Below are 72,089 nucleotides of genomic sequence, written 5' to 3'. Positions count from 1 at the left end.
ACCCAACCTCCTCCAATGTACAGTTTCTACGTCAAATGTATATACTCCCTTTTCTTGACTCCTTCTGTATCACAAACAGTACTGTATTTGCAAATCTGGTATGTCATAAATGTATAGATGTAGCAGTACTGACTATCTGTATGTCATGTATGTCATATATGTCTATATGAATTGAAAATGGGGGACCCTGATGGAAACAAGACAAACGTCTTTCTCAGGTCTGCATCCCCTTAACAATTGTATGTATTGAGCCGTACTGTATTGTACCCATTCTGCAATCTGTTAAATAAAGTTTTCATTCATTCATTCATTCAGTCCAGAGCGGTTTTTGACGGATCAAGGAGCTGCTTTTGAGTCCCGGCTGATGCAGCAGTTGTGTGACGTGAACGGGTGCGCGAAGAGCCGCACGACTCCATACCACCCTCAGGGCAATGGGGCCTGTGAGCGCTTTAATCAGACGCTGCTCTCTCTGCTGGGCTCCCTCGACCCAGACACCCAACCACACTGGCACTATCAGCTTCCATACCTAGTCCAAGCCTACAATAATGCCATACATGCTAGTACCGGTATGACTCCTCATTTTGTGGTGTTTGGTCGCCATGCCAGGTTACCAGTGGACTTGATACACGACGTCTCGCCCCCGCAACAGAGAGCCAACCTGGAGGGATGGGTTCACAGCCATCACCAGACACTGACTGAAGCCTATGAGCGTGTACAGGCGAATGTGACCAAGACACAGCGGTGGGATCGGGCTCGTTATGACAGAGGGGCTCGAGCAGTACCCTTGCTGCCGGGTGAGCGGGTCTTGGTAAGTAACTTTCGTCGGCGGGCCCATGGGAAGTTGGCACCATGGTGGGTACCAAGACCCCATGTGGGCAGCACCGACACGACCAACTCACGTATCTGGTCCGGCCTGAGGGCCAGGAGGGGCCTGGTCGCACCTTGCATCGAAACAATCTCCGCCCCTGCCCAGCAGGAATGCCTCCACACCCAGATGATTGCTGGGTGCGCGTTTGTGTGGATTCACGCGATACGTGTGCTGTTTAATGGGCACTGCCTCCCCCACATCAATGTCATGGTACAAGACACTCGTGCGCGAAGGGATATCAGAGAAAAGTTCGCAATGAGTCCTAACCAGGCCCATGATATCAGCTTGCTGTAGCTCTGATAAATGGCCCAGACGACAGCCAAGAGTGACCAAAGACTGCGTGTTTGTAAGACGGCCCTCCACAACCGCTTTAGACGGGATAATCACGTCATCCTCCAGCCCACCACCGCCGTCTGAAAGAGAAAGACTGTCATTACTCATATCGACACTAGATGGGGCCAACACACAAGCCGACACCGGCATAGCGGCCACCACAGTACTGGCCACAGGACCCCTTGTATGAAACGGCTTAATCATATTAATATGACACAGTCTTCCGCCCACGATCCGGTGTCTCAATAAGGTAATTCAGCTCCCCTACCTTTTCCATAACCCGATATGGTCCACTAAACCGAGCCTGTAGACTGGACCCTGTTACCGGAAGTAACACCAAGACCCTCTCCCCTGGCACAAACGTCCTAACCCGAGCCTTCCTATCATACCACCCCTTCATCCGTTTTTGTGTGTCGATCAGATTTGTTCTCGCCAGATCACATGCCCTCTTCAGCTTTTCCCTAAAGCCACAGACATAGTCCAACAGGTTTGTCGGCTCGCTCTCCCCCAACCACTTCTCCCTCAACAACCTGAGCGGCCCTCTCACAGAGTGTGCAAACACCAACTCCGCAGGGCTGAAACCCAAAGATTCCTGTACCACTTCCCTTGCGGCAAACAACATCAAATGCACCCCCTCATCCCAATCATCCTCTGTATCACGACAGAACGCCCGAAGCATAGTCTTTAACGTGGAGTGGAATCTTTCTAACGCCCCCTGTGACTCCGGGTGGTATGGACTAGAGAAGCTATGTGATATATCCAGCTGTTTCAAAACCTGCGAGAAGATACGAGATAAGAAATTCGTCCCTTGATCGGATTGGACCACGCGAGGTAAACCGAACACAGAGAAGAAGGCCTGTGACACTGTCTTGGCCGTTATCCGTTTCAACGGAATCGCTTCAGGGAAACGTCTGTTGGCACACATAATGGTCAAAAGAAAACTATTACCTGCCTTAGTTCTAGGGAGCGGCCCCACACAATCAATAATAACCCTCTCAAAGGGTTCCCCCATTGCCGGGATAGGATAGAGCGGCGCCCGTGGAATGACGTCATTGGGTTTCCCCACCATTTGACACGTAGAACACCCCCTGCAGTGCTGCGCCACATCCCGTTTTAACCCTGGCCAAAACAAATTACGCAGCACCCTATCAAATGTCTTGTTGACCGCCAAATGCCCCGCAAGCCTATGGTCGTGAGCCAAACAAAGGATATCATGACGGTACTTAAACGGAACCACAACTTGCGTCACCACATTCCAATCATTCCCCAATGACGCATCCGGATCAGGGGACCATTTACGCAGCAACACCCCGTCTCCCAGGACATAACAGCTTTTAAGGCCCTTACTCTCTCCTTCCCCCACAGCGGACGCAAAAAGCCCCGACAGGCTTGAATCCCTACCCTGTTCTGCGATAAGTTCCACACGAGCAAAAGAGAACCCAGCCGCGCTACTGGCAACTTCAGCCGAGGGAATATTGGGCAGCAACGAACCGGCTGAAACGGAAGAAACAACATCATCAGACTCAAGTTGGTCAACTGTAGGGGCAAGCTGAGACAATAACAATGAGCCAGGCTGCCCCTGGAGCGCCCCCTCCCTCTCAGGCTCCTCGCCGTCAGCCGCTACTATGGTATCGAACAAGTCCACATCGCCTTCTTCCTCGGCCCGAGCTCTAACAACCATGGCATTGGCTCGCGTCACCGCACATGAAGAGAACACCCTCGGATACACCTCTGCCAGGGTGTCTACAGCACCAGACTGTGCTGGCACACAAGTCACATCTGCCTTCAGGAGGACCCTACCCCCTGCCAAATCGTTCCCGAGGATTAATGACACCCCCGCAACCGGGAAACAACTTTCTACCCCAATGACGACCGGGCCCGACACCAACTCAGATGTCAGGTGGACAATGTGAAGCGGGACTTTCATCACATGCATCCCAAAAGACCTAACCGTTATCCCAGCATCCACCTCTGAACTACTGTCGAAGGGCAACACATCCCCCCGAATAAATGACTGGGATGCAGCCGTGTCCCTTAATATGGTCACAGGAACCCTCACCCCATCACTAGCCAAGGATACAAAACCCCGCTGATAAACGGTAGGTAAGCTTTAATATCCTCACCCCTTTTGTCGTACTCAACCGATGTGCGTGTGGTCAGTGTCGTGGCTATGTTTTCAAACATGGAGAAATATTTATCCACATCCTTCTCTAAAAACTGCGGTACGAGACGTAGATATTTGGTCACATCAAACCTATCCTCAAGGTGTGGGCGCACCTCTGCCCCAAGTCTCCTGAGTTCGAGCGTGCGCGCGTGAGTGCGCTCCGCCTCGGCTTGGTCACGGCCAACCCGCTCCAACTCGCGCGCATGCACCCGTGCCGCCTCCGCCTGCTTTAGCTGTTCACTTTCGCAGCCCCAGAGAGCCCTCAGAGGCTCGGTCTGACTCCTCATCGTCATCGTCATGCAACACCTCTTGGGTGGTCAGAGCCTCTACCAATATCCCCCGCTGCTGTGCCTTCCTACCCGGGGGCAGCTTAACCCCATAATGCTCTGCTATCCCCGCCAGCTCATCTTTCGTGCACACGCCCAACAACCCTACTGTCGGCCTATGCACAAAGTCTGTCACTGTCACTGGCATTTTTGAACAGGGGAGGAACAGGGGAGGAGAAAGAGAGAGATACCTATAACCACCATATATAAAAACCGAAACAATCAACCCCTAAAGAACAATAACAAAAAAAAGAAAAAACGGCTTCACCCTATGTGTCTGTATAGTCCTGGTCCCTACCTACTTCGGCCACCGCTCCACTACCAAAACACTGGTACTGTATGTAAAAAATATAAGCGAGCACTGGCATGACCGCCTAACGCCTCCACACCTAGAGATATTCGCAGATCAACCACTGTCATGTGTCCAAAAAAAACCAAACCCATCCCCAAACGTTCTCAACCCTCACTATAGCACCCCTATATAAGTAAACACAATACACACGCCGGCCTAGGAGGAGCCTGACAGGGTCCTTCTAATACCCCGACCGCATGTGGTGTGTCCCCAGGCGATGGAAGGCACCATATATAAAATGGTCCGACTGCCCTAGCTGGTTGAGAACACTCCCTATTGGAGAAGTATTTGCCAAGGGGGTCTAAAACATGGGTCACACACACAACAATGTCAACCATACCTCACAGTGTGGATCCAGCCCAGCGGCCACCACCAAATGTTTGCTCCGAGTCGTTTGGCAGAGCCCCCATATTACGTAACCATTGACTACAGGAAGGCTCGTTATCTGGTCAATGCTACATAATAAAGAGACGGCAGCCAAAGTATCTAAATAAAGAATATTTAATTTATAATTACCATAGAAATGAACCCCAAATAATAAACAATAGGGACTACACACCATGACAGAGGACTACATCTAGACATGACAACTCACATTAGGAGCGCCTGATCAGGGCACAAACATACCCCCACATAACAGTTATATAGCTGGATGGTTTGTGGTTAGGCTATGTGTTATATAGCTGGATGGTTTGTGGTTAGGCTATGTGTTATATAGCTGGATGGCTTGTGGTTATAGGCTGTGTGTTATATAGCTGGATGGTTTGTGGTTAGGCTATGTGTTATATAGCTGGATGGTTTGTGGTTAGGCTATGTGTTATATAGCTGGATGGCTTGTGGTTAGGCTATGTGTTATATATCACTGGGTAACATTATCACATCTCATGGCTTCTCATATCATTGTTATGCCGATGATACTCAACTCTTCCTCTCCTTCCCTCCCTCAGATATCCACGTCTCTGAGCGGATCTCGGCCTGTCTGTCCGACATCTCCGCCTGGATGACGACCAACCACCTCAAACTGAACCTAAGCAAAACAGAATTGCTCCACCTGCCGGCCAAATCCTCCCCCCTGACCGACCTCTCCATCACAGTCGAGAATGCAGCTGTGACCGCGTCGCCGACCGCCAAGAACCTTGGTGTTGTCCTCGACGACCAGTTGAACTTCTCTGCTCACATCGCAGCGACAACCAGAACATGCAGATTCCTCCTGAGCAACGTCAGAAGGATACGCCCCTTCCTGACAAAAGAAGCCACCCAACTCCTCGTCCAATCAACAGTCATCTCCCGCCTCGACTACTGCAACGCACTGCTAGCTGGCCTCCCGGCCACTGCCACCAAGCCTCTTCAACTCATTCAAAATGCAGCGGCCCGCCTGATCTCAAACCTACCGAAGTCAGCCCATGTCACCCCACTTCTTAGGGACCTGCACTGGCTCCCCATTGCTGCACGTATCCGCTTCAAGACCCTCGACCTAGCATACCGTGCGGCAAAGGGAACCGCTCCCGCCTACCTCCGGTCAATGGTCTCTAACTACACACCCTCAAGACCCCTACGCTCTGCGTCTTCTGGCCGCCTCAGATCTACTCCTATCCAAGCTCCCGGAGGGTCATCAAAGAGAAGCCGCCTATTCTCAGTCCTTGCCCCACAATGGTGGAATGAACTACCCATCCCAGTTAGGACAGCCGAATCCCGTCCAATCTTTCGCCGTCGACTAAAGACTCACTTCTTCAACCATTATCTGAAATGATAAAAAAAAAAGAAAAAAAAAAGAAAAAAAAAATCTAACCCCGACTAACCTTAATGTCATGCACTTGTCCTAATAAACTAACCTACACTGTAACACGCAACACTTTGATGAACATTGTTACTCAGCTGATAGAGTTATACCCTTCTTGCTGTCTTGTCGCACAGAACTTGTAAGTCGCTTTGGATAAAAGCGTCAGCTAAATGACTAAATGTAAATGTAAATGTAAATGTAAAACAATGCAGTTTATAGTGTATGCCGAAGTTGAGAGACCAAACCTGATTTTTCTACTTCAAATTCCGACTTTGAGAGCTGTTCCACTGGAGGTTGGATCAAGTTCAAGTTCAAGTTTATTTTGTCATATGTATGTTAACACAAGGTCAGTGGTACAATGAAATGTGTTGCATGAGAGAACAGGTCAGCTCAGCAGAGAGTAAGTAAGAGCACTAGACACATTAGAGCACTCGTCATATAAAGGTCAAGTAAGATTTAAAAATAATAACAATACAAATAAATGTAGAAAGCCACCCATCACCATCAGTAAATTCTCAACCTGTGTTGAGACCACACTGGGAATGCTGATGAAAGATATCCTGGATGGTCGGGAGTCTGTTACCAGTGATGTGCTCGTGCTGTACCGCCTTCCACTACTCTGTGGTGATGTGTGGGCAGAAACGTCTCTGTACAAGCTGTGATGCAGGCAGAAAGGTCTCCGTACAGGCTGTGATGCAGGCAGAAAGGTCTCCGTACAGGGTGTGATGCAGGCAGAAAGGTCTCCGTACAAGCTGTGATGCAGGCAGAAAGGTCTCCGTACAGGCTGTGATGCAGGCAGAAAGGTCTCAGTACAGGCTGGGTGGGCAGAAAGGTCTCCGTACAGGCTGTGATGCAGGCAGAAAGGTCTCAGTACAGGCTGGGTGGGCAGAAAGGTGTCCGTACAGGCTGTGATGCAGGCAGAAAGGTCTCTGTACAGGCGGTGATGTGTGGGCAGAAATAGAATAGAATAGAAATACTTTATTCATCCGGAGGGAAATTTGGCACTACAAATCGCTCACAGTAAACGGTAAACATTTAAGTAGACAAAACCAAAAGTCACGAATAAGAATACAAATAAAAATAAGCCTAAGAATAAAATACGGTCCGGGATATACATTTCCTATGTTACATTCTAATATAAAATATACAGAAATATACAGTAAGTGTAAAATTGTACTACTGGTATGTTGGTTTAAAAGTCAAAGTAAAAGTCCAGGAAGATAGTACTGTCACCCTGTGCTCAGTGATGCAGTGAGGCACAGTGATGCATTATAAAGTCTGATGGCTGTCGGAATGAAGGACTTCCTGTGCCGTTCAGTGTTTCATCTTGGGGGTCTTAGGGCCCTTTCTCACTCACTGCTCTGTGTCGAATCAGACCCGGCTCGCATCAGAAAAGGGTGTGTCTGTCTGAGTGAGAACGCTGTCCCCCGTCCCCGCCCCCGCTGATTTGTCCCCGGGGGCGCTGAACCTGGACCGCTGAAATAGGTGGTCTCAGGTGCGCGCTAGTGGGGGCGGTTAGGCCTGGCAATTTTGTTTGCCATTGCTATGTCTATACATTGTTCGAATGCATTTATTTCTATTAGACCAGTGGTGCCCAACCAGTCGGCCGTGGTCGACCAGTAGATCAATGACATGCAATATAATTGCCACAAGCGATGGGATAATGTTAGCTTCTGAACAGGCTAGCTAACTAGCGTTAGCCGTTAGCCATTGCTGTATACTATACTTTCTTGTTCGAATGCATTTATTTCTATTAGACCAGTGGTGCCCAACCAGTCGGCCGTGGTCGACCAGTAGATCAATGACATTCTGTGAGGTTTGGTCCGCTCCCCGCCACACGCTCCGTTCCTTTAAGGTACTATGTTGATTAATGCATTCCCCGCCACGCGCTCCGTTCCTTTAAGGTGCCGTGTTGATTGGTGCTTTCCCCGCCACACGCTTTTGGAGCAAGTATCAATCTCATCCCGCAGCTGTCACAGCTTGTAATTAGCGCCCCTGAAGGCTTTATATACACAGACCTCCTTACTATCGATGTTGGGTCGTTCTGAAATACACCTGCATATACCTGCCTTCCCCGTCGCTGTTCCTATCTTTTTGCTCTCCAGGACCTTTTGTGGAGAACCGCTGTGGAGAACCTGGTTCCCCGTTCGGAGCTGCGCCTCGTTATCTGCCCGCTTTTCGCGTTGCGCTCTGGTGAGTTTTTGGAAACAGTCTTTTTGGATTATCAGTTTTTTGTGTGTTTGGTGAACACCGAAGAGATCCCGTTTTTGTTGTACTGGACTCACCTAATTTTTGTGTTAGATTAACACTGAGGATTACCGTATTGTTTTTCTCTGGACTCAGCTAACTTGTGTGTGGTACACCGAAGATCAAGTCACTTGGATTAATACTGGACCAGTCACCTCTCTGCCTCTGTGTGTTCGTTGGGCTAACTCTGATTTCTCTCTCTCTCCGTTTCCACCGGGAGTGAAAGCTGGGAGTATCTGCAGAGCCGCTTCAACGTCACTTGCCAATTCCTCACCACTACCTACTGGGAGTATCTGCAGAGCCGCTACATCGTCACATGCCAGATCCCCGTTTGTTCGATTGCTGTACTTCATCCATCTTGTGACTCTGTAAATAAATACGCCCTAGCTTTTGGCTAACTCTGAACTTCCTCTCTGTGCCGTTGCGTTTGAGGTCGGTTACAAACAGTGATGCCACAGATTACTTGTAAAAGTAATCCGATTACTGATTACTGATTACTCCTTTAAAAAGTAATCCAAGTTACTTTACTGATTACTTGATTATCAGAGTAACTTAGTTACTTTGAAAGTAACTAGGTTACGAAGTCGTCGTCGTTCCCCCAACAGTTTTTTTTTAAACGCTTTATTGAAAGTGCATAAATTGTTTTTAACTTGTTTCTCTGCACATAACGTAAATTGTTAAACTAGTGCTTCAGCTTCTGTACCATCAAGTATGGTAAAGCAATTAGTCTATGATGCTCACAGCATTAGAGCAGCCAGCCAGTGGTTTTACAAAACCAGTGTATCCATTCACATCTAACAAATGCAGGCTGAACTATTCAATTATATCAACTGTAACTATTAAATTGTTTTTATAAATGTCTCTCTATAAACATACAATCAGTCTCTCTTTAACATGTAAATTAACTGTAAATCTGGCAAATAAGAGCTTTTGCTCTGCCACCATCAAATATACATTAATCAAAAGGGAAAGAAACAATCTCTCTCTTTTGCTGTTTGGCTGGCCTCCGAGTCCTCCTGTACCTAGTCGAAGCGTCGGCTAGTGTTGTGATTCCAGATGCTTTCAATGCAATTGGATGTGCTGTTTTTAGCGGTAGACAGTATTTTGTTTCCTCCGCATATGCATAGACGAGCGTTTTGGGGTGGAAGTCATAAATGTCTATATGAATTGAAAATGGGGGACCCTGATGGAAACAAGACAAACGTCTTTCTCAGGTCTGCATCCCCTTAACAATTGTATGTATTGAGCCGTACTGTATTGTACCCTGTTACGTGCCCCCGTGGGGAGACGCAACACTAGGCCACAGACAGGATAGGTGAGGATGCAGTGACACAAAACACCATAGACGGATTGTAAAATAACAATATTTATTTTACACAAATTAGATCAGCAATACAGAGAGCAAAGAGGACCTACCAGTGAGCACCAAATAATATCAAAATGAAACAAAAGCCCCCCCCCCCTTTACAGGCGCGGACGCCCCAAAGTACAGGAGGTGGTGCTCACTCTAAGCTGGTGTCTTTAACAGTAGTTCTCCTACGTGATGCAGATGTAGACCCCAGGGTATCTTTCTGCCCTCAATGTCCCTGTGTGCGAAACAAAAGATTAATAACAGGAAACAATCACCATAGGCTGGGTGACAAACAAATATACAAAGGATTAGTACAGAAATGTACAACAACACAAAAAGATACAATACTATATAGACCAATGGCCCAAATAACTAGAGCTTTGACCAGCTCTCACACACAATGAGCTCACACAGAGCTTTGACTAGCTCTCACACACAATGAGCTCACACAGAGCTTTGATTAGCTCTCACACAAAATTAGCTCCAATTAAGCTTTTACCAGCTCTGACACAAATGTACCCTAAGAGCCTCAGCTCTATTACCAAAAGCCACAAAAGAGAGTGTGTAACAAAGAGTGTGTACAAAGACACCAAGAGCTCTACTTTACCACATCAATGAACCAGAGAGCTCTACCTACAAAAGCACCAACACACTAGAGCCATAGTTACCACCAACACAGACCAAACGAACCAGGGAGCTAACTAACACTGAAACACAAAGGGTATTATGAAGGGAGTGGATGTTGATTGTGGGACGAGTCTCAGCTGCCGCTGCACCGGGGTGAGTGGGTGATTGACCAGCTGCTGCTGCAACTGGGAACCTAAGAGTGGGATATGAAGACACAAGAGGGAGACAAGACAACAACAAACAAAACATGCCTATATACACAACAGATTACATACATTACTCCCATATATATATATACTAGGGCTGTCAGTTTATCGCGTTAATTAGATTAATTAATTACACAGCAAATTATCGCGTTATGAAAATTAACTCAAAATTAATTACAAAAAAAAGTTTTTTTTTTTTTTTTTTTTTAATAATATTTTTTTTTATCTCATTCATTCCATAAGAATGTAGAATACACATTTACAGATTTTTTTTTAATATGGTCCATTTGCATGTTCTTGGTATCTGATTCTAGGGACATCTATGAATCTCAGGGAATGTATTCCCAGTGTCAGAAATACTGTGGGCTAGATCCACAAAGAATGGATTGCACAGTGCAAGTTGCACCCTTACTTACAATTCATTATGAATTGAAAATGGGGGACCCTGATGTAAACAAGACGAAAGTCTTTCTCTGATCTGCATCCCCTTAACAATTGTGTGTATTGAGCCGTACTGTATTGTACCCATTCTGCAATCTGTTAATAACATTTTCATTCAATCACTCAATCTGTGCTGTGATTGATTGAATGAAAATTTTATTTTGAGTAAATTGTAATGAACCAAATGAGAATATCAATATTTTTTTTGTTATCTTTGACTGTGAATAACACCATGCTCAAATTGACCAGACCTGAAAAATCTAAGCAAATTAATAGATGGAAGATGATTAAACAGAAGGTTTTGTAGATACAGTACTGAATTCTGCCATCCGGACACATGCAATTTGAAATATGATTATAGAATATAGAATATCAGGCATAAAATGGTTATGCGATTAAAATGCGATTAATTAGATTAATTAATTACAAATCCTGTAATTAATTAGATTAATTTTTTTAATCGCCTGACAGCACTAATATATACATAAGGACACAGTCCGTAACATACCCATTCTGCAATCTGTTAAATAAAGTTTTCATTCATTCATTCATTCATTCATTCATTCATTCATTCATTCATTCATTCATTCATTCATTCGAAGTCTGAACAGAAACCGCGGTTTCACTTTTAATTTTGCGTTTAGACAAGCGTTTTGGGATGGAATTCTCAGACGAATGCAACGGAGCCCTGCTGTCACACGATTGGCGCATATGTCACATGACGTGCTGTGAAGACCCGCCCTACTCTGCCTCTGATTCGCAGACTGTGGATGGGGAATGTGATTGTACCAAAGCAGAGTCACTCACAGACAGAGTGTCCAGTCACGCCGCGGGACACATTCTTGTGTAACCCTTTCACTGCCACACTACGTCACTCCCAAATAAGAAAAGCAGCTCAACATGTATTTTTGACTGTCGAAAACGAAATAAAATACTGCATTCCGCCTGCATTATGAATTTATGATGAGATAGTAACGAAATAGTAACGCACAGCCACTTGAACAAGTAACTGCAATCAGATTACTGGCTTTTAAAGATTAACGCGTTAGATTACTATTTTTGGGGGAAAGTAATCAGATTACAATAACGCGTTACTTAGTAACGCGTTACCGGCATCACTGGTTACAAACCATAACACATTCAATATAATGCATATAATCGATGCAGCAATGTTACTAGTAAAGGCTAAGCTAACTAGCGTTTAGCCGTTAGCTTAGCGCTATCGTTAAAACGCTCAAAAGCGGACTCTACAACACCATCCATTCGTGATAAAATAGGGTGGGTTATATTGACAAGGCTTGACAACAGAGGTTCAAATATAACTTCATATTTATTGGCAATTTGTTCATTTATATCATCATCCAGTCTCCGCAGTAGTGTTAAGACACTTCCTGTTTACATTTTCGAACGTGACATCATCGCCTATGGCAAGCGTAAACGCTCAAAAGGCAAACCGTAAACAGAACCCGAAGCGAACCAAGACCGCAGTGTGTACACAAACTAGAGGGGAGAGAGGGGGGGGGGGGGGAGTTCGCATCAGATTCGGAACGGGGCCAGAACGGAACGGTATAGAAACGAATAGGTGAGTGAGAAAGGGCCCTTAGTCTAGCACTGAACATGGTCCTTCTGTCAGCCAAGTCTGCGTATAGTGGGTGGGAGAGGTTGTCACTGATAGCATGGAGCTCCTCCTCTCCGCCACCACCGCTAGAGAGTCCAGCTCCACCCTACCACATTACTGGCCTTCCTGACCAGCTTATCCAGCCTGTTTGCATCCCCCGCTCTCAGTCCGCTGCCCCAGCAGGTCACAGCGTGCAAGAAAGGTCTCCATACAGGCTGTGATGCAGGCAGAAAGCTCTCCGTACCGGCTGTGATGCAGGCAGAAAGGTCTCCATACAGGCTGTGATGCAGGCAGAAAGGTCTCCGTACAGGCTGTGATGCAGGCAGAAAGGTCTCCGTACAGGCTGGGTGGGCAGACAGGTCTCCGTACAAGCTGTGATGCAGGCAGAAAGGTCTCCGTACAGGCTGTGATGCAGGCAGAAAGGTCTCCGTACAGGCTGGGTGGGCAGAAAGGTCTCCATACAGGCTGTGATGCAGGCAGAAAGGTCTCTGTACAGGCTGTGATGCAGGCAGAAAGGTCTCTGTACAGGCTGTGATGCAGGCAGAAAGGTCTCTGTACAGGCTGTGATGCAGGCAGAAAGGTCTCCGTACAGGCTGTGATGCAGGCAGAAAGGTCTCCGTACAGGCTGTGATGCAGGCCCTCAGCAAGCTCTCAATGGTGCACTGAGGATGCTGGCATGTGATGAGGCCCAGGATGGTCATGTTGTCGGCTTGATGATGATATTGAAGCTGTGCTTGGCAGCACAGTTGTAGGTGAGCAGGGACTACATGAGGAGGCCTAGCACACCGCCCTGTGGTGCACCGTGTTAAGGGTCAGTGAGACGGAGGCGTCTGCCTCACCACCTGGGGCCTGCCTGCCTGTCACGTTTAGAGGGAATGATGGTGTTGAATGCTGAGCCATAATCAATGAAGAGCATTCTCACATACAGTATGTGTTCTGAGAGGGCATACTTACCAGGGTAAGTAAGGTTTATTTATATTGCACCTTTCACAGACCAGGGTCACAAAGTGCTTCACATATAAAAACATCAATAAAGTGCAAGGATAGCAGCATGTTAAAAAGAAAGTAATTAAAAACGTGAAGAAAAAAAAACAAGATAAAAAGACATAAAAGATTTACACAGGTCAGCCAAAAGCCTGTTTGAACAACCCAGTCTTTAGCTGCTTTTTAAAAGTGTTTACAGAGACCACACCAATGTATCCTAGTTCCCACTTCAATGGAATGCATTTAGAGAGAAGAAAGAATATTCTCAAAAATTTATTTTTGTTAGTTATAAAAAATAGTGATTTTGTGTAAACCTCCCATTTTTTGTGTACCTCCCGCAATTACAATGACTGCGCTTCGAGCGCCCTCTACTGGCAACATTAGAGTTGGTCCTCTCCTTTATAGAGCTTTGAGGCAGTCCCCGCCCAGCGGAAATGACGTCAGCACAGACTTTGTGTACTGTAGCATCACCTCGTTGTCTATGGCTAATAAGCTAATGCTAATCGAATTCTCTGATCATATCTAGAACTATGGCTAATACGCTAATGCTAATCTAATTATCTGATCATATCTAGAACTATAATGCAGAGATCGTGTAATGAATGGACTAACTGCAGCTGCAGAAGATATATGTGAAGTATTTGAACGGACTAAGGTGGAGCACCGTGGAGGAGGATGAACTAGAGGAGAGACTGATCGCCAGATTCTTCACCGTGAAACTACTGAATGTTTTGATGCTGAAACTGAGATGAAGAAACACAAAGCAGGTTTGTTAAATCAGAAGGTCCTTTGAACTTTAATGTCACCCTCTTGATCAATAGGCTCCCATTTGAGATTACGACATTGCACAATGTAATGTTTTATTCTGCATATTACCAGCCGCTTGCAGTGGTTTCATAACCAGGCTGGGCCTTGTGTGCTGCAGACGCCACCATTGTACCCTAATGCTGCTGCATTGTTTCTGTCTTTATTACCTAACAGGCTGAACATAAATACACCTCTAGTTTCAGTTAAAGATGAACCCGAATCTCTTTGTCTGGAAAAACACAACAAAACGCAACAAGGGACTCATTCTTAGTTAATAAATAACAAAATGGACATTATGCAACAGCATATGATTTATTCAAAATGTCTAATTAATTCTTTCACAATAACATATTTATCTCTCTCTGTCTACACAGACACCCGTTATGAAGTGATGCAAAGTACACATTGTTAGTTGGTACAGACTGAGGCCCCTCCAGCACCAGTCACAGTTAGTTACACACTGAGGCCCCTCCAGCACCAGTCTCTCAGTCTCAGTTAGTTGGTACACACTGAGGCCCCTCCAGCACCAGTCTCTCAGTTAGTTGGTACAGACTGAGGCCCCTCCAGCACCAGTCTCACAGTTAGTTGCTGTGCCTCAAGCAACAAGCCACCACTACCAAGCCAGCAACCATCAGAATCAGAAAGGTGTTTATTGCCAAGTTTATGTTTATTAGGATCCCCATTAGTCATCACCAACGTATTGACTATTCTTCCTGGGGTCTGCACAGATATACACATACAAATATGAAACATTCAGTTAAGTATAAATCATATAGTCATATATCACATGCATAATCAATAAAAAATAAAACAAAAGAAGGTCATAGGTGAATCAATTTCACCATATACCTTTAAAACAAAAACAAAGTACACAGAAGAAATTTGGATAACATGGCTGCAGCTACACTCATGCATGACATATATTGATTTCCTTCCGGATTATGGCTCCTTTAAGTTTATTTTTGAAACTGTCCTTATTTTCCGTCCGTATGATATGTAATGGGATCCTATTCCAAGATGTTATGGCTCTATACATTGCAGTTTTCTGAGATTGTCATGCCTCAGAAAGGCAATCTCACCCCTCTCCCGGGCTTCCCTCAATTTAGGGAGTAGCTCTTTCCTTTTCATTCTGACTGCGTCAGTGTAATATTCATTAATGTAGATGTTCGTCCCTCTTAGATTTTTGTCTCCAAAACCGCTGATCTGTCCTTGAACCTCAAGAACTTCACCACTATTGTTCTGGTGTTGTGAGCGGCTGGTTTCCCAGTGAGCTCGCTCAATCTCAATGCATCGTTGAAGCTTGAGCTTGTCCACAAGAACGTCCTTCACCTTTTCCTCGGTTTGCTCCCAGGTCTCCCCAGGCTCCTCACCGATGCCGTCAAGAACCAAGTTGCTCCTTCTCGATTGTCCTTCTGCATATTCCATTTTGTCAATGCCGGCTGACAGGCCAGACAATATACACTGTTTCACATTTTGAGTTTCAGTTCAGTGCAGTTATTTTTTATTTTATGCTTTGGACACATAACAACGGTCATTCCATAAATCGTCAAAGTTTTACCAGCTGCTATTGCAGCATTGTCCAATTGTCCGAAAAGGGCTAGGGAGAAGCACTAGGCTTGTCGGGCCCTACCCCTGAAGACTTACGTTTCTTTTCTTTTTGTTTATTCATTTACATACATACATAGTACATACATATAGTACACATTACAGTACACACATATAGTACACATTACAGTATAGTATACCTGCAGTATATAATAGTATACATAATAGCATATACTATAGTACATAATAGTGTATACAGCACATATATAATGTGATGTGAGATATATAGTACATGATATAGTACCATAATATAATAGCATACTGCAAATCTAGTTCAATATAATATACAAATTAATTATAATATGATTATACAATGTAATATGATATAACGTACAATACAGTATCCGACTTATTTTTTAAAAATTGATATGCAATTAAAGCTCTTCCCCTCTGTACCTATCAAAAATAGATTTTTTTTTAGTCTAGATTTGAATTGATTTATGTTTTCACAATATTTTAGTTCATCCTCTAGCCCACTCCACAGGGTGGCTCCGTAAGAGGAGATACGCATTATTTTCAGGTTGGTTTTCATCACAGGTTTTTTGAAGTTCAATGGTCCTCTGAGGTTGTATCCCCCCTCTTTATCCAGAAATTAGCTTTTTGAGTTTTCATATCATCTACATCCTTTTGAGTACATTTAATACTAGACCTGATGTCCTGAACCTTCCTTGTAATGGCATCCACTCAACTTTCACAGAGTGGATGATTATGATTTGCCCCATAGCCGTAATAGTTGGGAGATACTGAGAAAAGCTGACTCTGGAGTGAGCAGTAGATTATACTGGCTAATGTATTGTGCTTGAGGCAGAAGATGCTTGAGGCGTGGGTTAGGGTTAGAGCACTTGTTGTGATGCACCCGGTGGCTGTCGGGAAAGTGAACTCCCAAGTAACAGCCCACTGAAGAGCAGTGAAGTTAATTGCAAGTGTGTTAAAGCCAAAGTAATTTTTTTTGTTGAAACCAGAATAACAAGATAGATTAGCGGAGAGCCCGCGTGAAAAGGAGGTGCGTAATGAGCACATATGTGTCGCGGAGAGCGCGGGACGCTTGAATCTGCAACTGCATTATGATTTATGAATGCCTATTATTGTTTATGCTCCGTGAAGCACTGTTGTGATGTTGCTCTTCTGCTTATCGCTATCGGTGGATCCCTAGTAGAATGCAGCGTGTTGGAATAACAGCGCTTCTTCTCCGGCAAGTCTCTGTTCTAAAAGAGTGAGTGATGAGGAATGAGGGCATCTCATCTGTGTGGGGTAGTTAGGGTCTCTGTTCTAAAATAGTGAGTGATGAGGAATGAGGGCCATCTCATCTGGGTGGGGTAGTTAGGGTCTCTGTTCTAAAAGAGTGAGTGATGAGGAATGAGGGCATCTCATCTGTGTGGGGTAGTTAGGGTCTCTGTTCTAAAAGAGTGAGTGATGAGGAATGAGGGCCGTCTCATCTGTGTGGGGTAGTTAGGGTTAGGGTACACTGCGTAGGAGGTCATAGTGCAGGGCAGCGTTTCCGTTAGAACATATTCGTGCCGGTCTGGGTGTCCTGCAAGATTTCTATCTCCGGACATATTCGAGAAATTCCGGTCAGAGTTTTAAACAGCAGTCTGTTATAATCACATTTTTATGAGCTAACGAATTCCGTTATATTGGACATTTGTATTAATTACATCAAGCAAAGAATGAGAAATTGATTTGCAGAATCAAATTACTATCTATCGCCTCCCAAGTTAGTGCGATACACTAATCCAGCATCAAGCTCCCGCCCCGCAGGCTCCCGCTGCAGCAGCTGTCACACGCACCCCCAAATGAATCTCGAGTCGACATCGCTTCACCTCGTTGTATCAGACACGTCACACATATCATAATGTTCAACTTCACACACAGCAAACTGTAGTTGATCATCACATTGCCTCGTTTGCTAGCTCGTCGCCACATGCAGAGAGGACGAGCCACATGCTCGTAACGCATTTGTTGATTTCATTACATTTAGTTATAATCAATAATATGCATTACTATGTGACACGACAGTCAACCAACAGTTGCATATGATTAAAAAATGTCAACACTCACTCACTCACCCCGTCTCTCGTTGTGCGAGAACAGCGGGTCGTCTGGTTGGTTCGACTTTTATATATCCCCATTGGAACAGGTGGACGGACGTCTGCGAGGCTCGCAACGGTAGCAGCAGACTGGGGATGCTCTTTGTGGTTCAATTAATAAAGTGTACTTTGTGTACGTTCAATCAATGTTATCTCTCGTACATCATAGAGGCTAGACTACTAGACTATAATGTCGTACCTCAGCCAGGAGAATTTAACTTTCCACTCGGGCCGCCGCCTGAACGCTCGACTTTTCTGTTTATTTTCCGCGGGAGCATCGGCGGTCTCTGACTTCAGAAGACTCATCTTCGTTGTCAATGTCATTATTATTAGACCTGCTTGTGCTTGGTTTCATGAAATATTTGTTAAGTTTAGCTTGTTTGGTCATCTCTCTCTCTCGCTCGTATACCTGTTTGTCGTTATGGTGGCTGGCCAGACAGGCTCAAAAAAAGAAAGAAAAAAAAAGATTCACATCTGAGCGGCGCCATCTGCGCTTTATCAGAGTGAAGCAACAATGAAACAAATGTAATGATTGTTTCGTTCATCGCATAGGCTATTTAATTTTAGCCTATTTTAAAACAATTCAAATAATAAAATTGTGCTTAGAGGAATTATTTTCACCGGACATTATGACCGGAGAGATTTAAATATTCGGACTTCAACATATTTTGCCGGTCAAATACCGGTAATTACCGGCTAACGGAAACGCTGGTGCAGGGACTCTGGGGACCATGAGGTCATGACATGTGTGTTATTCAGACTATGTCATGGGAGGAGAAGCTATGGGTGTAGCCTCTCTCTCTCCACTGTGTTTATCAGGACTCCTTCATTCATCAGAGCTGTTGTTTTTACGCTGTATTATTAATCTACTATGCTTCCATTAGTCCCCCACTATCCATGACTCTTGTGAGTTCTGATCAGATCAGAGTCGGGCTACTCCCGTCTTGATTTTGTTGTCTTTTCAAGTTGATAATTTTACAAATGATATTTTCAGTCTACAGCCTACTATGTGTGTCAGTCACAGTCAGTGGAAGGGTCTGTGGGTGACCAGAGGTCTAATGTTGACTGAGAGACCGCTATTGTGCTCTTGATGTAATCACTCATTACCTTTTTAATGTGTGATTAATGTTTTTATTGTGTTTTAAATGGAGCTAAACAAAATTAGTTTTTCTCTCATCTTCTGTCTAGGTAGCATCTGGTTCTGAAGCTGGGATCCTGAGGAGCAGTAGACGTTCTGTTCTGCGTGTTGCTGTAGTAGTACGTAGCGAGCTAGCTGTAGCAGGGACCATGGCACTGTCCTACAAGAAGGACCTGGACAAGTACAAGGAGATCGACGAGGATGAGATCCTTAACCAGTTGTCTGCCGAGGAGCTCAAACAGCTGGAGCCGGCCCTGGAGGAGATGGACCCTGAGGTAAAGGCTCGGTACAGCTGCCTGGCACGGGTCTTTTTGGGTCTTGTGATATGATTTCAACTTTTCAACTCATGACCGCAGAACTATAAATTGATCCACCGGTAGCTTGCTAAATCCAACAGCTTGTCCGAGCAGAAACACTCGCACAATATGAAGGCTTTGTTAACCCTAAGGTTTATAGCAGGCAGCTATCAGTGTTTGCCTCAATTTTGTTTTCAGACAACTATCAGTGTCGCCACAGACTAGGGATGTCATGATTTGAGATTTTCATGGTACGATTATTGTCTGAGGAAATATCAGTCTCACAGTTTTCACAATTTATTTTTAAAATATTATTTAGAAGATATAGAGATATACAAATATTATAAATATGTATATATATATATATATATATATATATTGTATATAGCCCATTATATAAATACAAATCTATCTTCCTTTTGAACAAAATAGATAGATCTCGGTTTCTGCATCAGGATTGTTGAAGATAATGTCAAAAACAGATTTACACCCCCCCCCAATGTTTCCCCTATCATAGCCATTAGTGGGCGTCATTAGCCAAGGTGAGCAGGAGGCAGAAGGAGTTAGAAAGAGGGTTGAAGGTGAGTGACAGGCAGAAGGAGTTAGAAAGAGAGTTGAAGGAGTTAGAAAGAGGGTTGAAGGTGAGCGAGAGGCAGAAGGAGTTAGAAAGGGGGTTAAAGGTGAGCGAGAGGCAGGAGTTAGAAAGAGGGTTGAAGGTGGTAGTTATTTGGTGGTCATGTGGAGAGATAAAAGGCAGACTAATAAGACGGAAGGTATCATACTTGAGGAAAAACGGACAACATATTGGGCCTCATTCAACAATACTCTTATTATTTTTCTTATATTCTTGCTTACCTGTCTGTTAAGATGACGATAAGAAAAGCCACCGCCACATTCATCAAGCCGTTCTTAACGTTGAAATCGGTTCTTACCCAGGTGATTTGCATGATGAATCCCACTCATTCTTAAACTGAAATGCGCGTTCGTGTTAAATTAATTAGCAAATTTCATTACAGACACGCCCGCCATCTCCTTATAAGGCGAATGAGGCGTGTGTAAAACAGCTGTGGTTCGGCATCTGATCCCTGTCTGCAGGGGAGGAAACTAACTTTTTGGCTTACCAGCCAACTGGCGAGTAGATGATTTTTTTTACCAGCCAAACAGATTTTTTACCAGCCAAAAATAAATCGCTAATTGTGATAATTACGCCTTTGTATGTCTTCGTCTAAATTGATTTTCAATCATAGTAATAATCACACCGTGTCTCTACTCTTTAAAATATTTATTAGCATTAAACATTAATAACAGTGTCTACTCTTCACAATATTAGCATAAAACATATTAACATGAAAGAGGGAACTATTCTGGACTGGGTTGGGCTGGTCTAGGTTGGACTGGGTTGGGCAGTGAAAGATGCTGGACTGGGTTAGGCTGTGCTGGGTTGCACTGGACTGGGTTGGGCAGTGAAAGCTGCTGGGCTGGACTGGGTTAGGCTGTGCTGGGTTGCACTGGACTGGGTTGGGCTGGACAAGAGATGCTGGGATGGACTGGACTAAATATTGGATTGAGCGGGGCATGGTGAGTGTTCATTTTCCCCCTTCCTCTCCCAAACTGTTCAGATCATGAATACATTTATTATGTACCGTACTTTTCGCACTATAAGCCGCACCTGACTATAAGCCGCAGCAGCTAAATTGAATGATGTGTACATATATAAGCCGCACTGGACTATAAGCTGCATGTGTTTTAATGTTTAATTACCATATGTAAGGAGTGGAGCCTGAGGTTTAATTTGACTCAACACGGGAAACCTCACCCGGCCCGGACACGGAAAGGATTGACAGATTTATTGCTCTTTCTCGATTCTGTGACTGGTGGTGCATGGCCGTTCTTATATTGAGCTTTAAGTTCCCACCTCTACAGAGAATGACTCCCATTGGGACACAATACTGTCGGACAAATAACATTAACTCATTTACAAGTTGTATTAAGTTTAGCAAATAAGGGAAGAGATAAATAACATTTCAATGCAGTAAAAAAAGCAATATTTAGATTTTTGGGTTTTGTCCACATATAAGCCGCACCGTTATATAAGCCGCAGGGTCGAAAAATGGGGAAAAAAGCCTCGGCTTATAGTCCGAAAAGTACGGTACTAGGGCTGTCCCCGACTAAGGATTTGGATGGTCGACTAGGATTGGCCAAAATTTGCCGTTAGTCCACTATTGGTCGACTTAAAAAAAAAAGAAAAAAAAGTATAATATTTTTAAACATATTTCTTTTCTTTTTTTTATCATTCCATTTGGGCTGTGGGGGGTGCTTAATGTCTGAAGGAGTCGACTGAAGGCTTCTTGTCCTCTGCAAAAGCATGCAATTGGTCCACTGATGGATACATCTTGATATTTGTCTAGTCTAGTGTGTTCATTAGATGGGTGAAATCCTCTTTCAGTGCCTCTGTGCCTGTTTTCGTAGGCAGTTAGCCTCTGGTATGCGTGCCATTAGCATTAGCCACGCTTCTAGGCCTCTTTTCTTTTGGAAAGAATGATAAAAAAATATATATAGTATGTATATCTAGTATGTACTCTAAGGTATTAGCCATCAGATTGCAAAAGCATATGACGTCTTTAGTTCATCCGGACCAAACTGGCTTCATAAGAGGTCGCCTGATCAATGATAACATAAGACGAATACTGCACGTACTAGATGCAGACAAAGAGGACACCACACCTAAGGCGATGCTATCCCTGGATGCTATGAAAGCATTTGACAGGCTGGAATGGTCGTTTCTATGGGCAGTATTAGAAAGGATGGGGTTAGGAAAAGGATTCATTGATATGATTAAAGTATTATACAAGGACCCATCGGCCATGATTACAACAGGCACATTCATCTCCGAAATCTTTCCGGTATCACGCTCAGCCAGACAGGGTTGCCCTCTTAGTCCCGGACTATTCGATCTATCATTAGAGCCTTTAGCACAATATATAAGACAATCCCAATACATAGAACCAATCGTAATCAAGGGCACACAACATAAAATTAGTTTATATGCGGACGACGTAATATTGTTCATGCAAAACCCCAACACCACATTGCCGCATCTACTCAAGTTGATAGAGAACTTTGGTGATTTATCGGGATTTAAAATATTTTGGCCGAAGTCGGCTTTCCTTCCACTTAACATCCATGCAAAAAAAGACACAACCCTCCCAGGTGCGATACCCATGGTAAAACATTTTAGATGCTTGGGTGTGGAAATATTTCCCACCATAAGACAAACGGTGAAGCACAATTACACAAAAATACAAAACAAAATCAAAGATGACCTGGACAGGTGGGCAAAACTTAAAAACTCAGTACAGGCAAGGGTATCAATAGTTAAGATGGATGTATTACCAAGAATCAACTTCATCAGCTCAATGCTACCGTTACCCCCTCCAGAGGGCTACTGGAAAAGATTACACTCCTCCACATACAAATTTATTTGGAATAACAAACCACCTCGCATAAAAAGATCCACCGCACAGAGAAATAAAGCAGACGGTGGCATGGCAGTTCCAGATTTTTTACAATATTTTAAGGCTTTCACATTAAGACCATTGACAATATGGTTTGATCCCCAGGCTTTGGTATCTTGGAGAGAATTGGAAGAAAACATAGTAGCCCCACAGAGACTGAAGGACATAGCACACACTAAACTTCCAATCAAGCACTGTGAGCGGAAATTTGGCCCCATAATTACCCATGCAATCAGAACATGGCGGGAAACACAAAAAAAATATCCTAACCCTCAAAAATGGCATAATCACACTCCCATATTCAATAACAATGCACTCTTAATGGAAAAACGTCCTATAAGATTCCCTATATGGGAAGAGCAAGGCATACACTCATTAGGGGATATTTTTAATAACCAGGGCTTCTGTAGTTATGGAGAAATATGCACAAAGTTTAACCTCACCGAGTCCACATGGCTTTTTTACATACAGTTACGCCTATGTTTGAGGTCTCACGGTGTTCCATTACACATACCAGTTGAACACCACAGATACCACAAATTTTTCTATGAAAGAGAAACATTGGGAGGTTTTGTATCAGGTTTTTATTATCAATTACTAACGTCCTCGTATGAAACCCTTCAACTAGACACTGTCTGGAGGAGGGATATTCCAGACCTGGAAAGTGACTTTGATTGGCAAGAAGCATGGGCAAATGTCCGTCTTACATCAAGGAACCCGGACCATCAACAAATCAATCTTAACTATATTCACAGGACATACTTGACTCCTATAAGACTGAACAGAATGGGCCTGAAACAGGACTCAAAATGCTCCCAGTGTACAAATGGAGACGAAGGGACATTTATGCACATGTATTGGGACTGCCCACCAGTTAAGGCATTCTGGAAAGATGTGACCCATCAATTATCAAAACTCGTATCTTGGAATATACCAGTACACCCCTCTGTATTGCTTTTAAATGATGTTTTTGAGTTTGCAGTAAATCCACAGCTAAAGAGATTGGTCTTATCGGGTATCACAGTAGCTAAAAAACTGATCGCATCACGCTGGTTTCAACCGGAAAAAATGGGCCGGAAAGTTTGGTCTCTTACATATCTCGATGTGATATATCAAGAAATATCTACAGCAAGAATTCTGGGTCTCAACGAATCCAAAATGTCAATGTGGGTAGAAGTGGTGGAGAGAATAAAAGCTAGCTTATAATGGTAGTGTCTGGTTAGGAGTGAGGGATAATGGAGGTACTATCCAAGGAGGGGTCCGGGAGGGGGGGGTTCGAGCTGGAGCATATGTGTGTAGGGTTTTAGAAAATAGGTATTAGGGGTATGTCCTATATAAACATTTATATAATTGTTAATTTCGCTGGATATACACTGTATACGGTTAAAATGTTATTATAGACTTTTTTCTTTGTCTTGTTTCTGTACTTGCATGTAATTTTAACCACCTTGACTGTTAGTTTCATTATGCATTATGTGTTGAGTACTGACTTTTAATAATTTTTGTTTTGCAATAATAAAAAAAATATTAAAAGAAAAAAAAAATATATATATATATAATTAATATATATATATATTTTTTTATTATTATATTCGACTAAAGGTTGGCCAGTCGACTACGGCTCCTTTCAACCGATTAGTCGACTAATCGATTAATAGGGGTCAGCCCTATTATGTACTGTATTTTTTATGTTTAAATATCAACATTATCTGTCCATCCTCAGTAAATACTATCAATATAATACTCCTGACATCATCTGGTCTTTTCAAACACACACACGCAACGCGCACACGCACACACACACACACACACACACACAGAGAATGCCCCTCCCCCAGACAGAAAGGGAGACTGCCCCCCCCTCCTCCTTCCCCTCTCCGTCTCCTGTTCTCTCTCAGGGTTAGCTGCTTAGTTATCGTAAGCAGCTAACGTAATGTTAATTTAGGCATTTAATGCGACATGGGCATAAAGGAATGGCGACGATGCAAAGCATGTTAGATGCATTTGACCCGTTGCGGGAAAAAACTGCACAGACTTATATCGGGTCGCAAAATAGGCGCTCTGTAGCCCTGCTGTGCTGTACAGAGCTACACAGCATTTCATACTACTGTCCGTATCCGGCGGATACGACTCGCCGGATTTTCAAAATAAGAGTATTGCAATATGAACCAATCGTTTTTTTTGTTTTCTTTAATCGCCAGACTGGCGAGTGGTCTTCATGAATCACTCGCCAAACATAGAAAATACTCGCACTTGGAGAGTAAAATGGCCTAATTTCCTCCCCTGCATGTCTGATATATTCAACAGGAAGCGATTTGCGACTGATCTCAAAATGACACACACACACACGTCTCACGACTTGCGTGCATTTGTGTGTGTGGGTGTTCCTGTGGGTCGCTCATCGCATGTGTGTGTGTGTTAATCCTATGACAAATAAAGACTTATACTTGTACTTATACGTATACGTACTGTATAGTGTGAAATAAACCGTTCCAGCAAAGTAGGCTTTGTCAATACTGAACGACTGGCTGCGCGCTTGTCAAGAACCAATCGCACAGTATACTGATATGTATATGCCGCTGATCCTATGCTCTCTCCTTTCAGAGAGAGATGACGGGTGACAGATCCGGTATTTCCGAGGTTCGGAAATACCGGATCTGTCACCTGTCATCTCTCTCTGAAATGTCCCTGTGGCTAAAACCCAGAGTGCGCTCAGAACTTTAGGTGTGGAGCAGAGAAGAGAGGAGAGGAGAGGAGAGGAGAGGAGAGGTTGTAAATAGGGATGCCCCGATCGATCGGCCAGCGATCGGTATCGACCGATATTCAGTATAAATATGAGATCGGTGAATTCCGATAATGCTTTATTTTCGCAGATCGTGAAAACCGATAGAAAAACATGATCCAATTCTTAGCGGAGATCTCACTCGCTGACTTCTCTCTCACAGCTGCAGCGCACTGCCGCTCCTCCTCCTCCTCCCCTGCCCCTCCCGCACCTGTGTAAACAAGAGGCTCCTATTGCCTCCGGCAGTCTGCTCTCAGTCTGCGACCGTGAGCTAACGTTAGCTACCTAGCTATCGTTACTGTTTAAACTAAATGACGCAGTCAACTATTCACTTTTACCATACTTTCCGCACTATAAGCCGCACCTGAATATAAGCTGCAGCAGCTTAATTGAATGATGTGTACATATATAAGCCGCACTGGACTATAAGCCGCAGGTGTTTTAATGTTTAATTACCATATGTAAGGGTTCATGCACAGAGGGGATTGTCAGGAAAGAGATGGCTGTTTGAGGAAGCTCCCATTTATTAACATTTTTGTTTAAACAGGAACGATAGCCAGTTAGCAGCGCCGGGTACAGTAGGTAGCAACGTTAGCTCTCATAACGTTAGCCAGTTAGCAGCTCCGGGTACAGTAGGTAGCAACGTTAGCTCTCATAACGTTAGCCAGTTAGCAGCTCCGGGTACAGTAGTTAGCAACGTTAGCTCTCATAACGTTAGCCAGTTAGCAGCTCCGGGTACAGTAGGTAGCAACGTTAGCTCTCATAACGTTAGCCAGTTAGCAGCGCCGGGTACAGTAGGTAGCAACGTTAGCTCTCATAACGTTAGCCAGTTAGCAGCTCCCAGTTTGCAGCTCCAGGTACAGTAGGTAGAAACGTTAGCTCTCATAACGTTAGCCAGTTAGCAGCGCCTGGTACAGTAGGTAGCAACATTAGCTCTCATAACGTTAGCCAGTTAGCAGCACCGGGTACAGTAGGTAGCAACGTTAGCTCTCATAACGTTAGCCAGTTAGCAGCGCCGGGTACAGTAGGTAGGCATCATGTTGAAAGAGGAGCCCTGAGCTGCTCATACACTAGACTCTTGCCGTAATGGTTTGTTGACGTGGTTGACGTGCACTGCTGCAGCAGATTTAGGAGTCTGATCTGACGGTCACAGAGCTGAGGGAGTGCGGCCAGTTAGCTCTAAAAATCCATAGATTAGCCGCACCGTTATATAAGCTGCAGGGTCGAAAAATAGGGGAAAAAGCCGCGGCTTATAGTCCGAAAAGTATGGTAGTTTAATACATGAGGCATTGTCTAACGTTATCTAGCTGGCTAGCTACTGATAGCTGCTGATATCAACAAATGCTCCAGCAATAGTCGAGTGCATGATACCTCCGTTAGCTCGGTAGCCAACGTTAGCTCACGTTAGCTCTATATGAAATGTGCCAGTAAACTAAATAGTTCACTGAGGCGTTGTCTTAACGTTATCTACCCGGCTAGCAGTAGCTACAGATAGCTCCTGATATCAATGTCTTATAACATTGATTCGATGCGTATTCGAGCCCCTGCTGAATGTGATTTGACCAAAGCACTGTATACCAATAGGGTCCAGCTGCAGCGCCGGAGAATCCTGGCTGTAGCTGGATGCTACTCTAGTATACACACAGACAGTGGAGCTGTTTGCAGATAGCGAGCATTTTGACTTGTTGCGTGGTGGCGATGTCTCGCAGATAAAACAACTACAAGTATGATTATATAATATATATATTTAATAAATAAAAAAATTAAACCAAAAACGATCGGTATCGGCCATTATGGCTCATAGACGATCGGTGATCGGTATCGGTGGCAAAAAACGTGATCGGGGCATCCCTAGTTGTAAATATGCGTTCTATGCGTACGGCCTGGGCAGCCAGCATCTAACTGTTCTAATAGCAATATATAATCCATTTCAGAAGCAGAACACACGCAATAAGTTATAATAATAATAATAATTATTGAAAAGTTCTGCGTTTATAAAGTCGCATTTGGGGGTACTGTATTTGAGGGCAATTGACCAATTTGCTTTCAACCCATGAACTCCTTCCCCTCTCACCATTTTATATATATTTTTTTATTTGATCTACTAAAACTGTATTGTATTATATTGTTTGTTTTGTAAAGTGTCTTTGGGCATTAGGAAAAGCGCTATATAAATCTGATGTATTATTATTATTAGGAATGGTAGGCTTTTTTTTAATGTTTCTCATCTGGGTAAGAGTTTCTTATCTGGGTAAGAGTGCTCTCGACCACTCTTAGAATTTGGTCTTGCCTGAGAGAAAAGCAACAATAAGAAAACATTGCTGAATCCCAGGTAAGAACAAAATAAGAGGAAATGCTAGTTAAGAATAAAATCTGTTCTTATATCGCTTCATGAATGAGGCCCATTGTTCTTATCAGCATTAACATCAAAGCAGCTGCCGTCGGTCCTCCAACGCCCCTGGCTCAGAGAACAGCTCTGATGTTCCAGGGAGAGTGGGGGGAGAGAGAGTTTGGCTCCCGTCAACAGGCTGCCATGTATTTGTGTGTTTATTTGTGAGCAGAGCAGTGGAGTAAACCTCTTGGAGGTTTATTTATTTTCCATTTAAACAGAGGGGTGACCTGGCCAACAAGGTAACCAACCACACAAACCCTGAAGGAAAATGCTCAAACAACTTCTCTCAGGCAAGACCAAATTCTAAGAGTGGTCGAGAGCACTCTTACTGAAATAAGAAATTCATACCCCCCCCCCCAAAAAAAGCCTACCAATGGTCAATTTCTCCCAAATACGACTCAGGACTTGTCAATAATAATAATAATTATTATAACTTATTGCGTGTGTTATGCTTCTGAAATGGATTATATATTGCTGTTAGAACAGTTAGATGCTCTGGCCGCCCAGGCCGTATGCATAGAACGCATATCTTCTAGATCTATTTGCAGAGCCAGATGAGTGGCTGCTTAACCGTTTCAGATTGAGATATATGCAATACTCTGGAGCATCAACTCAGTATTGACAAAGCCTACATTGCTGGAACGATTCATTTCAAACATATACAATACGTATAAGTATTAGGGCTGTCCCCGACTAAGGATTTGGATAGTCGTCTATGATAGGCCGAAATTTGCCGTTAGTCGACTATTAGTCGACAAAAAAAAAACGTGTGTGTGCGCGACCAATGTCAGATTGCGAGTGGATTACTTTCCAGAGACATGAAAGAGCGTACAGGGGGACACTGAACACAAAACTGCTCCAGGGAAGACCTAACTTTGCTGTTACTCCCGGAGGCGCAGAGAAGTGGGGCAGACTGGTGTCAATTCTGATCAGCGTTTTTTCAATAATGGAATATTCTCCGCGATGCAACGAAACGCACATACTTATGGATTCAAGCTTCTGAAATATGTCGCCAGAATCCTGAAGAAATTCCCTCTCTCCGCCGATTTCCCAGTGGACCTTTACACCTGACTCGCTGACACCTTTGTTACAAAGATGAAACCGGGAATGTCCAGTCGTTGCTTTTCTTTTGAATCAAATCTTAATTTCTTTTATTTTTCTATTAGTTTACAATTTCTAGTTCAATTCAGTTATTTCACCATCAAAATCATTTCACATCCTGTCTGCTTGACACAAACATATCACGGCTGTTTCTAATACAATCAAGTCGAGTCACATGCAGTTCACAGCAGCGTGGTGGTGGCAGGAGCTGTCCACTCTTGAGTGGTGCTGAAAGACGAATATATTAGTGGTGGCAAACGCGCAGTGCTATTTTCAACTTCATTAAAGCAAATAAAAACAAATAAAACAAAACATTATCACCAACTAAACTATGTGTGTGTATTTTATTACTTTATGAGTCTGTAATGAAAGTATATTTTATCTATATAATAGGGATGGGTACCTTTCACATTTGAACCGGTACCTGTGAATCGATACCGGTACCCAACGGTACCTTTTTTCGGTACTTTAGTCTCAAGAAATTTAATTTACCTACCTCAGTCGAAAAAAAAAAAAATCCAAACTTCAAATAACTACAATTTCGACAGTTTTCGGCTTGTCATTGCTCCGACTGCTTTGTTGTTGAATCAAGTCAAATCCTAGGTAAGCATATATTGTGCGTGTGAACGTTGACATAAAGAAAAAAAAAGGTAAAAAAAAAATAATAATAATAATAATAAAAAAATATTTTTTTTATTTTTTTTATTACCTTTTTTCGGTTTCTCACTTGATTCGATACTCGGTAGTACCGACGTGTTTCGGTTCGGTGCCTCAAAAGTATCGAATTCGGTACCCATCCCTACTATATAATAGTTACAACAACCTTATTGGATAGAAACGCAGCTCTGCTTCATCCGTGAGATAATACAACCAGCGTTGCGGCCTCCGGGACAGAGACACATCAGCAGCAAAGAAACGTTTTCAGGAACAAGCTGGCATACCTCTGGCAACATCGCAAATCAAAGGCAATCGATCCCACCCCGATATATTTGATTCCCTGTTTATGTAATATAATTTGTGGAACCAAATAAAGTATTCAAATGTGTGTGTCATGTGTGTGTGCGCTTGGACGTGCGCTAAGGCTGCCTCGCTAAGCCGTTTATTTATTTATATATTTATTTCTGGAGCATTAAATGCATTTATCCTCTCTGGTTGGATGGTGTATTGTACCTGTGCTGTATAATAACAATACATTTTAATCTCTTTGAGATCAGTCGCAACTCGCAAACCGCTTCCTGTTGAATGGATCAGCAAGCAATACCAAACTCTCAAGCTGTTTTGCATACGCCTCACCCGCCTTATAAGGATATGGTGGGCGTGTCTGTATGCAAATGAATTTAGCGCGAGCGCGCATTTCAGTTTAAGAATGAGTGGGATTCATCATGCAAATCCCCTGGGTAAGCACAGATTTTGACGTTAAGAACGGCTTGATGAATGTGGCGGTGGCTTTTCTTATTGTTCTCTTAACAGACGGGTAAGCAAGAATATAAGAAAAATAATAAGAGAGTATTGTTGAATGAGGCCCATTGTGCTTTTCTTTTGTCTCTCTCCACACAATACCAAGCGCCAAACCTATATATCTTCATTGATCCCACATTCCAAATGGCTTACTAATGGTTTTCGTAGCATAGTAAACAGGGAGGATGTTTGGGAGCGTTTTGGTTCCCCATCACTAACAAATACTACCGTTTTTGATATCTCAAAACACACCGGTTGTTTGTTTGTTTTGTTTGGACTGCATGGACTTAAAGCACTCCCATTTTGTGACAAATTTTGTAAACGCCTCTTAAAAGTATCCATTTAACACAGTTAACCAGTTAGTATATACTCTGAATATTAGGGGTGGAACGGTTCACAAAATGGATGGTTCGGTTCGTATCACGGTTTTGGGGTCACGGTTTTCGGTTCGGTTCGATATACATTGTTTTTTATATATAAAAAAAATTTAACACTCAAAAATCGAAACATGCTTCTCATTTATAAAAAAAAAAAAAAAAAAGTTTAGTGTTTACAACCTTAAATAATGTTTGCCACACAAAGACCGAACTTAGAAGGCCATCAATATAAATTGCAGCATACATCAAACTAACACACACACACAGTACTGTTTCAAAACAACACTGCTCTGTTCATTCTATTTTTAAAATACGTACATTATCTGTCTACATTTATTTAGACTAACATTATTTAAATATTGAGTGCAACTGTGGTGGAACTATCTATGGGTTGGCGGCTCAGCCAACATTATCAGCTCCGGTAACGTTAGGAGGTGATGGCATGCAGTGGAAAAGCGGCAATAGTCCCGGTTGGAGTTAGTAAAACACAGTTGTATGTTAGCCTTCTTGGATGTTGAATAAACGCCTATCATTGTCTTTAAACACCCCGCCTATTAGGGGTGGGAATCACCAGTTTCATCATGATACGATACGATATCGATTCTTTGGACAACGATACGATATTTGCCGATATCACAAAGTCTCTCACGATACAATACGATACGATTAGATTCAGGTGCCTGCAATCGATATGAGATGATATCATATGCCCATTTAACACAATCAGTAACATTTAGATCAACAAAAAAAGGTAATGAAAATATCATTTGACATTTGTATTTTTGAGCTCTTCCAGACATTTAAAGGAAAATCAATCTATTGTTTTTAATACAAAGACCTCCTGTTCACTGTAAAGTGCCACGTTTTTATATATTGAGCTTTAAACTTTAAGCTAAATTTTTTGGAACTCAAAACTCACAACCTCCCTCTCCCAAACTGTTCCTACAACAATTTGTTGATGTTGCATGATCATGTATAGGCCTACATTTATTATGTATTATATTGTTTATGTTTAAATAACATTTAAACATCAAACTCCTCTGACCTCATCTGGTCTTTCCACACACACACACACAGAAAGGGAGAATGTTATACTGTAACATCTACACACACGTCGGAGCTACTGCTGTTGTTCTTGGGCGGATATGAGACTCGCCACAGGATTTTCAAAATAAGAGTATCGATATGAATCGATCTTATTACATCGCATCGATCCGATTCGATTGTTGATAATTACATTGATGTATCGATCTGGATCGATGTATCGTCCCACCCCTACCGCCTATCATTGTCTTTAAACACCCCGCCACTCAGACTCCCATTTTCTCCTCTGCTAGTAAGTAGCTACGATAACATTGCATTGACTGTATTAGCTGGCGGGCTACCCTAGTTCAACATGCGTTGTATTGTACAAACTGCTAACGCTATGGCAAGATGTGTGTAGGCATATGTAATGTTAATGGCTATGTTATTAAAGTCGTAATGAAGATTGATTTATATTGTGCTTGCCATTTTTACACAAACTGACTAGCACCTGCTGCTGCTGCTGCTGCTGCTGCTGCTGCTGCTGCCAGCGCTCACCTCTCCCGGCTCCGCCAAATAACCTTTTTATTTTTTTATTTTACATCTGAACCGTACGATACACAGACGCCCCGAACCGTGGGGGTCGTACCGTACGGTACACGGTTCGAATGCGTATCGTTCCACCCCTACTGAATATACATCTCTTGACCAACTAACTGTCCTGCTGTTTAACTGTCTCCTCCAGAATGCACTCCTCCCAGCAGGCATGTGTCAGAAGGACCAGACAGTAAAGAAAGACGCAGGGACCTACGACAGGGAACGACTGCTCAGCTACCTGGAGAAGGAAGCTCTGGAACACGAGGACAGAGAGGATGGAGTGCCCTTCACTGGGGAGAGGAGAGGTGTGTGTGTGTGTGTGAGGAAGATTGAGACTAGAGATGTTCCGATTCCATTTTTTCCTTTCCGATCCGATTCCGATACCTAAGCTTTGGGTATCGGCCGATACCGATACTTATCCGATACCAGTGCATACATAAAAAAAAAAAAAAAAAAAACAATATTATATAAATTATAAGTTTTTTTTTTTTTTTTAAACAAATACTGTTTTATATATACTGTTTTTTAGTAATAACTAGAAAGTAATGGTATTTATTCAACAACAGGTGATTGTATAGATTTGTATTAGTATCATTAATCAATGAGTATGGGGCTTCAGCACTGCAGATATACCCTACTCCAATGATCCACACGGACATTATACGTTGCTGCACTCGCTACCCACTGGCTCTGCAGATATACCCTACTCAGTCTGTCTACAAGGCTCCGTTTCAGTAGCAGTCGGATCTGTTGTGATTTTTGCACAATAAATATTCAACATTCTCTTTTGAGACTCCGCCTCAGACTCTTATCATTTGGCACTAAAAGCTAAACATTGTCACCAATATGGCTGTCCGCAACATGTCATTAATTGTGTACGCGAGCGAGGTGGTCTCAATGACGACGTCAACGCGAGCTAGGTTAGCATAGCATGAGCTGCCGGTATATGAAAAGACTGTAACGTTACTGGTGACATTGTGATTTAACGAATACTCCTTTGCCAACTTGCTGTACTTTGCTTGCAGGTCTGCAGCCATTATTGCTGGATTATGAATAGCCCCAACTTTAGCCAAGGTAATGGTAAAGCTAGCTTTCGGTTAGCTGTTCAATGCTAATAACACCAGCCACCAAGCGAACCCATGAGCTCCCCGCTCTGTCGGGACGATGACATTTAAGAAAGTATCTGCTGTTAAAATGACAAATGGCATTGACACTTTAATCGATTAAGCACACGTTTGTTTTATAATGCTTACTCAACAGACCGCAGTGTTGTTGATAAATTACGTCATATGGTATCGGAGCGCAGCATTAGAGGGTACTCGCCGATACCGATACCAGCATTTTAGGCAGTATCGGCGGCTTTTCCGATACTGGTATCGGTATCGGAACAACTCTAATTGAGACAGCTACATTTAGTCCCTTTTGAGATTGCAAAATGAAAACCTCGCACCAGTTGCTTTGAAGAAGGTCTCTGACTGAACGCTTGCAATAAAAAAAAGCGATTGTTATAGCGTAGCGTAGATCTGAGTGTGGATGCTTTCTTCATTCAGTCAGCAACTAATGGCCTAATAAAAGCTCTTGCCAACAAATAGATAGCATTTAAATGACTTGCATTTATAGCCGTGCACTTTTATATTAAAAAAACCCTGCAAAGCAAGCATTGTTTTAGCAGAGAATCTGCTAAATCCTGGACAGGTACCATATTAAGTCAAGTTTAACTTCATTAATCCTTGTAGGGAAATGATTCTCTACATCCTAACCACTTAAGAGTATTGACAGCCACAGACAGACACCCGTGGGACCAACTTCAATTGACCCATCTCAAGCCCCGTCCTCTTTTCTTGATCCTCCAATCGCAACCGTTGCTTCCAGTTGTCTGGGGGCGAGGGAAGCAACAGTTGTGATGGGAGGATCAAGAAAAGAGGGCATGGCTTGAGATGGGTCAGTTGTAATGTCTCTACCATGGTCAAGGTTGTTGGCAAGAGAGCTTAGCATACATGTCTTATAATATGCCACGCACAGCTTGGCTGACGAGGGTTCAGTCCAGCCTGCTGTGTGTTGATAATTATATAGTCAAACCCACTCATTACCATAATTAATGTTTATAGTGAAGCTCTATCTCCGGTTTGTGTTGTGTTTCAAAGGTGTCTGTTTGTTGTATTAATGTCTCGGGATGGAAACTAACATGTGTATGCGTGCGTCAGCTGTAATTACTGCATTGTTGTCTTTACAGGTATTAATAATGCTGCTCTTATGCAACACAGCAGCGGGGGGGGGGGGGGGGGGGTGCTCGGATGGAGTGAGGAAAAGGGGTAACGGGAGGAAGGGGGGGGGGTAACGGGAGGAGGGGGGGGGGTGCGATGCTAGGATGGAGTGAGGAAAAGGGGTAACGGGAGGAAGGGTTGAGCTGAAATTCCTTCTAAACATCCAGGTGTTGGGTTCTCTTTGTGTCATTTTACTGTTTACTACTGATGTCAGTGTAGAGCTGAGCTTAGCGCTAGATCCCTTTATCCATGTATGTATATCTTCTTCTCATCTACTCCACAGATGTGGCCTATTCACCTTATTTGGTCCTGCCCACTTTCAATGTTGTAGTTATGTGTCCAGTCGCAGAACATTGTGGAAAAGATGCGAGTGTGTGGCTGTGGTATTCCTAACCCACGGACATAATACATCTCTATGGACACAGCTGCTTAGCAGCTCATGCTCCTTGTAACAAAGATAACGGTGAAGAAAAAGTCAAACTGGCCCACACCGCCACGTATTCCTATACTTTAGAATGCTGGACTTTTAACCACACATTACACAGCGCCCTCTGGCGCTGATTGAGTTAAACACCCCCACAGCCCAAATGGAATGATAAAAATATATATATATATATATAAAAGAAATTGCATTGTAGTCGATCTGCAAATATTGGTCAATCAAAGTCTACTATACAAATCCTTAGTCGAGGTCAGCCCTAGTGTAGACCTAGTAGTGTAGCCTATAGTGTATACCTAGTAGTGTAGCCTATAGTGTAGACCTAGTAGTGTAGCCTATAGTGTATACCTAGTAGTGTAGCCTATAGTGTAGACCTAGTAGTGTAGCCTATAGTGTATACCTAGTAGTGTAGCCTATAGTGTAGACCTAGTAGTGTAGCCTATAGTGAAGACCTAGTAGTGTAGCCTATAGTGTAGACCTATTAGGGCTGTCGCCGACTAAGGATTTGGATAGTCGACTTTGATTGACCGAAATTTGCCAATAGTCTACTGGTAGTATATATAAAATTATATAATATATATATATATTTTTTTTTATTATTCCATTTGTGCTGTGGGGGGTGCTTAATGTTAATTTATTTTTGCATTCGACTAAGAGATTGGCAGTCGACTACAGCTCCTTTCGATCGATTAGTCGACTTCGACTAATCGGGGTCAGCCCTAATACCTGTAGCCTATAATGTAGGGGTGGGACAATACATCGATCCAGATCGATATATCGATCTATTATCAATAATCAAATAGGATCGATGCCACGTAAAAAGATCGATTCATATTGCGATACTCTTATTTTGAAAATCCGGCGACGGCGACGTCATCGCCCCGCGCCCAGTGTTGTGAAACTCAAACTCCGTTTAACATCAACACCAGTAGCGTCTAGAGCGTCACTAGAGCAAGACTAGTGTGCCTATTCTGTGACCCAAAACATGTCCCTGCTGTTTTATTCCACAACGGGTCCAATGCATCTAACCTGCTTTGCAATCCTCGTCACTCCATTATGCCCACGTCGCGTTCAAGATCGAAGATAACGTTACTTTAGCGTGAGCTAACAAGCTAACCCAGAGCCATAGGCAGAGAGAAGTGGGGACTGGGAGGGTGCATTCTAGGGGATAGCCCCACTAACAGGATCTGGCCGGTACTGCACCTTGGGACTCCCAATATGCTTTTCCAGCCAAAATACAGCTCTGTGACAGTGAATAGGATATTAATATCGAGAAAAAAAAGAAATGAACCAAAAACAGTGAACAGGAGGTCTATTTGTATTAAAAACAATAGATTGTTTTTCATTTAAATGTCTGGAAGAGCTCAAAAATAAAAATGTCATGATATTTCCATTGCCTTTTTTTTGTTGATTTAAATGTTACTGATCGTATTAAATGGGCACATAATATCGTCTCATATCGATCGCAGGCACCTGAATCGAATCGTATCGTATCGTGGCAGACTGTGTGATATCGGATAATATCGTATCGTTGTCCAAAGAATCGGTATCGTATCGTGATTAAACTGGTGATTCCCACCCCTACTATAATGTAGACCTAGTAGTGTAGCCTATAGTGTACACCTAGTAGCATGGGCGCCTGAGCAATGGAGCAAGTGGAGCAGGTGCATCCCCACAATTGAACTTGGGGGGAGCAAACGTGTGCTTTTGCACCCCCACTTTTTGATCATATGAAATATATGATATGTCCCCCCCAATATATCACTGTAAACATAACTATGTAATTTCAATCAAATTAATAATACGCAATGAAAGAACTTGTGCTGATTATAGACACTTAACACTTTGGTCGCCAGGCTTAAATTCAGAATAAACCATCCCACGCCAGCTCTATTTGTCTATGGAGAAGTTCCCCTTCTTTGCAGGGCTATAACTTTTTAAATTGTATTGCTAAATTGACATTACAATAGCCCATTCAACATCAAGTGTCTATTGTTCAGGGTGTAGCAACGTTATACTTTTTCATTCACATTCATACTAAAATACGGTCTAAAGTATAAGTATGTTTTTATCGTTTTCTGCAGCTTTCTCCAGAACGTGATTTATAGCCCTAAATGCATTATATTGATGATTGTATACAGTTTGATAGCAATCGGCGCGAGATAAAAAATTTCAAATGGACGTGCTTCTAGAAGTTACTACTTATCATCTGATGTTGACCGGATGGGGGGGGGGTTGTTTATAATTCCGTGGCCAACGTTAGATGATTCATCTAGTGTGGGTGATATGATCATCAGAGCAGTTTATATCGAACACGTTAAAAAAAAACGCTGAATCTCACCGTAGCGTCCTCGGGCCGTTGGGCGATGAGCGTGGAGCAGAAATATTCCTATTATGGGATGTAGAAATATGCGATCCATCTCCAGGTTGTATAATAGTATATACGTCCAAATTATGTTGTTTATCGAGTTATTGGTAACGGATTGCTATCCGTTGTGTCTAGCTCGAGTCCTGGGACTATTAGCGAGTGATCGGACCGAATTGGAATGAGCACCAGCTTCCATTTCCTGTTTCCGGTCTGGGCGATCCGCCGATCGGCCACCAGATGGCGCTCTTGAACCGTTGGAGAGTTGAGAGGGGATCAACAGTAGATCTCAAGTCTCCGGGGGAGAAATATGATTTCGATCACAGATTTTTGAAATATTGATATCAAAGACGTGGTACGGCGTCTTTGGCAGAATGAGCATGGCAGGGAATGACGTGGTAAGGCGTTTTTGGCGACCATAGTGTTAATAGCGAGTTCTTAAGTTTCCAAAGATTGTGACCCTCCTTGCATTTCCCTCACAATGGTTTGATCAACTGCCTCCCACCCCAGCACGCAGTCAGTGGCGCATGATGCAGGTAGGCTACAGTGAGTGTGTGGGAATCACCGTGACCGAGTCTGTCATTGGTGGCAGACCTTTCCAGTAAGTTGTTCAAACAAAGGATATTCTACCACTCAATACAATAAAACACATTTATAATCATCACCTTCTCTTCTCTCAGGTCACTCTTTATGTTAGCTAGCAGTTAGCTCACATTTGCTAGCTAGCTAGTAACCAGTGTTTGTGTGTTTGACTAGTTGGCTACCTGGTAGATCAAATCCTGTTTGAGTTTATTAGGATCCCCTACCCATTAGCTGTTGCATGACAACAACTAGTCTTACTGGGGTCCACACAAAACATTACATTCAAGCATTGACTTTAATATTTTCCATCATATACCACTTATACCACTGATTTTCATTTAACACTTTTAAGTGCCGAAAACGTGTTTAGGCGTCTTTCCTAGCCATGCAAAAGTTTGCCGAGGACGCCCTAACTTGTCTTTAATATCAATATTTCAAAAATCTGTGATCGAAATCATATTTCTCCTCTGCAGCCCTGAGACACAGTGCTGGCCTCCTCTCAACCCTCTAGCGGTTCAAGAGCGCCATCTGGTGGCCGATCGGCAGAAGCGCCAAACAGGAAGTCATGTGGATGAAGTGGTGATCACCCATATTACTTCCGGCCACTCTCTATAGCTCCCGCGACTCCATCTTGAAACACTCGATAATAGATCGCTTGCCCTAACTCAATAAACAACGTTATTTGGACGTATATACTATTATACAACCTGGAAATGGACCGGGTATTTCGACATCCCATAATGGAAAACTGTCTACCCCACGCTGATCGCCCAACGGCCCGCGGAGACTGGGGTGAGTTTTAGCGTGTAGTATTACCGTGTTCGACACTAACTGCTATGATGAACATTTGACCCACATTAGATGAATGGTATAACGTTGCCCACGGAATTATAAACGATCCCCCGCCCATCCGGTCATCATCAGATGATACGTAGAAACTTCTAGAAGCACGTCCATTTGAAATTTTTCATCTGGCACCGATCGCTACCAAACTGTATTTGATCATCAATATAATGCATTTGGGGCTATAAATCACGTTCTGGAGAAAGCTGCAGAAAGAGATGAAAACATACTTATACTTTAGATCATATTTTAGTATGAATATGTGAATGAAAAAGTTTAACGTTCATACACCCTGAACAATACATATAGGACATTGAATGGGCCCTAATAATGGCAATCTAGCAATATAATTTTAAAAGTTATAGCCCTGCAAAGAAGGGGAACTTCTCCATAGACAAATAGAGCTGGCAAGGGATGGTATATCATGCATTTAACCTTCTGCAGTTAAAGTGTTAATTGGAAAGAAAATGATGATAATAATAATAATGCAGCCAGCCAGCCAGAACATGGCAGAAAAATGAAAAAATACAGACATCAGAGCATTTTTCAGTACACCAAAACGCAAAGTAATAACCCTAGTAGCCTAATATCTCAAAAGACTTAAACTAGTTGAAATATGTTCATAAGAAAGAGGTGAAATGCTAATGGTAATGTTTCATAATGATGTCATTAGGCAGAGCAGGCAAGAGATGGTAAACGGACAGCAGAGCTGGGGACAGATAGGCAGGAACAGACTGCCAGTGTATTCATAAGTGTATTCCTCTCCTTAATGTAGAATGATGTGGTGACTGCAGACTCAGGGAGGAGGCAGAGGAAGTGAGAAAGAGACCCAAGAGTTACATGTAATGGAAATATCAGACAGCTTAAAGTGTAGGATAACATCCCTAGTCAAAAAAAATGCTATATGAATCTATACGTTTTTGGAAACCTATAAGAATCCTTTAGGATCCCATAGGATTTTGAGACCGTTATATCCTATAGGATTCTTATGGGTTTGGTTCCAAAAATGTATACAGATTATTATAGGATTCCCATAGCATTTTCTGACTAGGGATAACAAATTAAGCCACAAATACTTGGATCATATGTTCTTTTAACAAGTGTTTTAGTGCGCAGGCGCTTCCAGTGAGTTCGAACCTCCAACATTTTATGATATTTTTTTCTAGTTATTCTTAAAGAGAATCACACATTCCATTATTCTATGGATAGTAAAAAACTCACTGCAGAAAGTACAGAAAACAATGAAAAACTAATTTAATATATAGTGCAACATTAATTGAGCTTTAAAGTGAAAAGAGCAGCTTTATTGGTCAAGATTGCAGAAATTATTACTAAGCACCCATAAAAAGCATGCTTAAATCAATATACAGTATATATAGGGCTGGGCGATATAACGATAACGATAAATATCGCGATATATTTTAATAATCGATATCGAATATCGAAATAAAAAAAAAAATCGAAAAATCGTTTTTTTTTTTTTTTTTTTTTTTAAACCTGCAACAGGGCAGTTTTAAAACCAGAGACAGTGGACAGACTTGTCTTTCTTGCCTGCAACTTAAAGTAATGGCTTTGCTTGTCCAAATGACAATACTGACCAAATTCAGATTTATTTTTCTCTTGTCCATTTATTTTGTTTGCTTTCTAATTTAAAATACATTTTGAAACCGTCTGTACACAGTAGGCTATGTGTGCTAGCAGAACTAGACTCCAGTCACGAGTCACAGTGCACATGTGCGGTGGTTTGTCCACCAAAAAAGCGCCAAAAGATCGAAAATAAACTAGCAGAGCCAGAACTGTTCAACTCCTCTGGAGCCACAGCCAGCAGAGAAGCCGGTTTACTTTAGCTTTTAAACCAGCTGCAGCCTGAGAACTGGAGTGTGAGGGGATGTAACACTAAAGATGGCGGCAATGACAAAGAATTGCTGCAAAATAAACATACATATTTTAAACATATTTTAAACAAAAAATAAACATTTTTTTTTTTTTTTTTTTTATACTTATAACAATTCGATAATTATCGATATCGAGAAATAAAATAAAATTATCATATCGTTATCGCGATATGATTTTTTTCCATATCGCCCAGCCCTAAGTATATATATAGATTCATATATTATTATTATTATAGTAATTGGCTATCATACTGCAATATAAACTGAGCTTTATAGTAGGGCTGGGCGATATATCGAGTATACTCGATGTATCGCGGCTTGTTCTACATGAGATGTAGTAAATTACTATATCGTGAACATCGAGTATATGTTGTCACGTTGCGGCTGAGATGAGACTTGCTTTAGCGCAGAGCTTTCCTCATTTCATTATAGACGCAGAGCAGCGCGAACCTTAAATGACATGCAATTGTAATTTCATTACACAGACCAGCACGGACCTTTAATGACATGCAATTTAATTGACGCGAGCAATGGGCTAACGTTAGCTGCTAACTAAGTTATCCCACATAACTAGGCTAAGCTAACTAGCGTTAGCTGCTAACCCTGGAAACGCTCAAAGCGGACTCCACGACACTAGTTCCATTCGTGAGGAAAAGGGGTGGGGTAATATTGATGAGGCTTGACAACAGAAGTTCAAACATAACTTCATATTTATTGGTTACTCGTGTCTTTATATCGGGCATCCAGTTCGCATCACCGTGTGTTCAACTTCCTGTGTTGACATTCGAGTGTGACATCACCTACGGCAGCTTAGACGCTCAAAACGCAAACCTACAAAACCCGGGGGGGGGGGGGGCTGGCTCTCTCGTGCGTTCTCGCTCTAAAGTGGCCAAACGTTACAGTATAAATACTAGAGCTGGGCCGTTAACGGCGTTAACGCTATACTACTACCGCGCGATAATATAATTAACGCATTAATCTAAAAAAAAATAAAAAATTACATTTTTTTTTTACCTTTTATTTACCCAGGGTAGGTTTGCGGAGCACAGATGCTCTTTTTCAGGAACGCCCTGCTTCACATTCACACAGTTCCATTCACACCTGGGAGCTGCCCAGTACAACCACAGTTGACACCATTGGCCACTGAGCAACTCCACTGGAGCAGTTGATTCAAGCCATGTCACATAGTTCAAGTTTGAAATGATTCTTTCTGTTTTGCTCCTGAGAGTGCTAGATACTGTACTGGTAATATTATTTGTTTGTGTTAACTTCTGAATAAAACAACTTATTAAACACAAGTACATCTTAGGTCGCTTTCACATATAGTTTTGGTGGACTCGGTGCGGTTCTGGGGGTGAAGTTGCAACATTGTTGCATTCTTCATTTGGTTCGCCTGCTTTCACACAGATATCTGTCAGGCGGACCGAGACCTTCTGAACAATGTCACGCGGTCGAAAAGGGCGCTTGTCTATTGGACAGTGGAAATGTGTGTGTGGCTGCAAGCCTGTGTGTGCGCGCGCGCGTGTGTGTCTGTGTGGACTGCGAGTCCTCCAGATCAGCGGAGCCGAGTTTTGACATGGCATTGATCCATTGTTCTATTGAAGCACATTACCACCATCCTCTCGCTAAACAACTTGTAGACCACAGTGTTTTTATGAGTGCCCACAAGTAGCTGTTTTATTAATAATATAATAAGCCGCGCGCCTCGGTAATAATAATAAGCCGCGTTTTTTCTTCCTCCTTCCCAAGATGCACAGATAGATAGATAGATAGATAGAGAGATTAGATGCAGTGTGCTTGTTTTGCAGTGAGTGCTGCGAGCAGTGGTAATAATAATCACTTCCTATATTTGGTTCGTGTTTGGTCCGATGAAGCCGAACCGAGACCTACGTTTTCAGGCGGACCAGAGTTCGACTGTTTGGTCCGCGAACCGAGTTCGACGCGCATTCACACAGACCCGAAAAACAGGACTATCGAATTCTGGTCCGAAAGTCCGGACCAAACAGCCCCTGTGTGAAAGCGACCTTATTGAACATTATTTTGATATTGCATTACCAATTATCATAGCAAAACAGCTTTTTCAAACAGTCTGTAATGCATTTTGGAAACGGGAGATGGGCTCAAGGTGTAATGGGCCACCTGGCCAGAGAAACATAAGGAGGAAAGAAAAAGTAAGGACTTACTTCTGGTCATTATTTGGGTAGAACACTTGAATGCCTTCAGCAGGTTTTTTTTTTTTTTTTTTTTTTGGTCATTTTAATCTAGATTAATCTAGATTAAATCCAGGATTGCAGATAGATTAATCTAGATTAAAAAATTTATCTATGCCCACCTCTAATAAAATACTAACTGGATAGTTGATGATATAAACATTTAATTTCATTACATTATCTGAAATATTCTAAAATCATTAAGTCTGCTATAAGCCATTATCCCTTTGTGTGTGATTATTATTTTCTCAGTGTGTGTGTATATATATATATATATATATATATATATATATATATATATATATATATATATATATATATATATATAATGTGTTTGTGTGTGTTTGGCTAAAGTGGATAGAAAACAGTACCCAAGAGTTTTTATATAAATAGTCTTAGATGTAAATACATATTCAGTAGACTACTCTTAGTACATTTTCATTAAATAATTTTTTAAAGCATCTTCATGGTTTAATAATGCAAACATATGTTGCAGGGACTTATTATAATCATATTGGCGTGACTGTATGCATCAAAGGGTTAAATCAAGCATTTTTAAGTGCTTTAGAGGAAATGTCAAAATATCGTGATATATATCGTGTATCGTGATATGGCCAAAAAATATCACAATATCATTTAGAGGCCGTATCGCCCAGCCCTACTTTATAGTGAAAAGTGCAACTTTATTGGTCAATATTGAAGGCTCTATATTGCAGGAAATTGCACGTACAGGTGTTCATTAAATAAAATAAAAAAATGCAGTCTGGCCCAGGGCTCGAGACTAACGATGTCCCGTCGTCCCGGGGACGATCAAATATTGATTTGGGACGAACAGAAATCTTTTTTGGGACGCAAACGGGACGGAGAGGATTTTATTTTTTTCACAGGAAATGTCAATTAACCGACTGTCAGTGCGCGCATATATATATGAATTATTCTACGTTAATAAAACATACCTGGTGATCAACTACAGTTTGCTGTAAACATTATGATATGCGTGTAGTGTTCTGATAACGACGGCTGGGCAGCGAGAGCTGGATGCTGGATTTGCGAATAGCATGCAGCTGCAGAGCCGCAGAGCGGGGCCGCTGTGCCTGCACAGTGCAATATTCCAATTCAGCCATTGGCAATTCAGCCGTTGGGTGGGGGGCGCTGTTGAGCGGGCCTGTGACCGGACCTGAAAGTGCCCCTGTGCGGCTCTGCAGTTGCATACTATTGGGATTCGTTGGGAGCAGCACGGAGTCTCGACTCGGGACTTATTTTATTTTAGCAGCAGTTATCAATATCGACCAGGAGGACAGCGCGATCTAAGGGACATGTTTCATTACTAGTCAAGTGTCATTACTTTAGTTATCAAAGGTGGAATCTCTGGACGCAATGACATTATATAGTTTAAAGCTAAACTACGTTTTTCTTTCTCGTTAGAAGAGGGATAACTTATTCAGTTAGATTTGATTTGATCTTTATTTATCTCTAACATTTTCAACCATAAACACACACATTTGTAATAACAAAAAAAACAAACGAAATAAAATACAAATACATTTAAATATATTTTCCTATGGAAGGAATAATCAACATGGCTCCAATTGGTTGACTATAACAGCACCGTGACCAAATATCCCTATACTAGCACCTTGTTAAACACTTTTTTTTAATATATATATATATATTTATTTATTTTTAATAATTATTCTTGTGAAATCTTTCCACCTGGGAGCCTTTTGACTAAATCAATTTATTCTCCCCTTCTCTGAATGGTGTTTCTTATGGCAATAACTATAGACGACAAAACCAAAGTAAAGAAACGACATTTGATTTTTGGGACGGTTACATTCACTTTGGGACGGTTAAAATTGTATTTCGGGACGGTTCTGGGACGGTGGTGAAAAAAGTTAGTCTGGAGCGCTGGTCTGGCCACTGAACATAGAAGCAGGCCAGGCCAGTGTTTCTGGTTGCAGCGGCGCAATAGTTAGATAACCTAGGTGGGGAACAACCAGGAGATCACTGCAACTCACACAAGTTGGAGAACCATCTCTCTCTCTCTCTCTCTTTCTTGCTCACACACACACACACACACAAAGGGAGCTGCAGAATGCAGGAAATTAAAGGAAAACTCCCAACATTTTGGGAAATTAGCTTATTTGGCATCTACCCTGGAGTTAGACAAGAAGATACATACCCTTTTTCTTCTCTGTGCATGCAGTAGGAGTAGGAAGACACGCACTGTTAGCCTAGCTTAGCGTCAGTCACCATTAGCCTAGTTCCAAACGTCTTCCTACTCCTACTGCATGCACAGAGAAGAAAAGGGTATGCATTAGGCTTGGGGCGGTATAATTTTTTTCATACCGTCATACCTTGCTGACATAATACCCCGGTATATGACGGTATGACTTTCATGTTCATCAGCGGGGGGGGGGGGTGCTACTATCATTAGCTCTCAGAATGGTAGCCAGAAGCCCGCAGCATCCTAGTACTACTAACGTTAGCTCTCAGAACAGTAGCCAGAAGCCTGCAGCATCCTAGTACTAGTAACGTTAGCTCTCAGAATGGTAGCCAGTTAGCCTGCAGCACCCTAGTACTAGTAACGTTGGCTCTCAGAATGGTAGCCAGTTAGCCCGCAGCACCAGCAACGGTAACCGTGTCTCATTTAATTTCGACCACTGAAGCGGGTTTTCCCCTATCGATTGCGTCCTCCTGTGTGTAGACAACCAGCTCTGCGTGTGCTTGCTCCACTAGTGAGGACTGGTCTCGCCCTCTGCTGGCGCGTGCTGTGTGTGTACTACAACCAATGCCGTCCCTGTCAAAACTCTGTTTCAGTGTAATAGAAACTGAAACGCATCTGTGATTTTGACGGTATTGATTTTCAATACCGTCGGGATTTCTAAATACCCTGGTATACCGTAATACCGTCATACCGCCCAAGCCTATGCATTTTCTTGTCTAACTCCAGGGTTCCCAAAATGTTGGAGTGTTAAGATGCATACCTTTTTCTTCTCTGTGCATGCAGTAGGAGTAGGAAGACGCGCACCGTTAGCCTAGCTTAGCGTCAGCCACTGGAAGTAGATTCCTCCATTAGCCTAGTTCCCAACGTCTTCCTACTCCTACTGCATGCACAGAGAAGAAAAAGGTATGTATCTTCTTGTCTAACTCCATGGTAGATGGGAAATAAGCTAATTTCCCAAAATGTTGGAGTTTTCCTTTAAGTCTTTGTAACAAAAAAAATCCTGGTGGGGGACCCCCCGCTTAAAAAGTAGCCTGACTGGGGCTATATTTTGCACTATTTCCTGGCCTGAATGATTTCCCCAGTCCGGCCCTGGTTAAAAGCCTCCAATGCTTATTAGTGTGTGTGCGTTTGAACGTTTGCATGTTTCTACCATACATTTCCAATTATTATAATTTTTTTTAGTAATTATATATATATATATATATATTTTTTATAGCTCCTATAATAGTGGAAGTCGCGGCTCTCTGACACAGTTATTTCGGGGGTCGCAGCCTGAAAACTTTGGGAACCCCTGGTGTAGCCTATAGTGTAGACCTGATACTAATACTAATAAAAAGAGTATTGAACCGTTTTTAACAGCTGGGTATCGAGATACCTTTCTAGTATTTGTATCATGCAACACATTTATTTTGACATTCTGATTTAAGAACTTTTGAAATAAAAGTTCATTGATCTGACTGCTTGTATTAATTGATGAAAAAGTCGCCATGTGCAGTAATATAGATTATAAAATTGAGGATGTAATATATTATTGAGCTGCATCGAGATACATCGTAGAATCGAATAGAATCGGGGACAGCTGAATCGTAATCCAATCGTGAGGCCAGTGAAAATTCACAGCTCTAATTCCAAATAAGGTTATGCGGTACCGAATCAAACGCATTTGCCAGGTCTAAAAATACCACCTGTAAATCTCTTTTCTCTATCTTGGCTGATTGCATCTGGTGCCATATCATGCTTGTGTGTTCTATACATCCGGAAAACCCTGGGATTCCTGCTTTCTGCACTGCTGTGTCTATTTAACAATTAATTTCTAGGTCGTTTGCTAGCCTCTGTGCCAGTACAGTAAAGAAAATCTCACCTTCTACATTCTGGAGAGATATAGTAGTCCGAAGCTGGCTTAACAGTGAGGTTTATCCCATACTACTCTCAATAACCTCCACAAGAATCCGAGTACATCAGGCGCACTTTTATAAACCCGGTAGTGGACTCTATTCGCCCCTGGGGCTTATATTCTGACTTTATACAGTAAGGCCCATAAATATTTGGACATTGACACAATTTTTCACAATTCTGGCGCTCTACACCACCACAATGGACTTGAAATTAAATCAAGGTGTGCTTCAAGTGCAGACTTTCAGCTTTCTTTTGAGGGTATTCACCAAATCAGGTGAACAGTGTAGGAGTTTCTACATGTGCCCCAACTCAAGTAAAAAAGGTAATTGGTCAAGCTAACAATCCATAAGTATTTCAGATATCCATAGTTCCCTTGTTTAGTTTGGAGAACCTCAAGTCTCACTTTGTTTGTTTACATTTTCACCCCCTGACAACATCTGATCAACCTCTAAGGCCATGTCCAGACTAAACCGATTTCGGTCATATCAGGCAAAGTATTTGATCGTTTGCACCTTTCATCCACACGGAACTGCGTTCTGGCAGCCTGAAGACGCTACTTTCTGAGACCGGCTTCCAGAGTGCGCAATTCTGAAGATGCTCCCCTTTTGTCACCATCTTTACAAGCGATACGCGTCTTCTCCTGAACCGATGACGCAATAGCCCACCTCTCCCTTAACCCGCATGTGCAATCTCAGCCAAACATCACCAACCACCGTCGACAACAGATTGACATCTCCCTTACAGTGTTACAGAAGCTATTGAGCTTGATCTGGCTTTTACAGCTAAATGTACTTTTTCTGAAAACCCAAGTAGTAGCCAAGTACATACTGTTCCATATCATACCCCTTCAGTTGATCATGACAAATCCTTTTACCTTGACGATTAAAAAGCCTCTATCATTTGGTAAATAGTATCCCCATGGCATGGTGTTGAGCTGTAGCCAGCAAGCTATGCTATGCTATCAACATTAGCTAAATAGCTAACCAACTAAATACAATAGACAGTGGTATCCTGAGGTAACGTTAAATACAGACAACGTTTGCTAGTCGAAAGGACTGGACACGGGTACAAGTTAAACAACAATCAATTACTTTAATACAGCACAGGTAGTTTGAGCCGCGGTCTCTCTCTCTCCACTCCCGAACGTATGTTGCGCCGCGGTGTGTGTCTCTGGAAAACTAGGTTTGCTCAAAAGCACAAAACCGGACGGCACAACAACACTTCCGGTCTGGGGTTTTCAAAATAAAAGAGCGACGTCTAAAACAGGAAAGACATTTATTTTGTACATTTGTGGCACGCACTTATTATCTTGAAACGTTTTCGTTTTTACGGAAACCTTTTTTTAAATGAAAACGAAACGAAAAAGATCAAAATCGTGTTAGTCTGGACAAGGCCTAAGTTGTGATTGACAGCGTGATGAGGACATGTCCTCACTATTAAATAGGCTCATTTTGTAGCCAAGCAGTAATTGATTGCAAGCACTTGTGTTTTTACTCTCAGTTGCAGAGTTTCACTTAATGCTGAAAGGTTATCTACTGTATCTTTATGTTTGTTACTCATATTATTATTATTCCTCCCTCCAGACCCCCCACAGCTCCCTGTGTGTAAAGAGGAGGTTCCCCCTGAGCAGCAGGAGAGGAGCCCCAGTCTGGGCCAAGAGGAGTCGGAGCCCCTGCAGATTAAAGAGGAACAGGAGGAACTCTGGATCAGTCAGGATGGAGAGCAGCTTCAAGGTCTGGAGGAGGCTGATATCATAAAGTCCACATTAAATCCTGTCTCTGTGAAATGTGAGCATGATGATGATAAACCTCAGTCCTCATGGTTTAACCAAACCCAGGACCCAGAGTCCCTACAGATTAAAGATGAACTACATCAAGGGCTGGAAGAAGCTGGTGGCTCAGGGATCACAAGACACCCAGTGAAATGTGAAGATGGTCAAGAGAACGCTCAGCCCTTCCAGCCTCTTCAAACCCAGAGGGAGAGAAACAGAGAAGCTTACTCTTTACCCAGCACCTCAACTAAACAGATGAAAACAGAACCTGATGGAGAGGACTGTAGAGTATCAGAACCAGACAGTAACTTAGATCCAGCTGGTGACTTAGAACCAACTAGAGATAGCCAGCCCCTTTCTTCAGACTGTTCTCTAATTGAGACTGAAGACAGTGATGATAAACGTTCTGAAAATGTGACTGACGACAATGATGGAACTGAGACTGTTGACCGTGATGATGAGAGTTCTGGAACTGAGACTGATGACGGTGATGAATGGAAGGAGAGTGGAGGACCAGGTGTGATGACTTTGAAACCAAAGAAGACACAGAAAATACGAAGTAGTCCTGGCTTCAGCAAGAAGGGACATCTGAAGAGACGCATAAGTCATACTGGAGAGAATAAACTACAGACAAGTCTCTTGGAAATCCCGCTCAAGAGATTGTCAGCGGTAAGATGGGGAAGAAAATATTACAATTGGGAGTTGTTTTGCAAAATCCATTTGCAGATTTTATATAAACTTTTACATGATAAAAATATAGATATACTGTATATTCTTGGCTGGGTCTTGCTTAACTAAGCTTGCCTAGTCTTGTTCTTGGCTGGGTCTTGCTTAACTAAGCTTGCCTAGTCTTGTTCTTGGCTGTGTCTTGCTTAATTAGACTTGCAGAGTCTCGTTCTTGGCTGGGTCTTGCTTAACTAGGCTTGCCTAATCTTGTTCTTGGCTGGGTCTTGCTTAACTACACTTGCCTAGTCTCGTTCTTGGCTGGGTCTTGCTTAACTTGACTTGCCTAGTCTTGTTCCTGGCTGAGTTGGGCTTGACTGGGTGTCTGTCTGTAGCCTACTGTCTCATAGCGAGAGAGAGAGGTGTGGAGAGAGAGACACTCTGACCAAACACACTCAGTTTAGTTTGCACTGTAGATTAAAGTAGACACTTTGATAGTGGGATGTACAATGTGCCCCTGTTGTGTACCTTTTCTGTACCAAATCTCACACCAAAACCCTGCTCAGACTAGTGTGAGTAAAACCCTGCTCAGAGAGATTGGTGTTGGATTATTCCTGATTCTTGGACGATTAGTCAGTTAGCTAACACATCCAAATAAATCAAGCAAATCAATAAAAAATGTAGATTGTGGTTGAGGCATCATCTAGCCATAATATCTGTTCTAGTGAGTGTAAACACCTCTACTTTTAACAATACAAGTCAGGGTTCTGAAGTGGTGTTTTGACTTTTGTGTCAGAGAGAATTAGAAAATTCACTTTATTGTCATTACACAGTACAAGACAGTGCAATGAGATTTTGTATGTCTAATCAGGATGTGACAGTCAGTCAGTTGCATATAAAACACATATAAATAAAACTGTACAGTAAAGTGCAATGGTTAGCACAATGTGAAATGGTGAGAATACCAAATATATTATAAAAAATAATCATTAAAATAAAGTCTAAATAAGCTATGGCTATATATACAGTGAGGTGCAGTGGGCTATGTAGAGTTTTGATTCACAAGTCTGACAGCTGAGGGGAAGAAACTATTCGTGGTCCTGTTGGTTCTGCCTGGGAGGCTGCGATAGCGTGCCCCAGAGCGAGTACCCCGCAGGTGGGTGAACAGTCCATGGTTGGGGTGAGAAGCGTCTTTGATGATGTTCTGTGCTCTCCGTGAGCACCGCTTCTCATAGATTGATGAGATGGGGGGGGGGGGGGTCTTGGTGATGCGTTGGCCTATTTTCGCTACCCTCTGCAGTGATTTCCGGTCCTTAATGGTGCAATTGCCGTACCAGACTGAGATGCAGGTGGTGAGGATGCTCTCAATCGTACAGCGATAAAAGTTCACTAGCACGGAGGGGATAGGTGGAGTTTGGCCAACTTCCTCAGGAAAAAGAGGCGCTTGTGGGCCTTCTTGACCAGGGTCGAGGTGTTGGTGGTCCAGGACAGGTCCTCAGAGAGATGTGAACTCCCAGGAATTTGAAACTACAGACACGCTCAACCTCCTCTCCATTGATGTGGATGGGGCTGTGCGTGCCTGTTTTATTTTTCCTGAAGTCCACCACTATTTCCTTATTTTTTTTGGTGTTGAGGGCCAGGTTGTTATCAGCACACCACAGAGCTAGGTACTGGACCTCTTCTCTGTACGCCGACTCGTCATTGTTGCTGACTAGTCCCACCACGGTGGTGTCGTCTGCAAACTTGACAATGGTGTTTGAGCCATGCACCGGTTTGCAGTCGTGGGTGAAGAGGGAGTAGAGAAGAGGGCTCAGCACGCAGCCCTGTGGTACACCAGTGCTTAGGATGAGAGTGGAGGACTTGAGGCTGTCCAGTCTGACATGCTGAGGTCTGTCGGTCAGGAAGTCCAGTATCCAGTTGTAGAGTGACGGGTCGATGCCAAGGTCATGGAGCTTGGTGATCAGCTTGGAGGGGATGATGATGTTAAACGCCGAGCTGAAATCAATGAACAGAAGTCGCACGTACGTGTCCTTCTGGTCCAGATGGAGGAGGGCAGGGTGTAGTGCTGCGGAGATGGCGTTGTCCGTACTCCTGTTCTGGCGGTAGGCAAACTGGTAGGGGTCAAGTTAGGGCGGTAGGCAGGATTTAAGGTGAGCCAGGACTAGCCTCTCGAAGCACTTCATGATGATGGAGGTGAGTGCTACGGGTCGGTAGTCATTGAGGCTCTCTGGGGAGGCGTGTTTAGGGACAGGAATGATGGAGGTGACTTTGAAGCATGTGGGAACTTTTGCCTGGGCCAGGGACAGATTGAAAATCTCAGTCAGGACTAGGGCTGCAACGATTAGTCGACATAATCGACGACGTCGATCATAAAAAAATCGGCGACGAGGAATTGTTGCGTCGATGCGTCGCATAAAAACAATCGGAGACGCAAAATGTTCATTTGTAACTGCAATGCATTACAGGAACTGCTGGGGGCAGTATCGTTTCCATTGTCTGACTGCATTCTGTAGTAACGGCGCGGGTAAGAACTTCAGAAGAAAGAATGAACGATGGCGGAAGGGAGAGAGAACGACGGAGATGAATTAAAAAAAGCGAGACAGAGGGTATCAAAGGTGTGGGAGTATTTTACAGATGACAAACCGAAGAAAACTGTTAAATGCCGATTATGCAAAGTGGAATTGGCATTCCACAGCAGCACCACGGCGATGCACGAGCATCTAAAACGAAAGCACCCCGGAGCCATGGTGACGTCGGAACATGGGTAAGTTTTAGATAGTTAGCCATAGTATTGTATTTTTTACGTTAGCTTACATGTTGGAAAACGGAACGTCTCATGGATATGGATAATGCTTGCTATGCGAACTCTTGCTGAGGCTTATAGAGGCTGCGGTATTATGTTGTATGTAACGTTAAACAGCGCCATGCTTACACTTTCAGTTTCATTTCAGTTATGCCGACTAACCGGATGCGGAAATACCTCATATATATATCTGTAGTCACTCTGTAGTCCACAAAATGGTATCCCTTAAGCGATAACTCCCTCTAGTGGGAAAACATAGATATTGCATCTCAATATTAATCCTAGGTATATATAAGGCTGACATTATAACAACCATCTAAAATAAACTGATACCATAGCCTATTTTATACTTATTATACTTATTTATACTATCTTATCTAGCACACTCTCAGGAGCAATCAGAAAGAAGCATTTCATGCAAAGTATTCTGTATTCTGTATGACAAATAATAAAGAAACTTGAAACTTGAACTTGAAATTCTGATGATAATTAATACAGCTTTCTGTTTTGTTCTCTTTCTATTGTAGTACAAAGCAAACACGTGTGGATGAGTTTGTCCTGAAGAGAGGCTCATGCACCCCTCAAATGGCTGGAGTCTTCACAGAGAGCATCCTCAACATGCTTGTTAAAGACATGAGACCAATATCGATGGTTGAAGATGAGGGCTTTAAGCAGATGGTCACCACATTCCATTCAGGTTACACCTTACCTTCCAGAACTCATTTTACAGAGCTCATTTAGGGAAAGTATGAAGCTACTTTTGCTAAGGTTAAAGATGCTCTTAAAGCAACCAAGAACAAGATTGCCCTGACAACTGATGCCTGGACCAGTGTTGCGACAGAGGCATATCTTGGCATCACCTGTCACTTTATAAGTGATGACTGGAAGCTCAATAGCTTCTGCCTCACAACCATGCCACTCGAAGAACGGCACACTGGAACCAACATTGCTGCATGGATTGAGCAGGCTGTGGAAAGGTTTGAGATCCCTCCAAGCAAGGTTGTGGCGGTTGTTCATGACAATGGCGCCAATGTCGTGCTGGCTGCAAACATCTTGCAGGAAAAACATGGGTGGGTGTCTATCCGCTGCGCAGGCCACACATTACAGTTGGTGATCAATCGTACACTGAAACACCCTCTGATTAGTAAAGCACTAGGAGCAGCGAGGTGTCTCGTCGAGCACTTTAAAAGGAGTGAACTGGCTTCAAGCTGAAAATAAAGCAGAAACAGATGGGCACCAAGGAACACAAACTTGTCCAAGATGTCTCTACCAGGTGGAACAGCACCTATTACATGGTGACTCGCCTGGAACAGAGATGGCCACTGACTGCGACTCTGTCTGACCCGGCAGTAACACAGAGAGGAAAACAATACTTGGACCTCACGCCTGAGCAGTGGAACCTGCTAGATGAACTGGCCAAAGCTCTCCAAGCTTTTGAATGTGCCACTGTCTACTTGAGTGCTGAAAACTATGTGACCGTCTCCGCTCTGCCTCCTCTAGTCAGAGGGCTTTTGAAGTCCACCCACACTGCCTATGATACAGCTCCTGTGCAGGCCTTCCAGGTGGCTGCTTCAGAGGAGACCACTGCACGCTGGTCAAGAGAGCTTGCCATCACAGATGATGACCCAAGCAAACCGATCATTGCATCTGCACTAGACCCACGATTCAGACAATTTTTATTCCTGACACCAGAGGAGAGGTTCAGTGTTCAGAATAAATTGCAAGCTCTGGTCCTACAGTCCAGTAGGAATGAAGAAGCTACAGCAGTTGACAATGATGCCACAACCTCAGCTGAGACAACTAGGTCTGTTTCAGCTCTCGATTCACTGCTTGGAGGTGACTCAACAGACAGTGACACTGAGACCAATGATCAGGATGCACGCACACAAGCGATCATTAACGAAGTGCTTATGTACTTCAGAGAGCAGCCCATCTCAAAGACAGAAAATCCCCTGTCTTGGTGGAAGTTGAATGAGGCAAAGTACCCAACCCTTGCATCACAAGCCAAGTCATTCTTGTGCATTCCAGTTACTTCCACTCCCTCTGAGCGTCTCTTCTAAACCAATAAACTATTCAATCAATTCTCAGCAGCTGGGAACATCGCCCCAAAGAAAAGGGCCAGCCTCACTCCAGAGCAGGGGTGGGCAATTATTTTTCCCAGGGGGCCGAATGAGCAACTGAAAATATGTTGGGGGGCCGGTCCAAAATTCCAAACTCAATTATGCATAATATACATTTTATTTCTATATAAAAAGCAGAAAATGGCATTGTTTTGACCCCTGGTAAGAGTATGTTATTATTTGGCAATTAAAAGGTGAGGTTAGCTTTCAAAAATATCATTTATTCAAATAGAATTTATTTCCAAAATGATATAAAATGTGAAACATTAATAACAAAGGGCATTTTGAGTTTCATATACTATTGAAACAAGGATTTTCTTAGCTTTCTAAAGACATCACATCATCTTATAGCAAAAATAAACAAGACATGTCACTGAACTGTGTAAAGAAAAGTGTCCCAGTTTTGTAGCCTTTTTTACTTTACATGCCTATATTAAACATTTAATGTTTTCAGAACTGTGCAAAAAAAAGAAATCAACTGTCCCATTTCACTTATATTTCCACATTTTAGTGTTCTTCGGTTCTTTTTTTTTCATTCAGTGTGAGAAATCCAGTCTCTGTTGAGCTTTAACAAGTCCATCAAAGTTAGGTTGCATGTCTGAGGTGGAGATGCGAAGCACAGCTGACAGATGTTCATCAGTGAGAGAGGATCTGTACCTGGACTTGGTAAACGTCATGACTGAGAATGTCTGTTCACATATGTAGGTGGATCCAAAGAGAACCAACATCTTCTGAGTATGTCTCCTAAGCGTATATTGTGCATGTGAACGTTGACATGAAAAAAAAAAAGTAAAAAAAAAAAAAAATTAATTATCATGTAATCTTTCGCGGGCCGGTCAGAATCATCCCGCGGGCCATACAATGCCCAGGTCTGCTCCAGAGCATGTCGATATGCTCACGTTCCTGCACTGCAATTTAAAGAAATTGTAAATGGTGTGTTCCCCTGCAGGAGATGATGATCAGAGTAAGACACAATACATTACACACGCACTCCTCTCACTCACACACAGCGATCAGAGTAAGACACACACACATACACACTCCTCTCACTCACACACAGCGATCAGCGTAAGACACACACACACACACACACACTCCTCTCACTCACACACAGTGATCAGAGTAAGACACACACACATACACACACACACACACACTGACTCCTCTCACACATAGCAAACAAAAGACCTAGAAGTATGTCTGATCTGACTCATCCTCCTCTCCTCTCCCCCTACAGCTGTTCCACGTCACCCTCCTGGTCCTGGACCAAGTTACAGCCCCATCAGCCGCGGTGCTGGGGGCAGATGCTGCTAGTTATTCTTTTCTTTTCTTTTTTTTTGTTTGTTATTTAAACACTTCCACTTTAATTTGTATTATTTAATTTATTTATCTTGTTATGAGTGATTGTTGTATTGTTCAAATACATTTTGATTTAAAGTTGCTTAAGATCCAAATTCAAATGTTTCACGAGTCATTATTTTAATTTGCTATGGGATCATCATGTTATGTTAAGTTAACTGACTGGACAACAGGGTGACATTCACAGGTGTGCAGACTTGAGCATGTGAGGTAAAACATGCACTGGAGAAGGAGCCGCGCCCACAGGAAGCAGAGATTGAGGGTGTGACAAAAATAATCGACAGATTAGTCAACTACCAAAATAATCGTTAGTTGCAGCCCTAGTCAGGACCCGCGTCAGCTGCCCAGCACAGACACTGAGTACCTGCCCGGGGATCCCATCGGGTCCGGCAGCTTTTCGTGCATTGGTTTTGCACAGTTCTGCAAACACGTCAATGGGGGCGAGTGTGAGGGTCAGGTGGTTGGCAGGGGTGGTGGCTCTTGATGGCCCTCTCGTGGTTGTCCCTGTCAAAACTGGCGTAAAAGTAGTTTAGGTCGTCTGGGAGGGAGGGGTCAGCGGTCGGGGTGGGTGGCGTGTTTGGGTTTGTAGTCTGTAATGGCCTGCAAGCCCTGCCACATGAGCCGGGGGTCAGAGCCATTTAGATGCTCCTCGACCTTGAGCTTGTGGTCGTGCTTGGCCCGTTTGATGCCCCTCTTCAGATCGGCCCGGGCTAGACTAGGCTTGTGGGTCACCTGATCTGAAGGCGATGTCACGTGCCTTCAGCAGCTGGCGGACCTGCCCGTCCATCCATGGCTTCTGGTTAGGGAAGATTGTGATCAGCTTGGTGGTGGTGACCTCGTTGGTGCTGATGCAGTCCAGGGTGGAGGAGGAGGTGAAGGTATCAATGTTTGTGTGAAAGTCCACTGGCCTCCGCAGCAAAGTTACTCCAGTTGGTGTTTTGAAGCCGATGCTGAAGTGCCAGGTCTGCTCCCTCGGGCCAGACTTTCACAGATTTAACTATGGGCTTTATTCGCTTGATGAGTGGTTGGTATTTGGGTAGGAGGAACAGTGAGATGTGGTCCGACTGGCCCAGGTGGGCGAGAGGGAGGGCCTTGTAAGCGTCTTTGGTGTTAGTATAGACGTGATCTAATGTCTTGTCTCCTCTTGTTGGACAAGAAACGTGTTGGAAAAATGTAGGTAGTACAGACTTTAAATTGGAGTGGTTGAAATCTCCTGCAATAATTAAGGCAGCCTCCGGGTGTCGTGTCTGTTGTTTGCTAATGGCTACATGCAGTTCATTCATGGCTAGCTTTGCATTAGCATCTGGTGGTGTGTATTTACTTACTTACTTAGGCCTTTTATTCTTTTTGGAACATAGGCCATTGATGAAAAGTTTCCACCCCCGTCTGTTTTGCGCCATCCTCTCCAGCTGTTTCCACGTCAGTCCCCTTGTCTTGAGTTCCTGCTCAGTGTCTCTTCTCCAGGTGTTTTGGGGTCTTTTGGGTGGTGTGTATACTGCAACTGTAATGATGCATGTAGTTTCTCTGGGCAGATGGAAAGGCCTATTTTTAATCATGACAAACTCAAGCTGAGCAGAACAATGCTTAACGATGGTGACGTTATCTGTACACCACAAGTTGTTTACATACACGCACACTCCTCCCCCACGCTTCTTACCGCAGTCAGCTGTTCTGTCCGAGCGGATGCAATAACATCCTTGTAGTTCAATCGCGCTATCTGGTACACCATCGTGTAGCCAGGATTCAGTGAAGATTAGCATGTTTGCATCCAAAATCCTTTTGTTATTTGTAATCCATAAACGTAGCTCGTCCATTTTGTGCACCAGCGACCGTACATTGGCAAGAAGGAGGCTGGGAAGAGCAGCGCTATGAGGAGCCTGAGCTAGCCTCACTCGCGCACCAGCTCTGCAGCCCCGCTTCTGCTTGCGATCCCTACGCCGTCTATGAGGCCTCTTTGTCCGGGGAGGCAATGTAAACCGACCCGGTGTGCCCGGAGGTCTGACGATGTTGTTCGGTCCATCGAAAAAGATGGGAATATCCAGTAATCCGACCAATGTCCAGTAGCTCTTGTCTTGTGTACAAAGGGTCAGCGCGAATATATTGGGCTAATACACTAAACATGAGTATGCAAATAAAGAAATAATAGTTGATTTTCTTTTATTATTCCTGGTGAGACAGAAAGCCACAACAACAACAAAACAACCTAACCCTAAATCAGAGCGGTTTTAACTTTAAAGCCCAACGGTCAAATCTGGGTCGGATAAGAGTGCCAATCTCTTTATGTCTCTTTCTTATGTGTGTGTTAAATGGTGCATTTATATAGTACTTTTATCCAAAGCGCTTTACGATTTTGATCCTCACATTCACCCATTCACTCACACATTCACACACCAACGGTGCAAGGTGCCAACTTGCTCATTGGGAGCAATTACGGGTTACGTTTTCTTGCTCAAGGACACTTCGACATACTGCCCGTGCCCGGGAGGAATGGGAATCGCCCCCGGAACCTTCCAATTACCAGACGACCGCTCTACCTCCTGAGCCACTGTCGCCTCATGTTAGGAGTTGAGTTGGAATTCAGAATCAATACTATTGCATGTAATTCACGGTCATGACATGATTATCATTGGATTTATATAGTTATTTTCTAGACACTCCTAACACTTTACAGTGTAGGATGTAAATGGCCTCCTTCACCACTGGGTAGCACCCAACCTTGGGCTACAGGCTCAATGGCTGCGAGACACTGGCACCAGGCACGCATCACACTACACAATGGCTGAAAGGCTCAGGACACGGGGATTGATACCAGCCAATTAGGGGAAGTGATGATAGGGTGGCCTTGATGGAGAGCTGGTGGGACTAGGTGGGTTTGCAGGACTGGAGTTTTGAGAGAAACTTTGGTCTTGGTTGACCAGGTGGAGAATGTCAGTCTGTTTGACACTGTGGTCTTGCATGCATTAAAGTGTTCTGTCTCCAGACGGATTTCAGTATTTTTTTTTCTTTTTCCGTCAATTTGATTTGGAGTCTGACGGAATTGGCTACCTGGTATAATATGATTTGTAGATGCGTAGGGCATTTTGACCATTCTAACCAATCAAATGTGAGCTTGACGCACACACGCTGCTCACAGTGCCCTCCCCCTCACAGACCCGTCTTGTCACAGACCTGTATCATTTGCACCGAAGATGGCAAGCGTGCAGGTCCTCTTTTAACACCACTGAAGCATTAAACAATCACTTTAGTTTACTACACGAGGCGTTTTCTAACGTTATCTAGCTGGCTAGCTGATAGCTCATAACATAATTGAAATTCGTTTTTGAAGCTGTGGCTAACGTTAGCTACCTAGCAACTGTAGCTTGCTAATACGGGCTGTCCTGGCTGGCTAACTTTTATTTCGCAATAGAGTTAACCTCGTTCCCAAATGGAGTGGAGCTAGCTAACTGTACAAATCGATGTGATTGGCTGAGACTGTATTTTGTACGGTTGGCTGCCTGGCTGTTGTGGATTTGGGTAGCCAGCTAGCAGCTAACATCAACTCAATGTCAACACTATGTTGACACTCTGAGCGAGATTGCCGACAGCAATGTAACAAACAATATGGTCCGTGCGGAACCATTATCCCCAACACATAGTTATTAGCTAACGTCAGCATAATAACGATAATGGAAGGAGTAAGCCGGCCACTAAAAAGAAAACACACACAGTGTTCTCAGACGAAAAGGATGAGCGGCACCACTCAACAAAAGAAAGTTTCGAGAGGAATGGAAGTTTGAAGATAGCAGTGTTTCAAGAGACTGGCTAGGCTACAGTATGATGTGGGGGCTGTAGACTGTGGTGAGTTGTTAACTTGTTCCGTGTTCCGCAACTATGTCAAAAAGAAAAACAGAAACAACACATTTGTCATTGTCGTGTTACTTCACAGTACAAATATGTGAGTCCTCTGCTGTGGTTGTGAGTATCCTTTATTAGCTTAACTCCGTAGCAACATCACACAGGTGTATCTGTAGACGGTCTCCTCCCCACTGTATGTATCTTTTTTCTCCCACCCACCCTAATGTACAGTCTCCTCCCCATCATAATGTATATAATCTGTTAGGATCTATGGGTAACAGTACTGTATATTTGCATATCGTATATGTCACAAATGTAACATTACTATATACCTGTACGTATGTCATGTATGTCCCTATGCCATAAATGTTGTGTATGTCATAAATGTCACTATGAATTGAAAATGGGGGACCCTGATGTAAATAAGACAAACGTCTTTCTCTGGTCTGCATCCCCTTAACAATTGTGTGTATTGAGCCGTACTGTATTGTACCAATTCTGCAATCTGTTAAATATTGATTGATTGTTATAACATATTGCAGAATGGGTACAGTACAGCTCAATACACACAATTGTTAAGGGGTTGCAGACCAGAAAAAGACTTTCCTCTTGTTTACATCAGGGTCCCTCATTTTCTATTCATCATAACATGACATACATGACATACAGATAGATAATACTGCTACATCTATACATTTATGACACCAGATTTACAAATACAGTATTGTTTGTGATACAATAGTCTAAAAAAGAGAGTATATACATTTGACGAAGAAACTGTACATTGGAGGAGGTTGGGTGGAGGGGGGGGGGGACTACATTGGAGGTGGTTGGGGGGGGGAGGGTTGGGTAGGCGGGGTGGGGGGGTAACTGTACATTGGATTATCGACGAAACCGAAACAAGTAGGCTCCCTTAAAACGCCAACGCTATTAAAAATAAATACAGTGGAGGTTAAAATAAGAATATGACTTGGCCTGAAAAAAAGTTCAGTCAGGAGATTTTTTTTTGCTTTAATCCCTGGGTCTTGGTTGATCAGGGGGAGAGCATTCGAGAGTCTGTTTGACACTCGAATGTGCTTCACAACAGAAAAAAGACGGGGACACAAAATGAGCACATAAAGTGCAGACATATAACATCCCAATAGGCCACCTTGTTTATTGTTTACTCATCCATCTTATTTGCCAAAGACCTCACGTTACCCATGACGACGGAAGGGAGATATGGTTTGTATCGCTTTCTCTCCGTGCTTCAGCCCTCTTCTGTCTTACACGTCACCCACGTCCTCGACATCCACGAAAGCCACCATTAGTCCTTTTCAGCTCCTCTGGGACTGTGTTAGTTAAGTCCGGGTTGGTTAGCTGGCTGTGGAAAGCCGGCTGGTTGTGTAGCGACAACAGCTAACCTCATGTAAACAAAGAACCCGGACACTCCGATCAGCTGTTGTCCACTCGTAAACTTGAAATTCCACCATCAGCCAGACGGACAAAAACTCTTCTTGCGTGTTTAGAAGGGCATAACTTAAATAAAAAGGACTTGTGTCCAAGGTAAAAAAAATACAATAGAAATGTATAATTAGATAAAGTACAGAAACGGGTAGAGCGATCTGCAGCAGTGGCCGTCACAGGCGACGCATGCGCACAAATGTCATTGTCCACAATCTGGAAATATGTCTTGTCTCACCTTTGAACAAACAAACAACAACAATGACAGCAGACATTATACATATACATAAATCAGTAATGGAGAAGTGCAGAGAACGTAGGAATCAGTGTTAATTTTGTCAACAAAAATTATGACGAAAGATGTTCGTCAACGAAGGTTTTTTTCATGACAACGAGACGTGATGTCACGTTATTGAAGACCATGTGACGGCGACGCTAACGTGACTAAATAGTTAATTAAATATCGTTGACCACAACTGAGGACACAAAAATGTAATTTACAAAAACCCGGACGAAATTTCTCTTCATGTATATTGATATTGTTGACTAAAACAAGACGAGACAAATTAATTATAACTTTTCTTAATGCCATCGTCCCGACAGAGCAGTGTGACGGGGAGCTCTGTTATTAGCATTAGCTGAAGAGCTATTTGAAAAGCTAGTTTTAACTTAACGTTACCTTGGCTAAAGTTGGGACTATTCATAATCCAGCTGCAGACCTGCAAGCAAAGTACAGCAAGTTGGCAAAGGAGTATTCCAAGGTAAATCACTTTTTCACCAGTAACGTTACATTGTTTGTCTTTCCATCTAGCTCGCTTTCCATCTAGCTGGCGTTAACTAGTGGCTCATGCTAACGTGGTCACTGATCGACCTCTCGCACACAATTAATGACATGTTGCGGACAGCCATACCGGTGACAATGTTTAGCTTTTAGTGCCAAATGATAATAGTCTGAGGCGGAGTCTCAAAAAAGAAAGTTGAATATTTATTTTGCATTAAAAATCACAACAGAGCCTCTGCTACTACAGTAGCTAACCTAAACGGAGCCGACTGGATAGGAACTGCAACAACGTGTAACCTCCGTGTGGAACCAATGTGCCAACAACCTTTCCGTGGGTGAACTCATTGAGCATAGTTGTCAATTAATGATACTAATACTAATCTATACATTATTATTATCTATATCACCTGTTGTTGAATAAATACCATTACTTTCTAGTTATTGCTAAAAAACTGTATATATAAAACAGTAGCTGTAAAAAAGAAAAGAAAAAAAAGGTGTTATAATATAATTTTTTATTTAAATTTTTTTAAATGTATGCACTGGTATCGGATCAGTATACCCAGACCTAGACCACCTCTAACTCTAACCCCTAACCAGACCTAGACCACCTCTAACTCTAACTGAAGCCGTCTTCCACACGGAAACGTGGGATCTGCACCAACACCGTGGTCTCCGTCATGGCGTCCAGCCAGCCGGTCAGCTTCCTCTGATCCATGCCCACCTCGATCTGAGCATCACAGAGACAGACATACCCGGCACGGATGGGCACGAGTAATGTTTTCCCAGATTGAGTACTTGCATGAATTATGAATAGGGGGTGAAGGGTTAACAGTCTGTAGTGTGGTAGTGAAAGCAAGGCAAGAAGAGATAATGTATCTTATTAAGTTATTTCCCCATTCACAGATCGACAGCGCACCCTTCCTGTGTATCACTTGTGCCGCCAACTCAGATTCCCCTAGGTTAAAAAATAAATACGCAATTTAAATCAGAATATGTTCCATGTTGACTATTTCTGACTTCTGACAAGTTTTTTTCCATTAACTAAAAATAGACAAAAATGTCATCCGTTTTCGTCGACTAAATCTAGACTAAAACAAAAAAGACAAAATTGAGACAAACTGACTAAGACTAAAATGCTCAGACATTCAGTTGACTAAAACGGACTAAACGAAAAATAAATGAAGATGACTATTAGGATAAACGAAAAAGGAGCACTTGACACATGACTAAGATTAAAACTAAAATGAAAATAGCTGCCAAAATTAACACTGGTAGGAATACATCAACAAGGACCGGGTCTAACGAGTGCAAGATTCATTTAATGTTTTTAAAAATGTTTCGGTTTGCCCTAGGTAGTAGGGCTGCAACTAATGACTAATTTGGTAGTCGACTAATCTGCCGATTATTTTTTCGATTAGTCGACTAATCGAAAACCAATGTAAACAACAAAAAAAAAGGATTTTTTTTTTTTTTTTTTTTTAATTACCTATCTTTGTGAAAGTGGCTTCTCAGCTCTGGTCCAGCTGAAGACAGAGCAGAGGAACAGATTGGACATTGAGCATGACCTCAGAGTTGCTTGTCTACCATCACCCCAGACTTTGAGACTCTTGTCAGGACCAAACAACAACATCATAACATGATGATCCCATAGCTAATTAAAATAATGACTCATGAAACATTTGAATTTGGATCTTTAAGCCACTTTAAATGAAAATGTATTTGAAGAACAATACAGCAATCACTCATAACAAGATAAATAAATTAAATAATACAAATTAAAGTGGAAGTGTACTTTAAATAACTTTTGTTTGCTGTGTGTGAGAGGAGTCCGTGTGTGTGTATGTGTGTGTCTTACTCTGATCGCTGTGTGAGTGAGAGGAGTGTGTGTACTGTGTAATTTGTGTGTGTCTTACTCTGATCGCTGTGTGAGTGAGAGGTGTGTACTGTGTAATTTGTGTATGTGTGTGTGTCTTACTCTGATCGCTGTGTGAGTGAGAGGAGTGTGAATGTGTGTGTGTCTTACTCTGATCGCTGTGTGTGAGAGAGAGGAGTGTGAATGTGTGTGTGTCTTACTCTGATCGCTGTGTGTGAGTGAGAGGAGTGTGTATGTGTGTGTGTCTTACTCTGATCGCTGTGTGTGAGTGAGAGGAGTGTGTATGTGTGTGTCTTACTCTGATCGCTGTGTGTGAGTGAGAGGAGTGCGTGTGTAATGTATTGTGTGTCTAGTCTGATCATCATCTCCTGCAGGGGAACAATGTTTTCAATGTCCAAAATTTGCTATGGGATCATCATGTTATGATGTTGTCTGGAACCCTGAGAAGCCACTCTCACAAAGATAGGTAGTGCACAAAAAAAAAACATTTTTTTTTTTTTTTTTTTTAATGACTAATCGACGCAACAATTTCTCGTCAACGATTTTTTATAATCGACATCGTCGATTATGTCGACTAATCGTTGCAGCCCTACTAGGTAGTCTGTAACGACCAGAGGGCAACAGCTCGAACTCCCCATAGAGTGGGTGAAAGGGGTCACCCACAATCTTCCTAGCTTTGTTCCTAAGCACTTCGTTGTAGATGTAGCTTGGCTGTTTATGCAGCTTCCCTATGGTTTTAGAGGCCAAATTCACTATCCTCTGCAACTTATTCCTTCCTTATGTTCAGATTTCCTTACCACATGGCCATGTTAAAGGTTAAGATTCCCTCCACTAGCTTCTTATAAACTGTTTCTATCATTTATGGCTGCATGACAAAAATGTGTAGGTGCCTACAGAGGGCGGGTCAACTTACCCACTGGCCCAGTCTCCCTAAGTTAAGACGGTGAAGGCTTTTACAATTTGGTATTTGTTTGGGCAAGTTGTCCAAGTTTAAAATGTCTGGGGTTTTGCATGTAGATTTAGGAAATTAACTTGAACATGTTCTTGAAACACAAAATGTACTCATTAATGATTAATGAATTAAATAATTATATACCATGCTTTAGTTAATATTCCTATGTGGCTTAGTTCCATAGTTATCATCAGTTCTAGCTAAACATTACCTTGAAAATGACATTTGACCTTTACAATGACCTTGAGACATAATAATTACTTCATAAATTGATCCCTTGCATCAACAAACATAGAAAAGGTGATATAATACAAGGATCTAGTTCTAATAGGAGACTTGGATATGGCCGACGGCGCCATATTGGATTTTATGCATACAGGCCACCAGGCGAATACCCCAACTTGTATGCAGTGATTTATTAAAACCTTATGCCCATACCTAACACCATACCTAACTTTTGCAATACCTTTAACCAAATTGCAAAACATATTCCCTCTCGGCTAAATGTTTTACATTTGTAGTATTTTAACATCTCCATAGTTGACTAACTGCTAGCATCTGCAGCAACAGCGACGTAATTCCCTTCGCAATAAAATATTACAATTCTCTCGATACTGGAAGCTACCTCTGATAGCTCTAAGTAGCTGTAAAGACATTCCTGTTTGATAGTGTTTCTTTTTCTTGTCCTTTTTTTATAAGTGAATGACAATACGGATGTATAGTTTAGCCCAAGAGTAGCCTATTGATAATTTTTTTGTAATATGTTTATCAGATCAACATAAGCATAATAGATATAAGGAACTTAAGTTAGTTCACATATATATGGGCACAGATGTAACTACTATGACAGACAGATATGACCAACTCAACAGAAAAAGTTCTTTCCTCCTTTGCCTTTCAGCTATAGGCCACAACAGGATTAACAAGCAGCATCAAGGCTGCAACAGTTGTCTTGGTGCTGGGCAGACTGAAAGGTTATAGGGTGGCAATATGCTGGCTACTCTTTGGCTAAACTAACTTTGGAGTATAAACACACACAGGATCTGAACTCTTCATTGGTGTACTTCTCTCTTCTCCAGGTACAATTGCTGCATTGCTCCCCAACAACAAGCAGAGATATGAACGAGTCAAGGCCTCACTGCTGTGACCAGTGTGGAAAGAGCTTCATCAAAAAGGCCCCTTTTCTAAAACACCAGCGCATTCATACAGGAGAGAAGCCATATAACTGTGACCAGTGTGAGAAGAGCTTCCGTACCTCTGGAGACCTAAAGAAACACCAGCGCATGCATACAGGAGAGAAGCCTTACCACTGTGACCGGTGTGAGAAGAGCTTCAGTAACTTTGGAGACCTAAAGAAACACCAGCGCATTCATACAGGAGAGACTCCTTACCACTGTAACCAGTGTGAGAAGAGCTTCAGTGAATCTGGAAGCTTAAAGAGACACCAGCGCATTCATACAGGAGAGAAGCCTTACCACTGTGACCAGTGTGAGAAGAGCTTCAGTAACTCTGGAGACCTAAAGAAACACCAGCGCATGCATACAGGTGAGAAGCCTGAGAAGCCTTACCACTGTGACCAGTGTGAGAAGAGCTTCAGTTACTCTGGAGACCTAAAGAAACACCAGCGCATTCATACAGGAGAGAAGCCTTACCACTGTGACCAGTGTGAGAAGAGCTTCAGTACCTCTGGAGACCTAAAGAAACACCAGCGCATGCATACAGGAGAGAAGCCTTACCACTGTGACCAGTGTGAGAAGAGCTTCAGTAACTCTGGAGACCTAAAGAAACACCAGCGCATTCATACAGGAGAAAAGCCTTACCACTGTGACCAGTGTGAAAAGAGCTTCAATACCTCTGGAAGCTCAAAGAGACACCAGCGCATTCATACAGGAGAGAAGCCTTACCACTGTGACCAGTGTGAAAAGAGCTTCAATACCTCTGGAGGCTTAAAGACACACCAACACATTCATACAGGAGAGAAGCCCTATAACTGTGACCAGTGTGAGAAGAGCTTCAGTCAGTTTAGACACTTAAAGAAACACCAGCACATTCATACAGGAGAGAAGCCCTATAACTGTGACCAATGTGGAATGCGCTTCAGTCAATCTGCCAACTTAAAGACACACCAGCACATTCATACAGGAGAGAAGCCCTATAACTGTGACCAGTGTGAGAAGAGCTTCAGTCAGTCTGGCAGCCTAAAGAGTCACCAGCGCAGCATTCATACAGGAGAGAAGCCTTACCACTGTGACCAGTGTGAGAAGAGCTTCAGTAACTCTGGAGACCTAAAGATACACCAGCGCATTCATACAGGAGAGAAGCCTTACCACTGTGACCAGTGTGAAAAGAGCTTCAATACCTCTGGAAGCTTAAAGAGACACCAGCGCAGCATTCATAAAGAATAGCCTTACCACTCTGACCAGTTTGAGAAGAGCTTCAGTCAAACTGAAGACTTAAAGAGACACCAGTGCATTCATACAGGAGAGATATACCATTATATCCCAGTATATTCATTCAGGTTTTCAAACCCTAAAATTGTGTAGAAATCTGCCTAGAAACTCAACATACTTGACAACACATTCATCCTGGACAGCAATCCAACTAATGTGATCTGCATCAGAAGAACTTCTGACACTCATCTTCAAACACCAGTTTTGTGGTTTTAATAGAGCCTTGTCCTCTATTCCTCTCTTCCAACAATAGTCATCTCTCTTCCAACATGGCTGCCTGTAACCAGACACACATAGGGCCCAAGGGGTGCTTGAGCATCTGCCCTTTTCCCTCAGAGTCAGAAAATGCCCCTTTCTGCCTGGTGGTAATTGTATTGTATTTTTAGTTTATTTTCTATTGCAATTCTATCAAATGTACTAAATATAGATGTAACAATGTATTTTTAAGTTTTGAAAGATTGCGTCCCTCCAAACTATTCTTTGACATAAGCGTAAGCTTTTCAACAGGACTCACTAGGAAATACTGCATGTGGTTTAGGAGGGGTGGCTCCTAGGTAGAGCAGAGCAGGACTCAGAACGAGACAATATCTCCTCCTGTGTATGAAGATCATAATTTAAATATTTATTTGAATATTTCTTGTTATACCTGACATCGCTGCAGATGAGGGCAATCTGAACTTTTTTCTAGTTAAAATAAAGGTGAAAATGAATTAGGATCAATGGTATTCAATACGGTGTGAAATAACAGTGCAAAAAACAGGATTTTACACTGAAAGTGTATATAAATAGTTTACAATCAATCCAAAACGTTTGTATTACTCATGAACTGTTCATTTATGTAAACGTGTTTGTATGACAAGCGTTTCTCATCCTCAGTCAGACATCTGAGCAAACTGGTCAGCATATTATCTTGACTTGATATTTGAAAAATCTCCTGTTCCAAAGCATTATTGAGCAAAAGCTGAACTATTTCACAAATGATGACCACTCATTAATAGTTCCATACAGGCTAAAACACTGAGAAGCACACATTTAATATAAATGTACGACTTTGCTGCAGTCTCGTTCTCGATATAATTCTCATATCTATATTGTCATGTTCAAAACAATGGCCGCTATGTTACAGGCAGCCATGTTGGAAGACAAAACTACACAAAATTTTCAAATCTTATGACCACCTGCTATCGGAAGGCCGCGTTGAGTCATGGTGTCCTACTCAATCAACCCTGCACCACCAGCGGCCAGTCTGTTGTTCTTTCATCAATTATTTCCTTTGTTGAACCAGACCAGGGCCCTATTCCCCGTACCTGGCTAACTGAGTTAGCCGCATAATTTTCAGCATAGCTTGACTTAAGCCAGACCTTTCCGTTCCCTGACGCTCGATTGTCTAAATCACTATGATCGAAAAGTTTGAACCTGCTCCGGAGCAGGGTTTAGTTCAGTTAGCTGGATGAACCATGGCCACACCCTCACAAAGAAATGCCAGCTCCCTTCCTGAAATAATTATCACAGTGTAGATCTGCATTATACCATTCTGAATTATGTTTTTGTGCTTCGTTTTCCCAGGGCGGGCTTTTGAAATGTAAAATAATAGAGCTAAAATGCTGATACTAAATTGACTTTGTCCTAAATAATGCACGTTATATACAGCGCTCGGAGTCGCGATACACACTGCATGTGGATGTGGTTATTTTAATAACGGCACATTGCAAATGTGAATCCCACAGGGATATGTTTAATGAATGAAACCGATCAGGCGTTTGGCTCTGATTATTTTCATATTCTCTGCTGTGGATCTATTTGCTTAACGGAGCGCCCGGATTGTGTTTCATTCAAGCATAAATTGAAGTGTCTATATAGTGTGGACTGTCAATTATGAGTTACGAGGAATCTGTGGATTGTTGAATTGTATCACTGTCACTCACACGTTATTGTGATATAAGTATATTAATTCGTAACAATTAGATACTCTTTGGGCTTGTTTGTATCTACTTATTCTGAAAGAGTTGAACTAATTATTTTCGCTAGCAATAGATCTCATTCGATTATTCATTCCAGGCACATTTAAAGACAAGGAGGCAGGCACATTTAAAGAAATATAATCTGATTGATTGGGGTAATGAGGGACTTAAAATTAGCCTATAGATATGCATTTAACTTGTCGGCGAGGCTATTGAGCCGTACTGTATTGTACCCATTCTGCAATCTTTTAATAAAGTTTTAAATCAATCAATCAATCAATGCCGTTAGAAAATCAGGATGTCTGCTATCGACACCTGCTGTCTTTTCAGGCGAAGCGGCCGCGCGCACTTATCCTGAGTATCAAGTCTGGTTCGAATTAACGAGACTGAATCAGCGTTCGAGGAACAGGGAAAGCGTGGATTCAAACATTGGGTTAATTTAATCTGGATAATGGGACTTTTGATCGATTTAGTTGAACCAGGTATAGGGCCCAGGCTTTAGCTCCACTATTTTCACCTTGGTTAACAACTGGGAAAGAGAACGTATTGTATTGTGGTTGAAATCTAGCAATCCATGCATGATTTATCTTTTATTTTCAGAGAATCTCTTAGTTACATCAAGATTGTGCCATGAAGGCAGTGTTATATTTATATGTGATGTTTTTACAATGATGTCTGCATATATAGATTGATAGTGCTGAGTGGAATATATTGGAGCACATAATCCTCTCAAACTAACTCTGAAGTAACATGTTCATGCATTCAAGATATTTTTCACATTCTGTTCATAGGGAATAGACATTTGTATTCATTTTATTCTCGTCATTGTGCATTCGTAGGTAGTCTTGTAGTTCCACTTAGATGGAAAGACATGCAGGACACAACTGCTATAGAAAATATTGTATTATGTGATTGAATGGAATAAACTTCTTGATTTAAAACAATACAGCACTTTGGCAGAAAATGTTCAATCTTTAGGAATCAAATTTATTGCAATTCACAACGAGTCACCATCAATATTGTCTGCTCTGGGAGTGGAGACCAGTGCACGTGAGCGGCGCGGGGAGTGGATCGGGCGGTTTTGACGTGAGCGAGGAGTGGGTTTTAAAATGGGTCGGCGCGACGTCCGGAGCGAGAGTTCTCCTCCGCTCCACTCCAGGCCGCTCACAGTGGTTTAACACTGATGTAATATACATGTAGTACAATGCCAAAGCAACAGATGGCGATGTACAAACATAGAGGCCATTTTCAACCAATGAGAAGGGTGAACCTGTGATATCCTGTTCAGGCTTTGTCACTCACATCCTGTTAGAAAAAATTTTGACGCCATTGTTGTTGTCGTTAGCTTACATGCTAACGTTAATGGCAGCGACCATAGCATTGTGGCTAGGCTAGCTATCATCGCTTAATAGAGCTAGTGAATGGATAAACAACGTTATTTAACATTGCAGAATGGGTACAATTACAATGCGGCTCAATACAAACAATTGTTAAGGGGCCCAGGGGGTGTAGACTGTTGTAGTTTGAGCTAATTTACACCATGCTCCAAAATGTAAAAAAAAATCTGCCGAGCGATGTGGCCCGGGGAGCGCTCGATTCAAGGTGAGCGAGCGGAGAGCGACTTGGGGGCGGGGTCAACATGAGCGATTAGCGGAGCGGACCAAGCTTTAAAGAGCGAAGAGCGGATTTCTCGCCCGCGCCGATCCGCTCACGTGGCCTGGTGGAGACCACTAGTCACCACCACTAACTTGTGTTTCAGAAACCTTGTTTAAATATGCTGATACTAACTCATATCTATGTGAAAAAGTAGAGCCAGGTACTAAAATCTAATTGTGTGCTCAGGTAAACGAGAAGCCATTCTTCCTGTTTTCAATTATCAATATTGAGATCTAAGATCTGGCCCAATGCCAGTGTGTTAGAATGGGTTTTAAGCAGAGCTCAATCGCTGAAGAGAATGGAGCGTTTCAGGATGTTTAATAGTATTCCCAAGTAGGCAAGAGTTACATCCAGGAATGTACAACAGATATGAATTGGGAATGTTCTTGGGATAATGGGAGCAGGTGCACTCCAGTGCTCCTGCGGACGTAAGACACAGGTCCGTGTCGAGAGAGTGAGCAGGAACTCCTTGGTAAGCTCCAGGGGGTCCAGACAGGGGCACGCTGGCACGGAGGTCCTGGGCACAAGAGAAGGAAAGTTAGAACAGGGAATAATCACATGGGGGTGTCTAGCAGGTCTTCGGACTGAGGCGTCGTACTTAGGTAATGATACTAACACCACAACGACTTCTAGTCAGTGTCGTCCGGTAGAAGTAGGGTCTTCATCAACAGGGGATGGGATACAGCTGTGAGGAGTGAGGTGCCTGGCAGCGTGCGAATCGGGATGAGGTGCAGCTGAGTTGAGTGACAGGGGGTGAAGGGGTGCTGACCATATATGGGCTTGAGGCTTCCGTGGTGGATGGAAGGGAGGATGAAGAGGAGTGAGGAGGGCGTGTGGTGAATGTGAGGGGGGAAATGAGGAGGAGTGAAGAACGCTCTTGCTGTGATTATGACACAGTGATGTAATGAGATATCCAGGAGAGGTCATATTCCAGGTGGAGTGAAATCCTATCGAGCGGAGCAAGTAACGCCTTACTTTTATAAATAATAAAGTACATTGGACCTAATGAGGAACTAAATGTTAACAACGTACTGTATATAGAACAAATATTATTCATCTGATAGTTTTTGAATTAGAGGTAAGCAGATGGATAGGTCTTTACTGAATGTGTCATTAGGAAGTGAAGTAGAAGCCATTCTGGAAGGATTTCAGGTCTGAGACTTGAGTAACGATAATCAATAGTTTAACATCAAATTCCTCAATAGGTGCTTAATCATGATTATT

The 72,089-nt window shown here is 42.7% G+C and overlaps 1 protein-coding gene across 1 annotated transcript; it reads left to right on the top strand.

The window, feature by feature from the left end:
* Positions 1-13,937: 13,937 nt before the first annotated feature.
* LOC311233354 (uncharacterized protein) lies at positions 13,938-49,443 on the top strand (the record flags this gene model as incomplete). Its single annotated transcript, XM_084320329.1, has 5 exons — positions 13,938-14,064; positions 18,985-19,209; positions 32,624-32,780; positions 48,780-49,313; positions 49,430-49,443. Exons 2-5 carry the CDS (start codon positions 19,084-19,086, stop codon positions 49,441-49,443), a joined length of 831 nt encoding a protein of 276 aa, XP_084176455.1. The 5' UTR covers positions 13,938-14,064; positions 18,985-19,083.
* Between the last annotated feature and the right edge of the window lie 22,646 nt (positions 49,444-72,089).

This window comes from Notolepis coatsorum (genome assembly GCF_963971535.1).
Source record: "Notolepis coatsorum genome assembly, chromosome: 8".
Taxonomy (NCBI): domain Eukaryota; kingdom Metazoa; phylum Chordata; class Actinopteri; order Aulopiformes; family Paralepididae; genus Notolepis; species Notolepis coatsorum.
This window is presented reverse-complemented; position numbering and strand designations above follow the sequence as displayed.